The following is a 70,895-nucleotide window of genomic DNA, read 5'->3' on the forward strand; positions in this document are numbered from 1 at the left end:
TACACTAAATTTGAAATAGGTTTACATCTATTTTAAAAATATTTATTCTATTATATTATTTTTCTATTAATTAAAATTATTCATTCTCAACTTATAATTTAACATAGAAAACGTTTATTTCTTGTAGATCTATGTTTACTTGTAAGTTTCGCGTTTGAAGTTATTGATGAATAAAACGTTATTTCTTGTATTAAAAAAAAACTACGTTATTGTATGGCACTTTATTGTTGCGGCCAATTTTTTGGTATTTTTTAAAATAATTTCGTTAGATAATTAATATGAGTTATTTCAAAAAATAACTCTATTTCGTTAAATAAGTTAATAAGTATTTTCGAATTGTACTTTATTTTTTAAATTGTCATTAATTATTAATTATTTAAATTTTATTTTTTAAAATATAAAATTATTAATTATTAATTATAATTATTTAAAATTAGCTGATTAAAAATTATTTATCTATATTAAAAAAAAGATGATTCTAGTATATCTATATTATGGTGGCTATAATAGCTATAATATTTTAAAAAATATTGTTAAAATTAAAATAATATTTTTAAAAAAATATTACTAAAATAAAAAATATGACTTTAATTTTTAAAATACTTGCATAATTATTATAACCATCATAAATATAGATGTCCGTACCCTGGCCCAACGATAAGGCCCAGGTCCCAACAAAAGGCCCAATCCAGGAGGATTGAGCCTCGCCTTTGAACCGACCTCTTCCCTATGAAGTCGGTTCCTATCACGACCAATTCTAAAGAAGTCGGGGACGATGATTAATCACTCATTCAAATGAGTAACTGCCCCTAAAATCTCTCTACCCACTTCTAGGAGCCATATCTCAACTTCCCTAAGATAAAGGGACGGTTATCCACCTTAAAAGGTAGAACTACTTCAGCGGTGGTTATTGGATCACCACTATAAATACCCTGACACTCCTCAAATATCTCTAAGTTCCAATACATTCTAAAACCTGCTTAATCCTTTGCTGACTTAGGCATCGGACCTCAATTCTCTCTCACACACAAGTCGAAAGGAGGCTCCCAGACGTATTGGGCCTCACAAACAACCTCAACCACCGTCCAGTTCTAGGTAAGCCCTGGAACAATAGATATACAAGAATTTATTTTTTTTAATTATATTGAAATTATAGAATTTAATTTCGATCAACTATATTAAATATATATTAAAATTAACTATTAAAATTAATTAAAAATATAAAATACACATTAAAAATAAAATTTAATTATATGTGCTATGTACATTTAGCATCTGTGTGTGAGTACGAACCTCACTATTATCCCACTAATACAATGTGAAACTCCTGCCCCCATTCAATAAGGAAGAAAGAAAACGAAGATGGATAGATTTACAACAGAACAAACTACTTTAATGTGATGTGTCCATTCATTCATCAACAACCCGAATAATGCTACTTCACTATGATACATATTTTGTCCATAATTAGATATTAGATATTTCAATAAACCGGATACCACTTGCTTTTACTTTAAACTACTATTTCTTTATCATAAACATTGAACCTCCATAATTTAAACATATTCCATTTTGTTACTATCAAATTAATTTTTTTTATAGTTAATTAACCGTTTAAATTTCACTTTTTTATTTTTGATATTAGGTTAGTGGTGGTGTATAATCGCATTATGGGGATGCAGAGTACTTGACAGGAGTGTGGCACCCAGAAATCGCTGGGTCCGATTTCATGGCTCCCAAAATCTTTTTTCATCTTGCCAAAAAATCGCTGAGTCCGATTATCTTGTGCAAAAGAAAAATCTGAACGTTAAGCATGGAATCGGTGGGTCTGATTTTCATGCACTGCCCTCCATGAACCACAAATCGGACGGTGCGATTTGTGTCCCTTTTCAGCTGCAATAAATCGGACCGTCCGATTATTTCTCTTTACCTGATCGCCGTCACACCGATGTAAAATTCTCCATAATTCCATAATCCAGCATTACACCACAGTTGGTGTCATATAAAAAAAAAAATTAACCTTTAAATTTTTTATGATATCAAAAATAAAAAAATAAAAATACTAAAAAATTATTTTTATTATTATTTTTAGTTATTAATTTAATTTTTTAATTTAATAAACTAACTATATATTTTAGTTTATATTTTAAATTTAAATATTAACAAAAAAAATTATAATATCTTCTAACGTTTCTCGATCACGATAGCGACGCTTTCCTTATGTCAGTGTCCCTCACGAAGAGCCCGTGAAACCCGTAAGGCACCCGGCGAGGAAGCCTCACCGCCGCCACCACCTCCAGCTCCGGTGACTTTGCATCCATCACCAAGAACCTCGACTCTCCCTTCCTTTCATCGTGCACGTAGCTCACCACGTACCCGTCGTCCTCCTCCGCCTCAGGGTTCTCCGGATCCCTGGCCACAAAGAAGGGCTCGCCGGCGTAGCATCCGTCGCCAAACATCCGGCAGGCGACAGTGCAGTTGGTCTTCCTGGAGACGTCGAGCTTGACGACACCGGAGATCTTGGGCATGGGGTCGCCGACGGCGGCGTAGACGAAGTTGTTCTTTTTTCCGACGTAGGAAGGGTTGATGACGCCGAAGTCGAGGTTGCGAGAGGATAAGGGCTGGCGGGAGACGATGCCGGTGGGGAGATGGATGGTGAGCTTTTCAACCATGGCGTGGACGAGGTCCATTCTCTCGAGGGTGTGCTCGACGGAGAGAATGTTGGGGGCCACGAGGGTGATGGTTTCTCCGTCAGGTTCGTCCCATGCGTTGATGGCGTGGATGAGGTTGAATCCCGGCACATCCAACCACCTGCAAGTTTCAATTCATTATATTTACATGCAATGAAAAATATTCTTTTTGATACACAAATTTTAGGTACATTTAATTTGACGAAGGTTGTTAAATAAGTTAATAAATTTAATTAAAGAAAACAATGAAAATATTAAATAATGTAAAAAATAGATATACTGTATGTTTGTTTTACTAGTATACGGATGATTATTTTAATATTAAAATTTAGAGAATTAATTTAAAAATATATGTATTTTTATTTAATTAGTAGTTATTTGTATTGTTCAACAAACTCATTGAATTCTCACTCAAATTTTATTTCACATTTTAAAAAAATATATGATTTAAAATTTTAAATATAGATAAATATAAGAGAAATTTGATGAAACAAAAAATTGAGTCCGGACGAAAATTCAGCGCTTGATGACATGAAAAGCATGCAATTAGTTACCTGATCTGAGACTCATCAACCGCATAGCGAGGCAATATCCCCACCCTCGACACCTTCGACGGATCCGACCCCACCGGAGACCCACCGGAGATCATGTCAAGCGGGTTCATCCCAATCTGTATGTCCGCAAACAACGCATACTTCTTCGTCACCGCAAAATCATGCAGGAACGCCGGCCTCGTCATTGAGAATACCGGCACGTCCGCCTGCTTCCTCCCTTCCTTATCGAACCAGAAGTACGTCAGAAACGGCGGAATCGGACTGTAACGGAACGCAAACGTCTCTCCGGTCTCGCTGTCAATCTTCGGGTGCGCTGTCATGCTCATCGCCAGCTTCCCCTCGAAGTCAAAACGACCCACCGTTTCGATGTCGCCAGTTTCCGTCACTCTCACCTTGTACGGAAGATCCGATTCTCCGAGAGCGAAGAGGTGGTTGCCGAACAGAGTTAAGCTTGTGTTCGCCAGCCCAATGCCGTTCACAGGGTTGTACTGTCCACTCAGCACACGCGCCGCCGTGAGGGATCCACGCGCCGCCGATCCCATTAATGTGTTGAAGCCGGAGAACACGTTGGGGATGAGAGGTTGACCTGCTTCGTTCTCTATGGTGTACTTGTAGGTCTTGACGTAGCGGCTGCAGAGTGTGGCTTTGCCTTCTTTGATGCGAATGGCGTGGAGCATGCCGTCGCCGTCGAAGAGGTGGTACGGTCCCTTCGGGAGAAACTGTGGGTTGGGACCGTTTCTGATGTACGCACCGTCCAGGCAGGGCGGAAGAGAGCCCTCGACGATGTCGCATTGGGTTGGTGGAAGCTCGTCTACCGGTGCGAAGTTGTGAGAGAGGACGTGTTTTGGGTCCACTGAAGGCTTCAATGGAGGGTCGATGAAGTTGTTGATGACGTCATCGAAAGCGTTGAAGATGAACCCTGGCAGCGACAACTCCGAAGATCTTCTTCTAGGGGGGAGTTTTGAGTGTGATGGTTTGGTGGTTCTGGAAGGATGGGTGGTTATTATTGTTGGTGGTGGCGGTGGTGGTACGGTAGTGGTGGTGGTGGTGGTGTTAAGGGTTTGTGGGGGGTTTTGTTGGGTTTGAACGGTGGAGATGTTTCTGAGAGGGAGAGGTGGGGTTATTGAGGGTGATGATGAGGGTGGTGTAGTTACAATGATGGGTTTTGGGACCATGATTGTTTCCCCTTGCTAGTTTGTATAGTCCCAAAAGAGTGAAGAAAAAGAAAAGAATGAGGAGGGAGAAGGTATGGTGTTGTTATTTATGGAAAGAGAAATGACTAACAACTATGAAGCCCAAGATACATTCTCAATGAAATTGATGCTGACATCTATCTCAAATTAGTAAGGCCACAATAAATTGTTATATGTCTAAGTATTAGCTTCAGGTTTTACCAGAATTTTTTGGTTTTCATATTGGAGTGATATTAGTGTTTTTTTTTAAAAGGTGAAGGGTTGGAGTGTAATTTTTAAATGTGGAATAATTATCTAATTAGAAAAGTAAAAATTAGATTAACCATTTGATTTGTTAGAAATATAAAAATTAGATTGACTGAATAATTAGATTGTCTGATTTATAAGAGGTATATAAATCCAATCGTCTAATTTGTGTTAAAAAAATTAAGAAATTTAAGATACAGAAATGAAATCTTTTAATTTATATACATTTCACAATTTTAAAAAATATTAAAAATTACTATATTAAAATATATTGTTACTTTTAATTCCATACTAAAAAAACCTACCGTTTTACCATTGCAATTTTCACAATAGAAACATGTAGTTTTTTTTTTCTTTCAGAGAATTATAGTCAAATTGGATAGTAAATTTTAATCGAATTCTTTTGATAATATAACTCAAATTTCTTGTAGTAGAAATATATATATTGTTCATACCCTGGCCCAATAATAAAGGCCCAGGATCAAGCAAAAGACCTAACCCAATGGGTTGGGCCTCACCAGTACCAATCTTCATCTTATGAAGTCGGTACTCACCACGACCTGTTCTAGAGAAGTCGGGCACGAGATTAGCTGGCGGATAAACACTCATTCAAATGAGTAACTGCCCCTAAAATCTCTCTAACCACTTCCACGAGCCATATCTTAACCTCCCTAAGATAATGGGACGGTTAACACCCTAAAAATATGGCACTACTCCAACGGTGGTTATTGGTTCACCGCTATAAATACACTGACACCCCTCAGGTATCTCTAAGTCCCAATACTCTCTAGACCTGCTCACATTCTTGCTAACTTAGGCATCAGAGTGTCTTTGCAGGTACCACCCCCATCTCCTCGCACAAACAAGTCGGACGGAGCCTCCCGAGTTGCAGATCCATTCGGAATCCTCTTCCTTCACACATTTGGGCCAACCAACTCCATCCAGCCCATCAATCTCCGGTTACCCACCGTAACATTGGCACCGTTGCTGGGGACCCGAGAGATCAGCCACTGATGGCGGACAGATCCCACGAAGAAGGTCATGTGGAGACAGATTCTGAGCAAGAGAATCTGGACACAGGCAATACGATGCAGACTTCATCCTCCACCAGGAAATTGATAATCAACACAGGGAAGGTACATCCGGAGTAAAAAACCCGAAGGTAAACTCTTCATAAGGGCGCGAATCAGAGAAAGAAGGACCATCCCATGTAACTGAACTCATGGGATTAGTCCACAGTCGCCTGGAACAGTTAGAACAAGAACGGGAGCGACAAAAGGAAACTGAAAAGAACCTAAAAGAGGAGATGGAACGACGAAAAGAGTTAGAAAGAAAACTCTTAAAGTTAGAATCCTCCCTCAAAGGTCGCAACTCCCGTGACGAACAAGAAGAGCCGCCCTTAGGTGGGGAGGATCCTTTCAGCGAGGACATAATGAGGGCAAAAGTTCTGAGGAACTTCAAAAGCCCTGATATGGACCTCTATGACGGAACCACGGATCCAAAGCATCACCTGAGCAACTTCAAAAGTCGGATGTACCTAGCTGATGCTTCCGACGCTACGCGATGCAAAGCCTTCCCGACCACTCTATCGAAAGCAGCGATGAAGTGGTTCGATAGCTTCCCCCCGAGGTCGGTTACTAGTTTTGAAGACCTCTCAAGGAAGCTTTTGATGAGGTTCTCCATCCAGAAAGACAAAGTGAAACATGCACCGAGCATCCTGGGAATAAAACAGGAGGTCAGAGAATCCTTACGAGCCTATATGGAAAGGTTCAATAAAGCATGTTTAGAAATTCAAGACCTGCCCACAGAGGCAGTCATAATGGGGTTAGTCAATGGACTCAGAGAAGGTCCCTTCTCACAATCCATATCTAAAAGACACCCCGTTTCTCTAAGTGATGTACAGGAAAGAGCTGAAAAGTACATCAATATGGAGGAAAACGCTAAGTTGAGAGACCTGAGTTGGCGACCTGGGCTCCCTCCCTCAACAAAAGAGAGGGAAAGGGAAACCAAGAAAAAGGAAGAACTCGGTCTCGAAAGACCAAGAAAATATCACTCTTATACTCCCCTGAAAGTTTCTATAGTGGATGTATACAGAGAGATTTGTAACACTGAAAGACTGCCACCCCCCAGACCCATTAAAAATAAAAAAGGGGGGAGCCGTAGCGATTACTGTGAGTACCATAAAATATATGGTCACTCCACAAACGACTGTTACGACCTTAAAAATGTGATAGAAAAGCTGGCCAGAGAAGGTCGGCTTGATAGATATCTCATAGAAAGGTCGGACGGTCACAGAAAGAGAAAGCGAGACGATATGGATAGAAGAGACCCACCGCCGCAGACTCCAGAGAGACATATCCATATGATCTCAGGAGGGTTCGCGGGAGGGGGACTCACCAAATTCTCTCGCAAAAGACATCTCAAAAGAGTCTACCAGGTCGGAGAAGAGTCATCCGACCTCCCTACCATTTCATTCACAAAAGAAGATGGGCAAGGAATAATCCCTGTACACGATGATCCAATAGTAATAACTATGATTCTGGTGAATACCCATCTCCACAGAACCCTAGTAGACCAAGGAAGCTCGGCAGACATCCTTTTTAAGCCCACTTTTGACAAGCTAGGGTTGGACGAGAAAGAATTAAGAGCCTACCCCGACACCCTGTACGGATTAGGAGACACGCCAATAAAACCACTGGGATTTTTGCCCCTCCACACCACTTTTGGAAAAGGGGAAAAATCAAAGACTCTGAGTATAGACTTCATAGTCATCGATGTGGGGTCAGCATATAATGCTTTAATCGGCAGAGCTACCCTTAATCGACTCAGAGCCGTGGTATCCACTCCCCACCTTTGCAAGAAATTCCCGACCTCAGCGGGGATAGCAACGGTAAGATGGGATCAAAAGTTGGCAAGAAAATGCTACAATGAAAGCCTAAATCTGAGAGGAAAGGACAGAGAAGTTCACACAATAGAGCTTGGCGGTGCAAGGGCCAGAGAAGAACTGCGACCACAACCGGGAGGAAAAACCGAGGAGATACAGGTCGGCGAAGAGGAAGGGAAAAATACTCATATAAGAGCCAAACTAGAGGAAACCCTAAAACAAGAATTGACTAAGCTCCTAAGAGATAACTCCGACCTCTTCGCCTGGAAGGCCTCTGACATGCCTGGGATAGACCCCGAGCTCATGTCCCACAAGCTCTCGGTTTATCCAGGATTCCGACCTGTACAACAAAGAAGACGCAAGCTCGGCCCAGAACGAGCCCTAATAGTAGAAGAACAAGTGCAGGCGCTCCTGGAAGCTGGCTTCATCAGAGAAGTCAAGTACCCAACATGGCTAGCCAATGTAGTGCTAGTCAAAAAACAGAATGGAAAATGGAGAATGTGTGTCGACTATACCGACTTAAATAAGGCATGTCCCAAGGACCCTTACCCACTGTCAAGTATTGATACCCTAGTGGACTCCAGCTCGGGGTATCAATACTTATCATTTATGGACGCCTACTCGGGATATAATCAAATCCCAATGCATGAGCCAGACCAGGAGAAAACATCATTCATCACACCCAGAGCTAATTTCTGCTACGTGGTCATGCCATTCGGATTGAAGAATGCAGGAGCCACATATCAAAGGTTGATGAATAAAGTGTTTTCCCCTTACCTGGGGAGTCTAATGGAAGTATACGTCGACGACATGCTGGTAAAGACCAAGAAAGAAGTCGACCTCTTGTCAGACCTCTCACAAGTCTTTGACACCATAAGGCTGCACGGGATGAGACTAAATCCCGCAAAGTGCGCCTTCGCGGTGGAGGCAGGGAAATTTCTAGGATTTATGCTAACACAAAGAGGGATCGAAGCCAATCCCGATAAGTGTAGAGCCATCCTAAAAATGAAAAGCCCGACTTGTTTGAGAGAAGTCCAGCAGCTGAATGGCCGACTTGCAGCCCTTTCCAGATTTTTGGCAGGATCGGCACTAAAATCCCTTCCACTGTTCTCCTTATTGAGAAAGGAATGTCAGTTTGAATGGACTCCTGAATGCGAAGAGGCGTTCCAGGAGTTCAAAAAGTTTTTAAGCCAACCTCCTATTCTGACCCGACCAGTATCTGGAAAAGACCTCGTCCTGTACTTATCCGTAGCGGACAAGGCTGTCTCATCAGCCCTAATAAGAGAAGATGAGGTCGGACAACATCCAGTTTATTTCATCAGTAAAGTTCTACAGGGCCCTGAGCTAAGATACCACAAACTAGAGAAGTTTTCCTACTCCTTAGTAATAGCCTCACGAAGGCTACGACCTTACTTTCAGGCTCACACAATAAGAGTCCATACGAACCAACCCATGAAGCAAATCCTCCAAAAGACGGATGTTGCAGGGAGAATGGTTCAATGGGCAATAGAGCTCTCCGAGTTCAACTTAAGATATGAAACTCGGACGGCGATCAAAGCCCAATGCCTCGTCAACTTCGTTGCAGAATACGCAGGGGATCAGGAGGAAAAACTAACTACATGGGAACTCTATGTAGACAGATCCTCCAACAAAACAGGAAGCGGCGCAGGCATAATATTAGTAGATGAAAGAGGAACCCAGATAGAGGTTTCCCTAAAATTTGAATTTTCAGCTTCAAATAACCAGGCAGAATATGAAGCCTTGATTGCTGGATTAAAGCTGGCAGAAGAAGTCGGTGCTACAAAGGTGATGATATACAGCAACTCACAAGTGGTGACCTCCCAGATAAGCGGAGAGTATCAGGCAAAGGACCCAAATATGAAGAGGTACTTTGAGAAAACTCTGGAGCACCTTGGGCGCTTTGCAGAAACCGAGGTTAAACATATAACGCGGGAACTGAACAGCAGAGCGGACGCCCTATCCAAGTTAGCAAGTACCAAGCCGGGAGGGAACAACAGAAGCCTGATCCAAGAAACCCTCCAGGAACCCCCAGTAGTAAAAATAGAAGACAAACAAGAACTACTTGAGGTAGTCGGTTTAAACCTCGGATGGATGAATCCCTTGGTCGAATACATGAAATTTGACATCCTCCCTAAAGAAGAAAAAGAGGCTAAAAAGATCCGAAGGGAAGCACAACACTACACCTTGGTGAGAAATATTCTCTACAGAAGGGGGATATCAACACCATTATTAAAGTGTGTACCGACCTCAAGAACTGCCGAGGTATTGGAGGAAGTACATAGTGGGATCTGCGGAAATCATCTCGGAGCAAGGTCACTAGCCAGGAAAGTAATCCGAGCTGGATTCTATTGGCCGACCTTGCAGAAAGATGCCACAGAATTTGTGAAAAAGTGTCAACCATGTCAGATGCATGCAAATTTCCATGTGGCTCCACCAGAAGAGCTCATCAGTATCACTTCTCCATGGCCCTTTGCAAAATGGGGAATGGATTTGTTAGGTCCTTTTTCCCAAGCGCCAGGACAAGTCAAATACCTGATCGTGGGAATAGATTACTTCACAAAGTGGATAGAAGCATAACCATTAGCCACCATCACCGCTCAAAGAAGTCGGAGGTTCCTCTACAAAAATATCATCACAAGATATGGGATACCTTATTCCATTACTATAGATAATGGAACCCAATTCACCGATTCTACCTTCAGAAGCTTAGTAGCCAGTATGAAAATCAAACACCAGTTCACCTCGGTGGAGCACCCGCAAGCCAATGGGCAAGCCGAGGCAGCCAACAAAGTCATACTGGCAGGGCTAAAGAAAAGATTACAAGAAGCAAAAGGAGCTTGGGCTGAAGAGCTCCCCCAAGTGCTATGGGCTTACAGGACAACGCCCCAATCCGCCACTGGAGAAACGCCCTTCCGACTAGTCTATGGCGTAGAAGCAATGATACCAATAGAAATCAATGAACAAAGCCCAAGGGTAATTCTCCATGACGAGATCGGAAACATACAGGGGTACAAAGAGGAGCTCGACTTGCTCCCCGAAGTCCGAGAAGATGCCCAGATAAGAGAAGCAGCATTGAAGCAAAGGATGACTATAAGGTACAACAAAAAAGTCATTCGAAGAACATTTGCCCCGAATGACTTGGTCTTAATCAGAAACGACATTGGAGTCAACAAATCAGGGGAAGGAAAACTTGCCGCTAATTGGAAGGGACCATACAAAGTCAACGAAGTCTTAGGAAAAGGTTATTATAAAGTGACCGACCTGAACGGCACTGAGTTTCCAAGGTCGTGGCATGCTTGTAATATGAAAAGGTACTATAGTTAAAAGCGAACTCTACTCCCTGATGTACTCTTTTCCCAAATTGATGATTTTTTCCCAAAATCAAAGGGTTTTTTCTGGAGAAGGATTTTTAACGAGGCATCATAGTAGAGGCTAAGGGAAAATAGGCTATTAAAACCCTTAGTAGCAAGAAGGTACCTCCCCAATTAATAAAGATCTTTTTCATCTACAATATCTCTTATAAAACTCCTTTCTATTTTCTAAGTCTTTCTACGAAACGCGCCGACTTAAGCTCGACAAAACGTGAAAATCCCATGAACCGACCTAGATGGTCGTCAGGATAAAACGACGAGGTACAAGTCGGTGTAATGAGGTTATAAAAGTTGATCGTGAGAAACTCGGAAACATCCAGACTCATAAGTCGAAAGGAAAAAACCGAGTAGAAAAGAAAACGAATCGCAAAAATAACCTAAGTCATAAGAACTCAATAAAACAAAGTTGAGTATAAGGAATAACAAAAAAGAGATTGAAAAAACCTAGGAAAAAGTTTAAAGGCTGTCCAAAAGTCCTTAAACAAAAAGGCTCAGAAAACAAGCAAGCCAAAGGAAAAGGTTTTCAGAAAAAGATCAAGGGGACATCGAAAAATCAAAATCAGAAAATCATACACGCATAAGGTAACTTAAACCCTTATCCAAAAAAGGGCATTTATTTTGTTAAGTTAAAACCCTTATTAAAAAGGGGTACTTATAAAATATTTTGTTTACGACCTTAAAAGGCCAAAAGAAATTGTTCAACAAACACCAACCAACAAAACAACATATAAAGAGTTTAAAAAAGGGGGGACTCACAGGCCGAGCCCCCATATAGCCATAAAAAAGTTATTTTTGTAGAGGAGTAGACGGATCACCACCACCAGAGTCAGGAAGAGCGCCATCAGGACCGGGAAGAGAGGCAACCACGGGAGATGAAGAGGAAGCCGGAGGAACAACAGAAGAACTCGGAGCATCTTTGGAACGAGGAGGGGACTCAATAATCCTCTGCCCCCGAGTCTTCAATTCTGACTCGGAAACGATTACGGGGGCAGGAGGATCTACAATAGCACCATCAATGACGACTTTGTCCGGATCTAAAGGAGACAGATCCAAGTCAGGAGCAATAACTCCGACCTGCTCCTTGAAGATCCTCCAAGCCTCCTCGGCACCATCAGCAATAGAGTCCTCCAACTCAGCATAGGCATTTCGAGAGTTCAGCAAATCATTCTTCACAGACACAAGATCTTGAAACAAACTCTGATAACTCTCCTGTGCTGTCTTCCTCAAACTTGCCTCCATGTTGCATTGGGCCCGCAACTTACTCTCCTTCTCCCGGAGGCTATCTCTCTCCGCCCTCAGCTTGGCGACCTCCTCCTTCAACTCCCTCTCATGCTCCTGATAAGAAAGAAGCCTCCCCTCCAGCTCCTCAACCTTCGAGGTTAACCCCAAAGAGCTGAGAGGAGTCTTCTAAAAAATATCCAAAAGCTTGCCACAAACACCCGCTGCCCTAAAACTCTCCTCGGCCAGAGTGGTGAGGTGGTTTCGAACAGAAGCATCATCCATACTTATATGAGGATATATGTTCTTTCGGACGAATGCAAGAGCATCCGCCTTAGCCCCACCGTCAAAAGAAGAGCCAGACTCTAAGGTCTTGCGCTTCTTCTTCTCTGGCTCAGAAAGAAGTCGTGCAGAGGGGAGCGGCCGAGATAAGGCGGAAGAAGAAATCACAATAGGCTGAGAGGGAGTCCCCACGTTCTGAGGAGGAGGAGATATGATTGCCCTGGCACCACCAGCCCTAGCCCGGGACTTCGCTTTAGCCTCCTGAACTCTCTGGTAAGCTTCCTGAGCATTCTTCCTTGCCATGTCTGCAAAAGAAACAATTAGCAAAAATTACAAGTCGGCAAACCTCAAGTCGGTAGATACAAGTTGAAAATAAGAAGTGTATATACATATATAAAAAAAAAACTACCTAGTTGCTACCGAACAAAGGTTGGCGATCCCTTGAGGAATTTCCTAGTATCCAAGTATGGGGCCCTCCCCCACACTTCTCGGAAAAACCCCACAATGGCCGCTTCCACCTCGTCCAGGTCGTCCAGACCATACTTCTCACAAGGGGAGGCCTCCAACCAATAGAGGGGAAAGCGAGGGAAAGAATTCTCGTCCAAGAAAAAGGGGTGGTGACCCTCTACAGCTTGCACTTTGAAAAAATAATTTTTGAAGTCGTGGAAGGATTCGTCAAAAAGGGTGAAAATTCTCCGACCTTGTATGGTTCGGAAAGACACCCATTGCTGCTTGTTATTTAGCCCACTAAAGGGCTTACTCATGTGGAAAAGATAAAAGAAAATCCTCAAAGAGGTCGGAAAGTCCAAAGCGTGACTTATAAATTGATAAATTTTCAAAAAACCCCAAGAGTTGGGGTGAAGTTGGGTAGGGGCAACTTGACAGCGGCGCAAAACAGCCATTTCAAATTCAGAAAACGGAAGAAAAACACCCAAACGGATAATCATGCTCTCATACATATAGAAAAAATGAGGGACCTCCTCGGAACCCCTCCCAAAACAAACCCGGTCTTCCAGACCCGGGGCCACCAACTCATATTTAGGCTCATCCTCCTCAAAAGTACAAAGGCGGTGCTGAGTGCGAAGATGAGTGATGAATTCGGCATCAACCAAGGGTTCCTCCCCCAGGACCGTAACATCAACCCATTGAGCAAGAGCTTCTACAGAAGACATTTTTCTAAAAATACGATGAAAACCTACAAAGGAAAAAGAAAAAGAATAAAAAACGAGAGTCCCTAAGGGGATACGAAACTTAATAGAAGCCTACAACGTCACTTCTCCCTCTCCAAAGAAAATAAAAAGCATGCAAGCAAAAGCGATTAACAAGGGGAGAGAAAAAAAAGAACCAACCTTTGCCGAAGAAGGTAGGAGAAGACGAAAACCTTCAACAAAAGAAGTCCCTCGAACTGATATGAAACGCTTCACAGATGAAGGGGAAAAAATTTGAAAGATCGAAGAAACGAAACAATGAAAGAGAGAGAAAGTATTTATAAGCACGTTAGGGGCATAATGGTAAAAGCGGGGCAGTCATTAATGAGAGTGCACCGTTACCAAGACCTACGCACACCCCTAACGGACACGACGCTTGATTAGACGTAACTGTCAGAACCAAAAGGACACGGAAAGTCACGTCGGTTTCAAACCATCACGTCGCCAACAAGTCGACTACGACCCCGAGCTGAATACTCGAACCCAAATCTTGAAAAAATTGGGCTCGAGTAGGGGCACTGTTCATACCCTGGCCCAATAATAAAGGCCCAGGATCAAGTAAAAGACCTAACCCAAGGGGTTGGGCCTCACCAGTGCCAATCTTCATCCTATGAAGTTGGTACTCACCACGACCTGTTCTAGAGAAGTCGGGCACGAGATTAGATGGCGGATAAACACTCATTCAAATGAGTAACTACCCCTAAAATCTCTCTAACCACTTCCACGAGCCATATCTTAACCTCCCTAAGATAATGGGACGGTTAACACCCTAAAAATATGGCACTACTCTAACGGTGGTTATTGGTTCACCGCTATAAATACACTGACACCCCTCAGGTATCTCTAAGTCCCAATACTCTCTAGACCTGCTCACACTCTTGCTAACTTAGGCATCGGAGTGTCTTTGCAGGTACCACCCCTATCTCCTCGCACAAACAAGTCGGACGGAGCCTCCCGAGTTGCAGATCCATTCGGAATCCTCCTCCTTCACACATTTGGGCCAACCAACTCCATCCAACCCATCAATCTCCGGTTACCCACCGTAACATATATATATATATATATATATATATATATATATATATATATATATATACATATATTTATCCTCGTATTTCTGTAAAATTGACATACACTTGTTTATTTTTTTTTATATTTTATTAGAAACTAAATAGGCGTTTAATTTGTTGCTCTGATCATCAATTTTTTTTTCATACCCCTTCCTATTTTTTTATTTTTTAAGAAAAAGTATAGGTTACTAATATATTATTTATCAATTTATTGCTAATAATAATTAATTATATATTTTAAACACATGTATAAGAAGAAATATAAAAATATATATATATATAAAGATATTTTTATTAGATACAGTTATATAAAAAAATATTTTTATTAGATACATCCATAAAAACACTTCCATCAAATACAATCATAAATAAAAATTTGTAGAAATTAATAGAAATACTGTTGGTAACATAACGAAATTATATTATCATTGAAATTTTGAACCTAACTATATAAAAATAATAAATGTCATTTTTTTTCAATGTTTTATTTGGATTAATGATCTAATAATATTGTAATTCATTAGTTGTGGACAAAAAAAGATAAAAAAATTAATGAAAAGAAATATATAATATGTGTATTATTAATTAGTATTATATATATAATATATAATATGTGTATTATTAATTAATTATGTACTAGTATATTAGGTATAAAAAAATTATATATAAATAACTCAGTGTGTATAATAATAATAATAATAATAATAATAATAATAATAATAATAATAATAATATTGTATAAATATATTAATGAATATATAATAAACTTATATAGTAAATAAAGACTAAAATAAAAAATAATAAATTAGTCTATTTCAAAATTAAGATGATTCAAACAAAATAAAATTGTAATTTTTTTGATAAAATTTCATTCTTTCATGTTTTCCTATATACATCTTGTAAATAAAGATTTAAAAATTTCAGTTATACGAGGATTATTAAATCAAGATTTTCAAATAAGATGAAAGATAAATTTTTTAGTAAATTATATGGTTATGTTTATTATAAAGGAGATTATTTCGAAACTTTAGATATAATGATCGATGATTTTAGTTTCTAAAGTTGTACAAGATGTCTCTTGTACGGGTTGAGGAATGGATCGGGAACTTGTGAGTCGAGGCGGATGCCGGATCGCTTGACTGGAGTAATGGGGGGTGGTACCTGCAAAGACACTCCGACGCTCAAGTCAGAATGGATCTGAGAGGTATAAGGTGTGTGGAATGATTGATTACCTGAAAGGACCTGGGTCCTCTATTTATATGTGGTGGTGGCTATCTTATCTTATCTTGTTTGGCTAAGATAAGGGAGACGTTTGAATTCGAAAGTTGGTTAGGAGCTCTAGCGGGCCGGTTCCGGGCCTTCTAGAAAGGCGAAGCGGGTCAGACCCGTGTAACCGGGTTCGGGTTCGATCCTGCGTCATGGATCCGTGGGTCGGATCCGTAACAGTTGCCCCCTCAGTGGGAGAGCGAGCGAGATCGGTCTGTCGCTGGGAGATGTGGTTGCGACCGTGAGTTAGGTCGGTTCGTCGTTGGAAGCTATAGTTTCGACTGTGAGCTAGGTCTTCCCTTCTTCTTGGGAGGTCGTTCGATTCTTTTTGAGGGGAGGTCGGTGTGCCAGCCCCGGTCTTTTAAGGTCGTGCCGAAGATTCGCCTAGCCGTTTTTGGTTTGACGCGACTCTTTGGTATCCAATGTGTCTGTTGCGTTTTTCGAGGCGTACTTTATTGGTTTCTTTTTCCAAGGGGGGCATTTATTGTGAGGGGATGTTTTGAGGTATCTTTCCCCTATTGCCCCTACGCGCCCTTTTATCGTTTAGGGCTATTTGCGTCTTTTCGCTCCCTTTTGAAACCGTTTTGGCTTTCCTTCTTACTTCCCTCGTTCGTTTTATTTTCTTTCACTCTCTCTTCTGAAAAAATCTTCTTCTCTCTGTGGCGTTTTTGGTGTTTTTTCGAGGTCGAGTTTTTGCTTCCCAGCTTCATTCTCCAGGCTCGTTTTCTGCATTATTAGGTTGGTATTCCTCTGTACTTTCTTGTTTTCACTTTGTGGTGTTCTGTTTTTCTGTATTTGCCATGCATTGTTCTGCCATTTCCTTTTGTGATGCATTTTGTGTTTTGGGTGGTGGTATCCGTGTCTTGAAAGGGTTGAGCACCGCTGTGTTGGGTTGGTAGTGGTAGTAGGTTTTTGGTTGTCTTCCTTGCTTCTGCGTAAGGTTAGTAGGCTGATGGTGGTGCTCCTCCTGTTTTAGGTATGCATCGGCGGAGGAGTGAGGGTGTGGGTACTCCGATAGCTCCCTCCAGGGGCGTCCCCGCTCGCTATGCTTGGGTGACTAGCGATGTGTGGGGCGTTCCGTCGCGGATGACGGAGGCCGATCTTCGATGGCTCCGTGATCAAGGGGCGATTTGTGGTGGCGGCGATATGGAGCGGCAGTATGAGCTTATCCTCCCTGATGAGGATGAGCGGGTTTGTTATCTGAATCTTAATTCGCCGACCATGTCGGGTTGGATGTGGGTTTACGAATCGATGTTTACTCGACTCGGTGTGCGCCTCCTCTTTTCCCTGTTTGTTCAGGAGTTGTTAGGTCGATGCTCCGTGGCACCGTCGCAGCTTCATCCGAACAGTTAGGCGGCTGTTCGGTCTTTTGAGCTTGTGTGTCAATATCTCAACCTTCCGGTTTACGTGCCTGTTTTCCTTTTTCTTTTCCTATGTACTCTTCCGACTAAGGAAGGGAAGCATAAGAAAGGATATATGTCTTTCCGGGCACAGCCTTATCGTCGTATATTCGGTTTATTTGAAGATTCTTTCCACGATTTTAAGAGAGAATACTTTAAAGTGCGCCCTGTCTGGGGGCATCATCCATTTTGGCTGACCTTAGAGGGTGAGCGTCGGTTTCCGACCAACTAGAACTTCGGTGCCGGTCCGTCGGTTTTGACTAAGGTTACCTATGATGGCTTGTCTCCTGAGGATAAGGATATTGCTAGTGTCTTGTGGTATTTGTTCGGGGAGCACCCGTTAAATCCTCGGGATGTCATGGGAGATCCTGAGGCCTGTCGAACGTATATTGGTGTGTGGTTTTGCTTCTTTCTTTTTCATGTTTGCTTCCCAATTTTGTGCCTCTGTTGTTTTTTGATGTTTTCTCTTTTGGTTTCTCTCAGTTGAGATGGCTAGTGGTTTGACTTCTCTGGCGAGGCTGAAGGTTGCGATGGATCGGGAGGAGGGGTCGTCGGCATCTCCTGCCACCCCTGTCTCTAATCCTGCTGTGGGTTCCCAAGCTGTTTCTCAGGAAGTGGTTTCGGCCGGGGTTAGGGTTGACACCCAGGTCCCTCCTGGTCCCATGGATTCGCTTGAGGAGGAGGTCGTTGTGGTTTCGGCTGCTGAGGCTTGAGGAGCCTAGTAGCGAGACTTTGGGGGAAGAGGGTGCCGTTCCTACTGTGATGGATCGATGTTTTGATGCTTCGGGGTTCATAGATCAACACTTGATGCCTGGCACGGAGCCATTTTTTGATGAATGTGATGTCTCTTTTCAAGCCAAGTCGGTGTATCGTGCCCTTCTCCGGTCTGCCGTTATTGTTCAGAAGGCCGAGCCCGTGATGGCTCAGGTCGATTTGTTGGATAAGAAGCTTCGCCACTCCCAAGCTGATGTGACCAAGTTGAAAGAGCAGCTTGAATCTACCGAGGTAGCGAGGGAGAAGGCAGTGAAGTCTTCTGAGGAGGCCGGGGCGGAGATCCTCCGTCTTTCCGAGGTCGAGACTTCGCTTCTTTCGCAGCTGAGTATGGAGAGGCAGCAGGCTTCCGATGCGGGTTCTCAGGCTGCTATACTTCTCGGTGAGGTGGAAGATTTGAAGGCTGAAGTTGCTGCTTTAAAAAAGGAGAAGGCAGAGCTGTTGGCTGATGCGAAGAGTGCGATTGCGGCTACCGAGGAAACGATGAAGGCTCAGGCTTTGGTTTTGGCCCCGTGTGTAGACGTGTCCGTGATGGGGGCTTTCAAAACCGTCCGTGATGGCCGAATTGTGGACCTCGAGTAGCTTTCTTTGTTATCTTTGTTTGTTTTGCTTATTTTGGATATTTGGTTGGTCGTGGGCCGTATGTTTTGGAACTTTGGTTTGTGCCTATTGTGGCCGTTTATATTTTGCTTTTGGTAACTCGTATGGCCGTTTGTTCTTTTTTATTTTGAGTCGTTATGTGTTTAAGCCGTTGTGACTTTAGGACCTTCGGCAGGCCGTTAGTATTTTAGGGATATCCGTTTGTTGGGCTCCGAGGGTGATCAGTTCTCGGTGTCGTGGCCGTGTCTTTATTCCGTTTTGGGGAAAAGAGAAGGAAAAAACACAATGAAATTTTCTTGGGTCACGTTAAAACCCTCTGTTTCTGGCGGAAAAGAGTACCCGTGATTAAAATATTCTAAAAAGGGGGAATAAGTGTAGCGTGATATAAGGGAAATGAGTAAAAACCAAAAAACATTAGAAAGATAAGGGATGACCTAAGGAGGTCGGTCTAAGTGTAATAGCGTCGTAAGTTGGCGGTGTTCCATGTTCTCGGGACTTCGTCGCCGTTGAGTCGTTCGAGTTTGTATGCTCCCCTCCCGATGATGGCTTTGATTCTGTATGGTCCTTCCCAATTGGGGGTGAGTTTCCCTTCCCCTGGGGTCAGGGCTCCGATGTCGTTTCGTCGTAGGACGAGGTCGTCGGGTGCAAATTCTCGTTTGATGACGCCGTGGTTGTACCTTAAGCTGATTCTTTGTTTTAGGGCTAGTTCTCTGATGTGAGCTATGCATCTTTCTTTGTCGATGAGGTCGCGCTCCGCTTCCTCGTCGTTCCCTCCGATCTTTTTTCTGGGGCTCGAGTATCCTATCTCCACTGGAATGATGGCTTCTATACCGTATGTTAATCGGAAAGGTGTCTCCCCTGTGGTTGTTTAGGGTGTAGTTCGGTATGACCATAGGACCGAACCGAGTTCGTCGGCCCATAGTCCTTTGGCTTCGTCGAGCCATTTCTTGAGTCCTTTGATGATTATTTTGTTTGCGGATTCCACCTGTCCATTTGTTTAGGGGTGTTCTACCGAGCTGAAACGGTGGGATATACATAGTCCTTCTAGGAATTCTCTGAACTTTTTGTCAGTAAATTGGGTTCCGTTGTTCGAGATAACAATCTCAGGGATCCCGAATCGGGTGATGATCTGTCGCCAGAGGAATTTTCGGCATTGGGTTACCGTGATGGAGGCCAGGGGCTCGGCCTCGATCCACTTAGTGTAGTAATCTATGGCGACGATGAGATATCGGAGTTGGCCGGGTGCCGTTGGGAAGGGTCCGACAAGGTCGATTCCCTAGGTGCCGAATGGTCGTTCTCCCGATATGATGTTGAGCTGGTGTGGGGCGGCCTGATGGATATTGGCGTGCCTTTGGCATTTATCGCAATTTTTAACTAGCTTCATGGAGTCCCGGATAACCGTGGGCCAGAAGTAGCCGGCTCGGATGATTTTCTGGGCGAGGGTTTTACCTCCGATATGGTGGCCGCAGCATCGTTCGTGGATTTCGCGGAGTATGTACTCCGCGTTTTCAGGTTCGACGCATTTGAGAATGGGTTGCGAGAGTCCGCGTTTGTATAGTTGTCCTACGACAACCGTGTAATTGGTGGCTTCTCTTTTTGTTCGTTTCTCCTCTTTGGGGTCTTTAGGTAGTGTTCCGTCGAGGAGGTATTGTAGGATGGGGTAGGTCCATGATCCTTGTCTGGAGAGTGTTAGGCAAGTGTTAGCTGTTGTGGATATGGATGGTGATTTAACGACTTCCTGAATTAGCGATTTGTTGCCGTGTCCTGGTTTGGTGCTGGCTAGCTTAGAAAGGAGATCTGCTCTGGTATTTCGTTCTCTGGGAACGTGCCGTATGGTAATGCGATTGAACCTTTCTTTCAGTTCGTTTACCTTGGCGAGGTATTGTTGAAGTAAAGGGTCGCGTGTTTGGTAGTCTCCGTTGATTTGGGCGCTGACTACCTGTGAATCGGTGCTTACTTCCAGGACTTTCGCTCCGACATCCTTGGCTAGGGCTAGGCCTGCCAGGAGAGCCTCATATTCTGCTTGATTGTTGGAAATTGGGAATTCGTATCGTACTGACTGTTCGATTACGACCCCGTTTTGGCTTTCGAGTATGACCCCGGCACCTCCGGTGGTGACGTTTGATGAGCCGTCGACGTGCAGCTTCCATGATTCGGGAGTGGTGTTTCCCAGAGTCATTTCGGCGATGAAGTCGGCCATGGCTTGTGCTTTGATTGCGTTTCGGGGTTCGAACTTGATTTGGAATTGGGACAGCTCAATGGACCATGCTAGCATTCTTCCTGCTAGGTCGGGCTTTTATAGTACCTGTTTGACTGCTTGGTCGGTCCGGACCGTCACGGGATGGGCCTGAAAGTATCGTCTTAAGCGCCAGGAGGCCGTGAGGAGTGCGAACGCGAGTTTTTCTAGGCGTGAGTAGCGTGTTTCTACATCTTGTAGGACCTTGCTTATGAAGTATATGGGTCTTTGTTCTTTCTGTTTGTTTTCGCGGATGAGTGCTGCTGCAAGTGCCTCTTCCGTTATGGAGAGGTATAGGTAGAGGGTCTCCCCTGTTTGAGATTTGGCGAGGACTGGTGGTTCCGCTAGGACTCTTTTGAAGTGTTGGAAGGCTTCCCCACAGACGGCGCCAATGTACAAGATGTCTCTTGTACGGGTTGAGGGATGGATCGGGAACTTGCGGGTCGAGGCGGATGCTGGATCGCTTGACTAGAGCAATGGGGGGTGGTACCTGCAAAGACACTCCGACGCTCAAGTCGGAATGGATCTGAGAGGTATAAGGTGTGTGGAATGATTGATTACCTGAAAGGACCTGGGTCCTCTATTTATAAGTAGTGGTGGCTATCTTATCTTATCTTGTTTGGCTAAGATAAAGGAGACGTTTGAATTCAAAAGTTAGTTAGGAGCTCTAGCGGGCCAGTTTCGAACCTTCTAGAAGGGTGAAGTGGGTCAGACCCGGATAACCGGGTTCGAGTTCGATCCTACATCATGGATCCGTGGGTCGGATCCGTAACAGAAATATTGTCAAATAAGTTAAAAAACTACTAAAATCTTAAAATATGTTATTAAATGTTGATTTTTTATATATTGTAATTATTGATTTAACATACATATATGTTGTTAATTTTTTATTATATTATATTTTAATTCATTTTATATTTAATTTGATCTCCCTTTTATAAAATTTTTGGTCCCATCTATTGATGTGTTCAGAGAAAAACTTAATTAACAAGTATCCATTACTTGTAGCAAACACATTATGTTATTAATAGAAAAAATATATTCATCACACCACCTTTTGTATACATTTTTTTATATTTTTTATGGTATATTTATTTTTTTCTCCCTCTTTATAAATTGAATTTTTATATGCAAAATAAAAAACCTTTAACAGAAACATACACAAAAATAGTCCATTTATCTTTTTTATTTTCTTAGCAATCATTCTTCACCTAATTTTATGCATATGGAAAATTAGTTTAATTTTTCATTCTATCTCTCACGTTTTCTTGAATTTCAACTTTGTTTCTATCTGTGCTATGATGCTTTTCTTCATGTCAAGAAAGGAAACATTATGCCGGACAAAATTGAAAGGACCACTTTATTTTACATTTACATACAAGAGTTACATGAACATTTAGAAGGGAAAAAAAAATGTTAATGACGAATCCTCACCTATAATATAAAGTAAAAAAATGAGCATCTAAATAATGATATAATGGAGCTGATCCTTAATACTATATATTCTCTGCTCTTTTAAACTATAAAGAAAATTAATCTTCTTTTCTCTTTTTTTATGTAAGGTTGCCATTTAATCTAATATTCCTTAAATTACTAAATAGAAAATATCCATCTTGAGTCCACTTCAATTCAAATTAACCTGAGACTATATATATATACTTCCAATATCTAATAAATTCCATTTCAGGTATTTAGGTTCGACAATAACACTATTTTTCTATTACCACAGAAAATTTAAAATCAATCTTCAGAAACTGATGGTGCATAATGAGTCAATTATTTGTAGATAAAAACTCAGGTGCAATCAATTTCACGTGAAGTTGATAATCGAGAACAGTTAAATAATTTAATTAATTTGACTAAATTTTTATCTAATAATTCTCAATTATCAACTTTACATAAAATTAATTATATATACTTGAGTTTTCACCTTATTTGTAACACAATTAAGATCTGCCTAGTCCCTTTGCTACATTTCACCATAGCCTATTCATAATTTGAGAGTAGAACATGTTGATGAGGGGAAGTGTTTGAGTGAAAGGTACAAATAAGAGTTCCAATCATTCATTCACATCCATGGTTAGATATTGTGAAAACCATTGGAAACAAGTGTAAGGTGGAGATAAAACATGTAGCTGATGTACTATATCAAATATGATATTTCTACAATTCTATCCGAATCCATAAATGCCAAGAGGGTCCACCTTTTTCTTATTACCTACTATTAGCCACTTAATAAAGAAGAAAATCACTATCAGTTTTTTCCAGTTTTTATAATAATAATAATAATAATAATAATAACAATAATAATAATATCAACTGTTTTTGTCCATATTTTCTCCATCACGGCAGAATCAATGGTAATAATTGGGTTTGAGAAAAAATGACACTTGTAATACTACTTTTGGTACACCCCAAAAATATATTTTTGTATACTAAAGAAATTTTTATATAGTTTTTTAATTTTTTACTTTCAAATAAAAAAAAAGTATATATAATTCAATTTAGCAACTTTTTTATTTTTACAATACATTTTAAATTAATAGTGCTAGAATAACGGCATAACAGTTAATGGTTAATATAGTCGAAAAAATTGAAATTTTACATAAAATTAAAATAATTAATTAAATACATAAAATATAAAATTCTAATAAAATTTAAATTTTAAAATTATTCGATCAAATATATAATTTTTTTTTAAATTATAACATCAAAAGATTTTAGAAATTAAATCAAAATAAACTCAACTAAAGAAGCAAGCAGGGTAACAATGGGACAATCCAATCAATTAAACAGTGAGAAATAAGAGTGGGACTAAGGCATGCAAGAGAGACATATGGTGACAAAACACGCAAAATTAAACTTTTGTCCTAAATTATGCAATCTAACCAAAACTCCAAAAGATCTTTTTTTTTCCTATAAAAAATTAAACAGCTAATAATAAAAATAAAATTTTAAAAACAATAAAACTAACTGAAAAATATCTTCTGAGTCAGTGAACTGCAGTTACAAAGGATAATATTGGCTTCTAAATAGGGACCAGCCACTCATTAGAAAATGACCAATAATTATCCATGGAATAGGAATCAGATAAAAGTTTTCTGCCCTCCATTTAAACAGCACTCACTTTCAAAGCCACTTGAATTGGAGATGCTATTTCATTTCTGGCACAATAAGAAAGCAGTTGGGTCCACTGCTTCACCATTGCTTCAAAGATAAATTGTTATAGTTGGTGGGGTAGTTGATTAATACATGACCTCTTTTGTGGCCTCTGTTTCCTATATCGAAATATCATAATGTGTAATAAATAATCAATATTTTTTAATTTTTATCGCATTTTAGAAGAATATACTTTATATTACTTTTTTTAATATCAAAAACCTTGATAATAATTTTTTAGATGTTAATGTTCTATTTTATATTCATAAATTTATATAGATGTATATTTTTTGGAATTTGAACTAAAATATAAAATTTGAATTTCTATTCTTATTATTTTTATTATTTTGATATTCTATTTAAATTTAAATAAAATATTTTTTTATTGACATTTATATTTTAAAATTAATATAAAAATAATAAATGTTAATAATTTGTATCAATATTAAATTAAATCAACTAAATTCAATTTATGATTAACCTCTTTTTCAAATTTATTAATAACTAAGTTACGACTTATCTTATTTAAATTTCTAGGAGTGGGAGGGACAGAGAACACCTAAGAGCAGGAGATTCCTTTTGTGAAACTTAGATGTTGAAGTACGCACCCTTTATCTTATGCTATGGGTAAGGAATCAAATGTGAATCAAATTTATTTGATTTAATTATATAGATTTACTTTAGGATTTGTATGTAAGCTGATCTATTTTAAGATATTGGTATAATATTATTATATTAGAGGTTATTTAATTTGTTTATCTCATTTACCCTAATACTATTGTTTTAGCAAATCTAAGATTTTACTTATAGTATATTTAATTTGTTACAAAATTTATGTTACCCATATATTATTACTCAAATAACATTTTATAAATGTAAAATGAGATTTATTCATTTACTTTTATTAATTTAAAATTGTTCTATTTTTTAATTCTAAAATATTAAAAGTTTGCTTTTAAAAATCGAAAGAATCAGTCCAATCCAAATTGCATTGTGTTTTTTTCTAAAAAAAAAATATAGCAAAAATCGTTTTCTTAAATCAAACAAACCTTCAAATTCTAAACACATTTTTCAAAAGTAAAGTTACCGGACTTTAACCATCAATCATATGTATAGTTTCCATTCAACATTTGTGCATTGTGTATATAGTACATATACAATATACTTCTCAGTTTATTCATGGTTTAGTATTTAACACTGCCACAAGCAATTCTCACTTCATTAAGCAGATCTTCTTGGGGCTGCATTCCAGCTTCTTTCATCTGATACAGAAACCTCAAAGCTTCAATGTGCATACCATTATGCATGTAACCCATAACCATTGCATTCCAACAATCAACATTTCTTTCATTCCCCTTCATTTCAAACACTTGTTCTGCATCTCTCAGCAAACCACTTCTTCCATACATAGCTATCAAACTACACTTAACATATTTATCTGAAACCATCCCAAATTTGATGGCATTAGCATGGACCTGTTCGCCACATTGTTCGTGATTCAGCATCTTCCCACATGCCTTGAGAACACTGGAAAATGTGAAGCTATCCTTCTTCACCCCTTGTCTTCCCATCTCCTTGAAGTCGCAGAGAACTTCAGAGAATTGCTTTTCCCTGCATCCGCCTACAATCTTAGCCGACCAAGTCATGTTGTTGTGTCGCGAAGCGTGGTTGAATACAGCATTCGCATCTTCCAGGCGCTTGAATTTCCCATAGAAACTGATCAAAGAGCTACTTAGAACCACGTCAGTACAAGCTCCTAACTTCAACAAACATCCATGAGCTTGCATACCGAGATGGAAGTTCGCACTGCAGGCACATGACTTGAGAAGGCAACCCCACATCCACGCAGGGAATTCCGAATCTTCCATACCCAAATCTTCAACCATGCTGACAAATACTCTAGCTACGTCCGCATAATCAGCATTATCATAATAAGCAACAAACAAGGTTGCCCAAGTGTTGAAGTCCCTAACAGACATTAAATCAAACACATGGCGTGCATTGTCCAACAAGCCACATGACACAAGCATGATGAGAATCCGATTGATGAAGGGCAACGGAGGCTTAATCCCACTGTGGATTATGTGATTGTTCAAGTGAATAGCAGTATGTGGGTCCCCAGAAACAGTGCACTCTTTAACAAGAGAGGTGTAGATGTCAATGGGTATGGGATTGTAGAGAGCTTCCATTAAGCACAATATATCTAAGGTTGAAGACCCATTTTTCTTCTTCTTCTTCTTCTTCCTCCTCTTAATGCTGTCGCTGCAAGTAGTAGTGGTTTGTGGAGAGATAATGGGTTGGAGGGGTTTTGAAGAGATGACAGGGGAGGTGTGAAGGAGAGGAAGCTTGAGTTTGGGGTTGTGAGGAGAATATGTAATGGTGGAGATGCTGCTGCCGTGGTGGTGATGGTAGTTGGATTGAGTGGCTGTTGGCGGCGGAACAGTGACAAGTTCCATTTTTGGACCGACAACATGAGACCTACAAGCTTTCTGCTACGTACTTCTGATTGTGTAGCGAAGACTGCGAAACTTTCAATGGTGATGAATCACCAAATAATGAAATGAATTATTTGAATATCATGCTATTTATATACTAAAAATCAGCGACCACTCACTCATACAAACATAAAATATAAATTAAACAATACATATTTATACATAAATAGATGATAAATAATTCGTTAACTGAATTTTTATATGCTCATAGTATTTTTGTTATTGAAAACATTTATTAGATTTTAAAATTAAATTAGGTCATTACAATTATCAAGAGAGCAAATCATTATATCGAAATTGTAAAAAAAGATAAGTAATTTAGTTATAGAACTAACGACTTTTTTATTTAAATAAGTATAAAAAAATGATTAATTTTCAGAATGTGCATGGATGAAAATTTAGAACAAAATACGCATTGTCATCTTAATCCAGTACACAGGAAATGAAATTGCACTCCATTCCAAAAAAGACACACACAAAATGGAGCCTCCAATTCACTTACATTACCCACGAAATGGACCTTTCAACTTACATAAATAACATAATAGAACCTCTAACTTAGGTAAATTGTGGAGGCTCCATTTCGTGTGTATCTTTTTTAAAATGGAGTGTAATTCCATTTGGTATGTACCACTTCTGAAATGGCCATGCGCATTTTGTTCTAAATTTTAAATAAAAAAACTTGGAACTAACCATTATGAATAATTGATATCAGTTTTCAGTTTTTACGAAGATATTATTGTGGAGATGACTATGCATACGACTTGAACCATCTTAGTATAAGATAATTTGCAAGATTTGAAGACCTGGTCACGACTTCTACTCTTCTAGGTGCTCCTTTCACTTCACTAATAAGATAAAATTAACACCAGCTATCAGACCAAAAACTAAATACACACTGTAGAACACAACACAGATTAGGAAGGGAATAAAATGTGCGAAAAATGTGACAATATTACAACTATAATAAAAAGGAATACGCTTGTTTTAGGAGAAAATTGCTGAACTGAACTATTCAGTCTCTCTCATTCTCATCAGCATCACCAGAAATAGCGAAAATTAAATGATTACAGCAAAAACTGATATCACAATTGAAGGACAAAACAAAGTTGTGTTGGCACTTGCCACGTATCAGGTAGAGATGTCAAAAATCTTAAAAGAGTTCCAGCTTCCAAGAGTTAGTTGCTTGTTTTGGGAATCAATCAATGCTTCCCCGAAATGTTTCCATGACACTTCCGAATCTCTTGCATTTTCCCAAAGAATACTGGCTAAGGAACAACTATTTTCATCAGTGTGATAAGCCATGAGGATCTGAATCTGTCTCCTCAGGAAATTTCTCAGGCAATAGTAGACTTGGAGATCGGTAATGGATAGATTGTAAGAAATTGAAATATGCATACTTAATGTCAAATTGCATATCATACCCTGCATAAAAAAGAAAAATATAACTTGCAGAAGAGATTTTGATTACAAATTGGACAAGGAAAAAGTAAGGCTTGATCCTTACAATAGTTTACTGCAATAGTGCATCCTCCATCACCTGAACTCTGTCTAACATGATGAAACCACATACTTGGCCTGCATTAGTTCCATCTGATCAGCACGAGCGCGCGACAAACTATATAAATGCACGAATTCATCTGGCTAATGAAATTATAAGAGAGAAAAAGGAGGGAAATGCTTACAAGTAGAGAATCTCCCCAGCCTTCACTGTACACTCAAATGGCTTAGGGCCATTGAAGTACAAGGGGAACTTAGACACCTCCTCATGGAGTTTCTCAGGAGGAGGAAAAGGGTCTACACTGCACCATGGAACATATCTAATAGGCTCCTCGAGCTCCAAATCAAACTCTCCAGTGTCCTACAAACCAAAAACACTGACATCACAGTCTTGTTTTGCTAATTAGGGTCAACTACATGCATCGGATCATAACATATAAAGTCAACTTAAGTCTTGCCTATCTCGTTATACTTGTTGTTGATCCAGTATCTACCACTCAAACAAAAGATAATGAAGATATTAGGCATTTTGGTCAAACATGTCAATCTCCACTGTTATTGGCATGAAGATATCTTTACATGAGTAATGTATTAGACTTATAACAGCATAATAAAGATGAATGGAAGAAAAAACATAATAAATAAAAGAGGGAAAGAGCATACCGAAGAGTATCTGTAAGTGGCAGCAGGGTATTGACGGATGTAGAGTCTATGAACATCAGTGGGAGGCAACAGAATGAAGTGCTTCTCTCCCGAGACAACGGCATACAGATTCTCGTAGTGATCCTTGTGGAATGAAGTGTGAGAACGCTGGTTACCAATCCAGAGGTTCACAGCTTCAGGCAAAGCGCCGCCGAAAGCCTCCGTGGCCCAATCGATGTGCGGGTCGCAATCGGTGGCGAGGGCGGAGTACTCGGAGCGGAAGCAGTCGTTCTGCTGCTGGGCGTAGGCGACGACGGCGGGGTTGTCATCGGGGGAGGCGATGAGGCGGAGGGCCTCGGGGAAGGGCGTGCGCTGCACGTGAGCGGAGGCGAAGCAGAGGGAGGAAGGAGAGGAAGGGAGAGGGGCGAGGGCGTCGGCGCGGCCGGAGGGGGTGAGGTGGAGGGAGACGCTGGAGGAGGAGAGGGAGCGGGAGAGGTAGGAATGTTGGGCCTGATTGGGTTGGGCCTGGGCCCAAAGGGAGAGTGCTGGCCAGTGGTTGATAGCGTTGGAGATGATGCAGGGTTTGTTTGGGTTAACGAAATCTCTGAGGAATTGAAGGGCGGTTGGTGGGGTTTGCAGTCTTTCCACTTTGCTGTTGTTGCCTAAGCTTAGCTCTCTCACTTCGTTCCACAGTCTCTCTACCTCCTCCATCTTTTTCTCTTATATTCTTCTTTCGCACATCGCACCTCACTAGTATTTAGCTTCTAACTTGTCTAAGACAATAACTATACTTACTTTATATCTTTATTATTTAATTATTCTAATAATAATTAATGAATATTAAATTAGATAACTGATTTTTTTATTGTTTTTCAAATATTATTGATGTTTTAATCATACTTAAGAACATTTCTAATGGAGTGTTTTTAATATTATTTTAATAGAGAACCAATAAAATTTTGTCACTTATATAATTATTATAAAATTTTAACTAAACTAAGACTAAGCATTGGAGGGACAAATTTCGCATTTAATTTCAAATCCCTGTGTATGAGAAACATTCAATTCTATTTGTGTGAGATTTTGAGCAAACCACACCTACATGTATTGAATATCAAATTCTCTTGACAATTACATGCACATCTCTTTCATGGCCATTGTTGGACCCTTTCAAAAGTCAGTCCATCATTCACATTCAAATTGATATCTTTGCAGTGTGGTGTTTTAGGGTTCCAACCATTTATAGCTCTATGTCTCTCCACACCATTGGACCCATTGATGTGCTGATCACCAACAATGGACAAAGATGATAAGAACCAGCTAATCCACTTTGATCTCTCCCACATCTTCATCCACCATGCTTCTTCATGGCAATTCAACTGCCCATGCATGAAAACCACCAAACCTTAACAGTATCAGCTACTCGCTGAGGATGCCATGTTGCCCAGACGAATTCTATTTGGCAATGGCCTCGCAATGAGGCCGTCTGTGGTCCAACCTACTGATTCCCCATCACTTCTGACAAGGTCGAATTCCCGCGTTACATAATCAAGGGACATGTGCAGCTTCCCGCCAGGTTTGGAATCATTAACGACTCCTCTTCCTACAATTCCCGCATTCTTCTCTAACCAATATACATAGTTGACCTGAAACAACGCCTTCAGCATATCTAATGGCAAACAGCTCTCCTTAAGAACAACCTGATTCAGCCACATATGTTAGTCACTGTCCATAACACAACAATGTACCAGGTTGCTAATATCTAGAAGGGGAAAGACTTTTTGCCTCATTTGGAGTGGCCTTTTTGAAGAGAAGAAAAGAAATTTTTTCTCATTAAAAAAATGTACTTTTATTAAAAAATTCTTTTATTTTAAGCAAACAATATGTTGCTTTTCAGAAAAAGGCAAAACTTTTAAGATTTTAATTAATCGTTTACTAAAACAGAAATACTTCTTATGTTTTCTATCCAAACATGAAATTGCTTTTTCTTAAAAAAAATTTCTTTTTCAAAAGTCACTCCAAACTCACCCTTATCCTTTGAACTTCTTATCTTTTAATCCAATTTTCTGGGAAGATAGAAACATAACAAGGAAAATCTCAGGTCCAATATGCTCCTACCAAATGGAAGAGGCTATCAAATTTTGTGTGTATATGACTGTCAACTTACACAGAATTTCCCCATGTGTTCTGACAAGATATAACCCTCATCTTTATAAAGCGTGAACAGAGCGAGCGCGTCATCCTTGCTGCTGACAATTTCACTAAGCTTGGACCCAAGTTCTAGACGCCGTTCAATTTCTGCAGCCGCATCCTTTGCTTCAGATGACAATGCATTTGATTTTGCCTAGTACAAAAGCGAACAAGCCATGTCATGAAGAGGCAATGTCATTAAGTGTTCGACGGTGTTTTATACCAGTTGTTTAGTGCCCAACACAATCATCATCTTTTATATGGGCTTACTATATAAGATTTGCAAGGAAGCACTAAATATTCGAAGTTTTCAAAATCAGACAAGCAATATCACACATTATCATGGCAATTGGCAAGATAGATATATGTGATATGATATTTCCCCAAATCCTTAGCCTCCCTCAACTGAGAAGTAGAATAAAACGAAAGGCAACCTTAAACTACATAATACGTTATAAAAATAAAAACTTTTATCACATTTTAGCATGCCGCAAAAATATGATCCAACAGCTAGGAACTTCAGTTTGAAGATTCAAATGTCGTGTATATATATATATATATATATATATATATATATATATATCATCGAAGCAAGATTAACTCACTTTATTTGCAAACGTTGCATTTAATATGGGTACAGCCGGAAATAATGGCTCCTCATCATTGACCTCTTTAACTGGTGGTGCCTGGCCACTCAGTAGATATTCACTGAAAACCAAACCTGTTTAAAACTCAATAATCATATGTATAAAATTCTAAACCATAAAGAAAAACTAAAACTTATTAAATCCTAGTATCATTTCTCGGCTCCTTATTCCTCCAACAATTGATTGCAAAAACATTTAAATCTACATGTAAGAGACAACTTGGAAGAATATTCAATGTTTCATCAATAGTACACACTCATTCTTTCAAAGTTTACTATAATACATCCCCAACATGTTAATGTTAGCCAGAGTGAGAGAAAGAGATCAGAAATTACTTGCACGATAAGGATTCAAAGTCCTCAATTGAATTGACTGGTATGACTTCAGATTGCAGTACATGTGAATCCAAGTCACAACACCAAAGGATGCAAGAACAAGAGGCGTGGAGGATCCTATGCAGTTACCCAATCCTATACCAATCCCGATACCGATAAACTTGCTTGCCATTCCTTGTACTTCACCTTTGGCAATTACCTAATATTTAGAATTACTTTTAGAAAGAAAAATTAAATAAAATAAAATGAACATGTGTTCAGAAAATTTCCAATAACTAGTAATGCTAGAATGGTTGAGCTGTGTCATTAAACAAGTACTTCTATTTATTCAAAGCAAGAACAATCTGTTTCTTACCTCAGCAAAATTTCTTTGAGCAGCAAAACCAGCAAAGAAACAACTCCTGGTTGATGCCTGTAAATATAAAATCAGGTTCAAGTTTCAATCAGATGCCTGACGCCTAATTCGCTTCAATCATTTTTCATACGAATAACTAACTAGATTAAGTTTACCCATACTCCCCAGCCTGAATCATACAGGAGAATAGATTGCCTTCTATACTAAAATGTCTTAACCATACCAGCCACTACCTAAACAAAATCATTTAAACAAAGTAGAATACAAGGGATTCGTTTGTTTCTAGCTTCATTTACTATATACAAGATCCATTCAATCACCTGAATCAATGCGGCTGCGGAACGGGAGGCGCCGGCCACAGCACCAATCAGCACAAAGAACTGTGGAAAAGCAGGAGTGCACATCTCCAAACCAAATGCGGCATTCTCAAGCAGATCAGCAAACAACCTCCAGCCTTTGGGGTTAACATCGAAATGGCGGCCGAAATTGGACAGCATAATCTTACTGAGGTACCCAATTCCATCCTTGAGAACCCAATTAATGGCAGCAGCAGTGGGAATTGCACCTTTTCCCAACCCAACAGCATAAAGCAATGATTGAGTTGCCAGCACCCCACTAACCTGACTTGCAACACCCTGAACCGCTCTCCACAGAGAATACTCCAAGTAATCGCTGGTTACGCTTTTGGGAAACCCTTCAGGGAGCATCAAACGAAGGAAGAGGTCCCTGCACTTGAACCACAGAAAGGTTACAACTTGAGTCGAGTTAATGGATGATAACTCACTGAACAAACCGGGTTCCGAGGTCACGAAAGAATCGTTGAAATTATCAGGGATTAGCTTTGTCCACTTGCCACCTTTCACTTCCCAAAGAGACTCTGAGAAAGCTTCTTTCTCGGAAGCCAAAGTTTTCGCCTTTGCGAATTTTGCGAGGACGAGTTGGGAGAAGGAGCAGAAAGCCGAAGAGAGAAGCAATGAGAAGAAAAGGGTGTGGCTTGATGGTGAAAAAGAGTCGTCGGAGTCAAAGGGGTATCCCCAACCACCACCCCCATTGTTGTTGTTGTTGTTGTTGTTACCGCCGCCATGGTGTTCCGAGAAGAGAGGAAGCGCCGAAAAACGACGGTGGTGAGGAGGGGCTGTGGTAAAAAGAGTGTTGAGTTGTTTGGATGGAAGGGAGCGGAAACGAGTGGCGGAGACCGGCGGCGGTGGAGAACAATAGGAGGAGGAAGAGAGAGGATTGAAGAAGTGGGAAGAGGGGAAGAAAGAAGAGCAGGCCATGGAGAAGGAAAATGGGTCAAAACTTGGGAATCATCGAATCAGTCAATCAACGGAACCACCGCCGCAACCAGATCCAACGTTGAAAACCTTTGGAATTCCGACCGCCGCTCCACTCAGAATAATTGAAAGTTTAGTGTTGTGGTTTTTTTTTGTCAGGATCGATGTAATGTTGGTGGGTTTTTTTGTTTTCATTTCTTTTTGATGGGCCATAAACTGGACTATCCCAAGTTCAAAAACAACATAAATACTCTGGACTATCGGTTACAACTTTGACCAGTTGTAAACCTACTGAATACCGAAAAAAAAAAACTTGTGAAGCAACTTACGTGAATTAACTGCTTAGTTTATTCGTCTACTTAATTAATATTAGGGTTATAGGATTCCGTAAAAAAAAAAAATTGACAACTTGTGACATATCAACTTGTGACATATTTTAAAGTAGCCCCTTACACTGTGTTTGGTTATTGTTATAAACAAATAGAGACATAGACATAAAAACAGAGATACATGAGTATAGATATAAACAATTTTTAACATGTTTGGTGATAATAGTTATAATACACAAAATACGTGTACTTAACTCAAAAGTCAAATTTATCTCCAAATTAAAACAACATCAACACCACCACCACTATCATTACCATCATCACGCATTTCTACTACTATTATCATCAATATTGATATTTCAATCTTATTTCAAATAAATAAAATTAACAACTCCAATTTAAATATCACTTAAACAATTTAAATTAAAAAATGAAAATAAGGGTAAGAGTTTGTTGACGCATTAAAGAAGAAACAAATGATGAAAAAAATGACGGTGATGACGAAGGGCGATGCAGAAGCAAACCACAGTGTTGGACGACCTTCTTTATGCCCGTGGTTACTGCGGCGTTTGACAGAGACAACCTTCTCGTGTTTGTAGTTATAGCAGCATCAGATCTACAATGATAGTCGACCACTCTAATCACCAACACTATTTCTCATCATTAGACGAAGATAGAGAAGAAGGAGATAGAGAAAGTGAAGGCGACGTTGTCAGAGATGGTGATGCCAAAGAGGAGAGAATAAGAAAGAGAGATCCAGAAAGAGAGACGTCGATCTTGGGGAGGATAAACACAAAGTGCTTCGAAAGCGTAACTACTTGATGGATCTGAGATGGTGGAGGATACGGATGAAATAAATTTGGAGAGGAGGAGTTGAGATGCAATAACAATGGAGGTTAGAGGAGGGAGAGAGGAGAAGAGAAAAGAGAATGTTAATGTGAATTGGGTAATTTTGGAATTTTGAACTATGTCTCAAGCTAAATTTTCATGTCTCTTCACTTTGGCCAGACACAAAATACATGTTCTTTGTGTGTAGTTATGTGTAACAGTGTCTTTTTTGAATTTGTGTCTTACAAAATAAACAGTGCACATATATTGTTGTGTGTGTCTCTCATATACACGGACACCATCCAAATGTAATGTGAAGTTACATTCGAGTCTCGTAGTAGTCCTTCAAATTAATAATTACTCGTATTCATCGTTAAAGTTGCATTACGAGACTCAGAGTCGTCCTTCAAACAATTTCTGCCAACAAGCGTCATTGGAGAGTTAAAATGGACTCGTTTCTGATACGTTGGCAAGATAAGAGCAAGCTAATGTGGAGGACAAAACTTTTCTATAGAAATTTAGTCCCTGGACCAATTTTAAAAAATCCTAATTCTCAAATTTACTCCAGGTCTTCTCTTCTTAGTTGTTCTTAACTAGAAGAAAGAATAATAACGATGAGGAAGCCTTCTTTTATCAATGGCATCCAGTCTGATGGTATGATGCTTAGATAACTAACTAACTAACTAGGTTTCAATTTCAATCTCATTTCCAATTCCACTTTTCAATTTACCAATTCTTCGATCTGATTTCTATAACTGTCAGTAACACTTTCTTTGGAGTGGCGCACAATGTATTCTACACTTTCTTCAGCAAGACAATATCTGGCTAGCACATTCCTCATGCCGTCTTTGTCGATCTGAAGCCAACCGTCATCGACGAGGTCAGAGCCAACACGTACCACTAGCTCTTCCACCCAGAGTAGTTTATCTCTATCAAGGAGAACGCCACCAACAACTTTGCTAAGGTACACTACACTGTCAATAAGGAGATCATCGACCTCTACCTTGATCACGTTCGCAAGCTTGCCAACAACTGCACCAGCCCCCAGGACTTCCTCGTTTTCAATACCATCGGTGACGATACTGGCTTCAACCTCGGTTTCCTCTTCCTTGAGTGCCTCTTTGTCAATTATGGTAAGAAGTCCAAACTCGGCTTCACCATCTACCCTTTCTGTTAGGTATAATTTGAAGATTTATTGTTCAAGAATTTACTTCACATGTTCTATTCCCTAATCGCTACTTTGAGGTTTGCTTTTCCTGAAATCAACAATGTTGTTTTTCTTCTTTCTAATTTCTAATTTTAGATTTGGACGATTGTTGTAGAGTCATACAACAATGTTCTTTTCAGTCATTCTCTCCTGGAGCACACTAATGTTACTGTGCTCTTGAACAATGAAACTATCTATAATATTTACAGGAGGGCCATTGATATATCAGAGCAACGCCATTAAAGAGTAATAAGAAGAGGAAAAGGTCTCTATTCATATTTTAGGAGAAAGAAAAAATATTAAATTAAAGAAGGGTTAATGTACTTATGCAAATAAAACGATGTCGTCTGACATAATTATCATAATATTGTTTTGGTAACTTGTGGCAAAATTTTTTTGGTGACTAACTTGTGACAAAATTGAAATAAAAGAAAGTACACACTAAATTATTAAGAAAGTGATACTATTTTTATTCATATTTATCAATTGTTAAATATATATTTATATCATATCTAGTAGTATATAGAATATAAATAAAAAATGATTGAAAAGTCCTAACTCATTTTGTTAATATCTTTCTAACTTCTAAATAAAGTTTGTTTTGATTTTTTTTGTTTTTAAAAAGTAACACATGTATTTAAAATTTTACTCTTTTAAGTATTAAAAAGATAATTAGAAAAATAAATTAAGACTCTCAATTATTACATTAAATCGAGATAAAAAAATCTGAATTTTCTCTTCGAAAATAGTAATGGTGAAAAGATCAAGCCTTCTACTTTTAAAATAAGATTGGTCTCTTTAATTTTCTTAACATCTATGGGGCATACAATTATACAACGCCTTCTTTCCTCAATTACAATGAATTTAAAGTGCATCAAAGGTAGAAATATGGTTGAAGATGCACATTACAACGTTAAAGCAAAAGATTGAGAAATTACAATGAAAAAGTAAATCAAAGTATGATTGTTTTGTTGACAATGAACTCGACACATTATTAACTTGGGTTTAACGGAATGTACAAAAATGAAAAATTTCAAACAAATTGATTGTAGTAGCTGTTACCGAAAGTCCAAAAGGTTTCACTTTACCAACTACTTTCGATGATTCTCATTGAAGCCTAGGTTCTTTAACACATATATAGCAATATGGTCCACCCAAATTGAAGACTAAAGACACTTGCCTCCTCAACTTTCTCATGCACTCTCTTAATGTTCTTACAAGCTTGCACATGCAGCATCATAAATGTTGCGTTTGTTTATCGGGACATAATATTGAAACAGAGACACTGAGATATAAAATTATATTTGACAAATAAAATATGGATAGAGATGTTGTATTTAGAGATATTGAATTAGTATATTTTGTATAATCCTGATAAGAAGAACACAGAGACAAAAATAAAGTACACAATTTTTTTTATTTTTTTATTATTCTTGTTAATTTTTCATAATTATATTTTTATTATTATATTTTTTTTCTCAAATTTTTTGAATGAAAAAATAGAATAAATTAAATTTTCATAATTTATTTTATTTTATTACCAAACAAAATATAAGAATACTAAATTTTGTGTCTCTATCATTTATATTTTATTTTCAGTGCCTTGTTCTATCTTATTCTCAGAAATAAATATAGCGAAATGATTGTTCGGGACCTTGGATAACCCTAGTTGAAATTCTATATGTCAAGAAATTAAAACAAGCGTTTAAATGGTGAGTTTAGTTTTATTGTTTATACAATTATTTAATCATATTGGTTTTTTTTATGACAATTCATGCAGGTGGTTATTTTTGTTGATATAATATTATATAATTAGATACATGTATTTAAATTGGTTTTATATTGATAATGTATCATTAAATTATTAAATATTTGTTTGGTTTGTGTTCATTTGTATTTTTTATTTTTTTATTTTTTTGGGTTTGGAATTACAAAAAGACAAAGAATTAAAATTTAATTTTTTTCTAATTTTATCCTTTTCTATAAAAGAATATAAGCACAAAAAAATTAAAATTAAAAAATAAATAAAATATATTTTTATTCTTGAAATTTATTAAAAATACCCGTAAGTTTTATTTTGTTTCAATTTTGTTATAAAATTTTTTATTTGCATCAAATATACACTTAACAGCTAAATTTTTAAAAAATTTAAGGCTAATTCAACAATAATACATGACAATTATATCTAATTTACTTATATTAAAAATTAATTTTATAAAATTATTACTATATAAATTAGTTCTAAATTTTTTCAAAAATAACCATTAACGATATATTTGATACAAATAACAATTTTTTGAACAAAATTAAAATAAAATAAAATTTAAGAATATTTTTTTAAAATTTTAACAAAATTAAAAAATAAAAAATATATTTTACCCTATCTTCTTAAACCAAACGTACCATGATTGTTTGAACTTTGAAGTGCACAATGCTATAATGTGTATCCCAAAATGTAGCCCTCCATTCTCGTGAATTATATTACTACACAACATTAATTGAACCCTCCAATCTTTTGTTTGTTTACCTTCTCTTTGCATATTCTCTTGAAACTATTGTTTCTATGTAGGCCCTTGCCGGCGAAACCTTCGGCAATTTTTATACTTATTTATTTGCATCGGAAATATTTAGTAACTAAACAAAATTAATCAAAAATAATTATAACTTATTTTATTTAATATTAATTAATTATTGTAATAATTAATAAATATTAAATAAGACAAGTTCTATCTGTTATTTTTTTGTCTCTCTAACTATTTAGCATTACATATTTTTCAGGTCCAGTTTGGATAATCAACTTAATTAAGCTCCTTTTGATAAAATAACTTAAATAATAAATGACTCTGTTAAAAATAATTTATAGATAAATTATTTTGTGTTTGAATTTTTAAATCTAAAAGTGTTTATTTTATAGAAATGTGATAAAAAGTAGAAGTATTATGAGAGAAGTAATTTTTTTTAACTTCTCTATAAGCTCCTAAATAGCTTCTTAAAAAGTTATAATTTGATTTTGAAAATTGTATCAGACATTAATACTACTACTTTTCATAAGTCAAAAGTTAAAAAGAGTTATCTCTAAAGTTTCCCAAACGGGCCTCAATCTTTCACACTCAAATTTTCTAAATTCCTCACCCACTTTAATTTAAGTAATATGAATGTCTATGCGAATTATATTAGAGGGTCAATAACTTTAAGTTACTCACATTTAATTTAATATTTATAATTTTATAATTATGTATTTATTATATTTAATATTAATTAATTATTCTAACAATAATGAATGAACATAAAATAAAATTAAAAATAGTTAAAAATACAAAATAAAATAATTTTAAACATCTTTACTAATTTGCTAAGAGAAAAAAAATGTGGAGAGAGTGAGAGACTATATTCTTACAATTTAAAAATTTGTATATGCGTTCTTAGTTTCGAAAAACCAAGTTATTTACTATTGTTCTAATAATTTATTAGCATATGTGATAAACATAATTATCCATTTTTATTTTGGGGAATTCTCCCACTTATAAGCAACCGATCGATGCAATTTGGTAAAATTTGTTGAATATGAAGCAAATGTGTTAATGGCAATCACGTACACAATCTAACTGCCCCCATATAAGTTCCATTTTATGGTGCAAGCTTTATAAAATAAAAGACAAGAGCAGGCAGCAGCAATATTGCTTCATATATTAACTTTTTCATAACGGTCCATATGAATTTAATAATGGCCGTAGGAATAGTGATAGAGGCCAAAATTATTTTATACCTCCCTTCAATAAGTCTAACTAATAATAAATAATTGTTCGAAAGAAAGTGCAAACACCACCCCCTTACCGTTCATCTTATTAGCTAGTTAAAAAAAATGATAAGGCTTTTTGATGGGTATGTCTAATAGACTGTGTTTGGTATGAAATACTTATATTATAACGAACAAATTAAAATTAAAATTTTAATTTTGAAATATAAAATTTCAGTCATTTTAGTATTTTTAGAAAGTGAGAATATATAGAATTAAAATTTTTAGAGACAAAAACTAAAATTTTTCTAATTTTTTTTTAAAATTACCTTCTATCAAAATTTAAAAATTTAACTCTACCCTTTGATAAAAATTAGTTAGGATATCCTCCTGCATTCTTTTTTTGTACAGTCACCCTCCTCAAAACATGACATCATTATCGCCACCTGGACCAACCCGTATTGTCATACTTCCTTCTTTCTCTCTTTTCTTTTTTCTCTTCCTCGTCCTTGCGCCGCCAGTGTTTACTCGCCTCTCGAATCCTTCTTTGTCTTCTTTCCATATCTTGCCTTAGCTGTCTTGGCTTTATCGTACCTCATCTGCCTACTTTTTTCATTGTCATCGGGTCGACTCCTCTACAAGCTCTGCTCTGCTCTCTCTCGTCGATGGCTTGCTCTTCAATGGCGCAACCCGACCCCTTACTCGTCACTAGGCTATCGTTGTCGCTCGTCCCTATGCCATTTTTCATCTTTTTCTATGAGTCACTCATTCCTTTGTTAAGGGGATTAGGAGTTTTGTTTTTGTTTTCTTGGATTATTAATCTAAGTTTTATTTTATTTTGAGGTTATGCATTGACCTATTTTTAAAGTTGAGTTTTCGTTTTTCATTCTTTAAGGATTAGTAATATTGGTAAATATGTTAATTATGTTTTAAATTTTGTTTATTACTTTAAAAATTTTAGTATTGAAATTACAACTTAAAAATTATTTTTCATTACTTTTTGATTTGACTAGAAATAATATTTTAAAGAGTGTGCAGTATTGTCTTTCTTTTAATTCTCAATTGTTTACTTATTTTTGGATATATTTCGTTTGCTCTTCTCTTTTTTTTTGAGCATATATATATATATATATATATATATATATATAAAGGCTGTAAAATTAAAATTAAAGTAAAAAAAAGATAACATTTAACCCTAAAATTTTCATATTTTACAAACACAATTACACAACCTCATGGAAGATATTACGAGAAGAGAAGATTTTTTTCCAAAAGCTAGAGTTGGTTCAAATAAAATTATCATACTACCATATTATAAGAAAATAAAATAATAAGTGACCTACTAAACTTTACAAGAATAATACTTCTTATTCTTTTAGAATAAATGACCATTTATATTCATAAAAGATAAAAATACTGACATATGTATCCACACTAGATTAAAACTAAATTTGTATCCATGAAATAGGTCTTTTGTCTGACAAAAATATCTTACGTGGTACTCCAATTCTCCAAAGATAGGGTATTTTTATTACACGAAAGACATCTTGCGTAAATATAAATTTAGTTTCGATTTAATATGGGTACATATGTCAATATTTTTATCTTTTATAGATATAAATAGTCATTTATTCTATTCTTTTATGTATAATACTTTTTCTTACTTATTAGTACTGTTCTTACCAGCTCCGGCCGAGGTATAGGTCGCTTTCTAGATAGGTCGGCAGACTCCTGAGATACGATCCGGAACCTCGTCCACCAGAAGGAACACGGGGGTGGGTACCTGCAAAGGCACTCCGACGATCAAGTTAATAAGAGAATATGTATGAAGGTTATTTTTGTGACAGATTGATTACCTTCTCCTCCTTTTGCCTTTCCTTTTAAATCTGTTTGTTGCCGAACGTTAGACTTGGGTCGTAACGTTTGGAGAGGTAATTTATTGCTCATCCGACGTTATTGAGTGAGAATGAATGCTGATTGTAACCGAAGATCGGTTGTGATGGCGAATACGTTACCGAGCTTATAACTCGTAACCGACCATACAGCTCATATCACAGCCCCCAAGCTTGGCCTGACTTAGAGGAGACAGGTTGAGCTTTTAATTGGCGAGTTATAGCTCGGTGTGTGGAGCCCCCAGGTCAACGTGTCTCGTTTCCTCACTTACTGTTGACATAGGTATAGATGGGATTGCTCGTTGGGTGTTGTGTAGTGTAATTATTACTGCTTGGTTCAACTTCCCATGAGACTTGGTAACCGTTTAGTATGGCTTTTAATTTAACGGCCAGGATGTTATAATTGAACTGAAGAGTTAAATTAAAATTAGTGGCTAGGGAAGCTTGTGGAATTCTTAAGGTTTTTGAGTGGGAGGCAGAAACTGTTATAGCAGAAATGAGTACTAGAGGTCAGTAAAAACTGCTTCTTCTTCGTCTCTAATACTTTTGCTTTCTGTTCTGTTCTTTGAAAATGAGTGACAAAAAGAAAAAAATTTTTGTTGGTTTTGAAAATGACGAAAGTTATGGTTGGGTTGACCAGGATGTACACATACGTGCGTCTTTATTTTCTGATATGGAGAGTGTAAATAGGGTGAACCTGGGAAGGATAGTTAGGAGTGGGTTTCGGGTGGAGATGCTGCCATGCAGTCGATCTGACCGGGTTTTCCACAGAAAAACAGATTTTGAATACTTTTACATGTATAGTTGCGTAATGGAGGAACTGCGAGTTAAGCTTCCTTTTTCTGTTTTCGAATGTGATGTGATGAGACAGATGAATTGTGCTCCGTCTCAAATACACCCGAATGGGTGGGCTTTCATCAGGTGCTTCCAGGCTCTGATGGATTTCCTTGAGATTGAAGCGGAGTTAGAGTTGTTTTTTTGTCTGTTCCAAGCCAAGGGGGTTTGGAAGGGTTTGTGGATCAATCTAAACAGTACTCCAGGGTTTTCAATTTTCAAACTTTACAAATCCTCTTTTAAGGATTTCAAAGAGATGTTTTTGAAAGTGAAATCGAAAGATGAAGATTTTCCTTTTTATCTAGACGAAAATTTGGGGGAAAAATTTTCCATGTATTGGTGCTGTCAACCGCAGCATATACTGGGTCCGGAACTCATTAATTCCCGAAATGAGTGTATTATCTCATTTCTAATGGAGATGGTTGATAGGGGAGGGTTAATATCTGTGTCCGACCTACTTGTGTGGGAGGAAAATAAATCTGCTGTTATAGAGTATTTTGGTAAGGTATTTTTATTATGAGGGTTTTTTCGAGATTTTGGCTGCTCAATATATGTACTGAAGAATTTTGTCTCTGTGTTGTAGCTGGAAATTTTCCTGGGGTTACTGCTTCGAGCTTGAGATCACGTTTTAAGGCGAAGAATTTTGATGGTTCCTCATCGAACGCTGATAAGGCGGATGGTGGTACCGAGGTTAACCAACCTCAGCCAAAGAAGAAAGGGATTGTTTTCAAAAAGAGGAAGTCAGAGTCTGGTACTGCCGAGGAGGTGTTGGCTAAAGACAACAGCATTCCTCTTGAGGATTTATCAAGTTTTATTGTGAATCAAGAAAAGCTTCATGTTTTCGAAGAGGAAGGGGAGTCTGGTTCAGTATGGAGTAAGAAATTCCCTTTTAATGTGGTAGCTGATGAGGTTGTACAAACTGTGTCCGATATGAATCGGGTGGGAGAGGTTGGAGATATGGCAGTAGATCAGTTTCTACAGGTTTGTTACCGAACATATTTGTGATATTCAGGTCTTGTCTCTTTTGTTTTTTTTTTTTTGGTGACATTTATTTTTGGTTTTCAGGTGTTAGGTTTCCGACTCGCCAGTATTGGGCGTAGTCAAGAGAAAAAACATAGGAGGCTGGCTTCTGAACATAGCAAATTTACTGAACTGAAAGATCAGCTATCAGTAAAAGAGTCGAATTTGACTGACCTGAAAAAGAAGCTCTCTGATGCTGAGACTGATCTGAAGGTTGAACTAGAGTGTCGTGAAAACCTTTCTGGTTTGCTGAAAAAGAAAGAAAGTGACCTACTAGGCTTTACTGACCGAGTTATTGATTTGTCGGCGAAGATTAAAGAGCTTGAGAGTAGCAAACAGGGTGACATTTTGGATGCGTTTGCTGAAGGGTTTCAGAGGGCTGTGAACCAGGCAAAGCATCTTGCTCCTGATATTGATTTTTCTGCTATGGATCCCGGGAAAATAGTTCAGGATGGGAAACTTGTTGATGATGAAGAAACTGCTGAGGAGGGTGATGATAATCTGGCTGACTGATTTTTATTTATTTTCTGTTAAAAGACACTTAGACGTGCTTTCTGTAGTCTGTATGATTAGGGATTTTCTGTTTCCTAATCGTTTGTTCTGTAGCCTTTTGTTGGCGTGATAACTGATATGTCTGTTTGCGCATCCGTAGTTAAATGATGCGACTTTTTGCGTTTAATGGTACTTTTTGTTAATGAATTGTAGTTTGTTTGGAACTTCAAATAGAGATAAATGCTTACTGAAATTACTTGAAAAGATTTAGGCTTTATTGATAGTACCTGTACAACTTTGCACCAGCCTCATTAAAACCTCTTTGAGTAAAAACCTTTCGGAAAAAATCCTCAAAGTAGGAAAAAGAGTACTGGTTTATTTTCTAACTGTAATATCGTTTCAAAGAGTTGACATTCCATGTGCTTGGAATTTTTGTGCCGTCTAATTGCTCCAACTTATAGGCTCCTCGTCCGAGGACTTCGTATACTCGGTAGGGGCCATCCCAGTTTGCGGCGAGCTTTCCATGGGAAGGAGGTCGGCGGGCTTGCTCAGTTTTTCTTAAGATCAAGTCGCCGACGTTGAATGTTCTCGGCTGAACTATTCGTGAATATCGTCGGCTTAACTGTTGTTGTAGTGCTCGGTGTCGAATAGCTGATGTTTCTCGAATTTCTTCAATTAGGTCAAGCTCTGCCTGCCGAGCTTCATTATGATGCTCGGACTGCGTTCTGAGGGAACTTTGCGATATCTCCATAGGGATCATTGCTTCGGATCCATAGACTAAGCGGAACGGCGTTTCTTTTGTCGTTGAATGTACTGTAGTGTTGTAGGCCCATAGCACTTCTGGTACAAGTTCGGCCCATAATCCCTTTGCGTCGTCAAGTTTCTTTCGTAGTGCCTGAAGGACGACTTTATTAGCGGCCTCTGCTAGGCCGTTTGATTGTGGGTGCTCCACCGACGAAAAATGCTGCTTTATTTTTAAGTTCTGCAAAAATTCCTTAAAATTATGGTCAGTGAATTGTCGACCATTGTCAGTAACAATATGGTGTGGTACACCGAATCTACAAATTATGTTTTTCCAAACAAAACTTATCATTTGGGATGATGTGATTTTTGCCAAGGGTTGTGCTTCAATCCATTTTGAAAAATAGTCTATTGCAACCACTAAATATTTCACCTGTCTTGGGGCCGTGGGGAATGGTCCAAGAATGTCCATTCCCCATCTGTTGAACGGCCAGCTTACCTCGGCCTGATGAAGATGTTCTGCTGGCATATTAATCATCGGTGAGTGTTTCTGACATTTGTCACAGGATTTGACTTTCTGTTTACTATCGTCCCATATCGTCGGCCAGTAAAAGCCTGCCCGGAGTACCTTTCGTGCTAAAGTCCGAGCACCACAATGTATTCCGCAGATGCCCTCATGGGCTTCTGTCAAGACAATATCAGCTTCTTCCCTGCTCAAGCATTTTAGCAAAGGTCGAGAATATCCTCGCCTATAAAGAGTGTTATTCATCAGTGTAAAAAAGGAGGCTTGTCGTTTAAATTTACTCTTTTCCTGAATTTCTTCTGGAATAGTACCGTTTTGAAGATAATGTATGTAAGGTTGTTGCCAACCCTTTTGATTAATTGTGCTTAGGATATTAGGTATATCAATGCTTGGTCTGCTTAGAGTTGATTGGAATAGGGTTGAAGTTTGTGTTTGTGTTGTGGCCAATTTTGACAAAATATCGGCTCTGTTGTTCTGTTCCCTAGGTATATGGCTGATGTCAACTTTTGAAAAATCATGTAATAACTTTTGGACAATATCTAGGTATTTCAACAATATCTGATCTTTTGTTTGAAAACCATTGTTTACTTGCTGCACAACTAGTAATGAATCGCAGTGAATTTTTAGAAATTTGTCATGTAAATCTTTAGCTAACCTGAGCCCGGCGATGAGGGCCTCATATTCGGCCTGGTTGTTACTTGCTTTGAACGAGAATTTGAGAGAGTGTTCGACTACTATGCCTTCCGAGCTTTCAAGTAGTATGCCTGCACCCGCCCCTTGGGGATTCGAAGCTCCATCAACGAATAACGTCCAAGTTTGTTCTTTATCGTCGGGTTCTGAGGATGTAAGTTCGGCTACAAAGTCTGCTAAATATTGAGATTTGATCGACCCTCTGGGCTGATACTGAATGTCAAATTCGGATATCTCTATGGACCACTTAACTAATCGTCCTGCTAACTCAGGTTTAGAAAGTATCTGACGAAGCGGGTGAGATGTCCGAACAATGATCGTGTGACTCTGAAAGTATGGTCGGAGTCGCCTGGCGGAGAAGATTAGTGCGAGGGCGAGCTTCTCGAGCATTGGGTAACGTAGCTCGGCATTCTGCAGTGACTTGCTCACGAAGTAAACCGGCTGTTGTTCCTTGTTGCTCTCTGTAATAAGAACAGAACTAATAGTCGCATCAGTCACAGATAAGTATAGATATAAGGGTTCGCCGAGCTTTGGCTTTTGCAAAACAGGGGGTTTAGATAGAAACTGTTTTAAATTTGAGAATGCCTTTTCACATTGTTGATCCCAAGAAAATTGTTTTGTTGTTTTCTTTAAGCATTGAAAAAAGTTAAAGGATTTAGCTGCCAAACACGGCAAGAATCTGGATAATGCGGCCAAGCGGCCTGTTAGCCGTTGAACCTCCTTTACTGTAGTGGGACTGTGCATGTCAAGGATAGCTTTGCATTTCTCTGGATTGGCCTCTATTCCTCGGCTTGTCAGAATAAACCCGAGGAACTTTCCTCCACGGACGCCAAAGGCACATTTCTCAGGATTTAACCTCATATTGTATTTCCTGACTTGGGCAAATATTTCATCAAGGTCGTTGGTATGCTCGTGGCCGACCTTTGTTTTGACGACCATGTCGTCCACATAGACTTCAAGGTTCCTGCCTATCTGTTGTTCAAAGATCTTATTCATTAATCTTTGATATGTTGCACCTGCATTCTTTAAACCAAAAGGCATGACATTATAGCAGTAATTACCATATTCAGTTATGAAAGCTGTTTTTTCCTGGTCTGATGGATGCATAAAAATCTGGTTGTAACCAGAATATGCATCCATGAAACTCAGTGTACCGTAACCGCATGAGTTATCTACTAAGCTATCTATGCAGGGTAAGGGATAAGCATCTTTAGGACATGCTTTATTTAAATCAGTGAAATCGACGCACATGCGCCATTTACCGTTGTGTTTTTTTTACCATAACGATGTTAGCTAACCATGTCGTGAATCTGAGTTCCCGTATGAATTGAGCATCGATGAGCTTTTTGACTTCTATCATGGAAGCCTCTCTCTTTTCGTTTCCGAGATTTCGCTTTTTCTGAGAAATTGGTCGGGCTGATGGATTGACTGCTAATCTGTGTGTTATTACTGATGGGCTAATTCCCGGCATATCCCCTGAGGTCCAAGCAAATAGATCGGCATTCTGACGTAAGAATGTGGTCAGCTTTTCCTTCGCGTCTTTATGCATTGACGCTCCGATGAAGGTGAACTTCGCTTGATCATCAGTCAAGGTGACCTTTATTAGATCTTCATTTGGTGTAGGTCGTTCTTGAAAATCGGCTCTTGGGTCCAGCTCGGCTAAGGCTGGTTGCTCTGATTGTATAGAATTGATGTGAACTTCGGCAGTTTTCCTTGTAGGCTTTAGGCTTATATTGTAGTAGCGGCGAGCTTCATGTAAATCACTGTGGATGGTTGCGATGATGTTATCCTGCACAGGAAACTTAACACAAAGGTGAAATGTTGAAACTATTGCAGTGAATTTATTGAGAAATGGCCTTCCTAATATAGCATTATAGGGACTGAAACAATCAACCACCAGATACTGGATGTCTTGTGTTTTAGACAAGGGATGTTCTCCGAGGGTGGTTTGTAACCACACCGATCCCATCACCGGGACTCGCTCTCCCGAGAAACCAACTAATTCTCCCGAGTATTGCTGTAAAATGTTAGTGCTCAGTTTCATTTTTTGAAATGTACTAAAAAAAAGGATATCGGCGCTACTCCCTGGATCAAGTAGTACTTTTTTTACTATAAGGTCGGCCAGTTGGATAGAAATGACCACGGGATCATCATAATTGGTGTAAGCAGCATTAAGGTCGGCGTGTCCGAAGGTCAGCTCGGGGATGTCCTGCACCGGAGTGGGGCTATGCGGAGTATCTTCGACTGCTAACATGGCCCTGTAAGTTCTTTTTCTAGCCGAGCTTGTATGGCCACCACCAGCATAACCGCCAGAAATGCAATTGATCACCCCTCGTGGTTGAGTAGGAGCTTTCTCTTTGTCATTTGATGACGGACCTGGCGTTAGTTGTTCGGAGCTCGATGCCGCTCTCTTTTGCATATGTCCTGTAATAAACTTGTCAAGATGTCCCTGACGTGCCAAGCGCTCTAGTAGATCTTTGGCGATGACACATTCGTCTGTTGTGTGGCCATGCTTCTGGTGAAAACTGCAGTATCGGGTTTTGTCCACGTTCTTTGCTTCTGGATAGGTGCCTGCTTTCCGAGGGGGTTTGATCAATTTAGAGTTCAGTATCTCCTTGATTATATCGTCCCGTTTTGTATTGAACTGGGTGTAAGATTCATATCGCGGGACAGGCTTAAAACTCTTTTTGTTGTCTCTTGGCTTTTCATCATCTTTTGGGGCCGACTTGTCTGCCTTTCGTGCCTGGCGAAGCTCCTCAATATCAATCTGTCCCTTGGCTTTTTCTCGAAATTCGGCCAAGGTTTTGGGTTTGGCAACGGCGATGGTCTCCTGAAATTTTCCTGGGCGCAGGCCGCTCTTAATTGCGTGCAAATGGACCTCAGGATGTAGGTCAGGGATTTGCATGGCCACTTTTGTGAATCGAGTTATATAATCTTTTAAGCTTTCTTGTGGTCCTTGCTTAATAGTCGTCAGATAGTCTGAGTCGTGGAGGTATATTGCAGACGCTGCAAAATGATCCTCGAACTGACTGGCTAGCTCCTGAAAGCGGGAAATTGAATCTGCAGGCAAAGAACAAAACCAGTCAAGTGCAGGACCGTCTAAAAAAGACGGAAAACATCGACAAAGAATTGGATCGGATGCACCGTTAACAATCATGATAGACCGGAATTTTTTGACGTGTTGCTTTGGGTCACCCAATCCGTCATATGGCACTAAGGTGGTCGGAAGGGTGAATTGTCTGGGGAGTTGAAAGTTCATTATATCGGCTGTAAACGGTCCTGCCGAGTTGTCGGGTTGCTCCTCCTCATTATCAGGGTGAGCTTCTTCGTTTCGTCGGTTTTCTTCATCCCTGCTCTGTGGCGTCTCAGAGACATGAGTTCTTTCGTTGTTCTCATGATCATTGTTGTGATGTTCTAAGCGAGCTTGCTCCAGTTGCGCAATCTGGTTCTGCATTCTCTGATTGTCCTCCGCCATCCGTTGATTTGCCTGTTGAAGCTCGGTCACCATCCTTAAAAGCTCGGATGGGGTGGGTGGGGGGACATCAGCCATAGGGGCACGTGAAGATTTCGGGGTTTAGCTCTAATGATGTCTCGAACTTCGGGCCCCACGGTGGGCGCCAAATGTTCTTACCAGCTCCGGCCGAGGTATAGGTCGCTTTCTAGATAGGTCGGCAGACTCCTGAGATACGATCCGGAACCTCGTCCACCAGAAGGAACACGGGGGTGGGTACCTGCAAAGGCACTCCGATGATCAAGTTAATAAGAGAATATGTATGAAGGTTATTTTTGTGACAGATTGATTACCTTCTCCTCCTTTTGCCTTTCCTTTTAAATCTGTTTGTTGCCGAACGTTAGACTTGGGTCGTAACGTTTGGAGAGGTGATTTATTGCTCATCCGACGTTATTGAGTGAGAATGAATGCTAATTGTAACCGAAGATCGGTTGTGATGGCGAATACGTTACCGAGCTTATAACTCGTAACCGACCATACAGCTCATATCAAGTACTAAACTACAATATGTAAATCACTTATTGATGGACTATTAAACCTTTATCAAATATTTTTTTTGTAATTATACATTTTATTTTAATTAATCTAATAATATTTTTTATTTTTCTAAAATAAACATTTAAAAGTATTTTTTTGACGAATCAGTCCACCAGCTAGCTAAACCCATTTAGTAATGGATTTTAGCGAAAGATGCATATTGAAAAAATACATAGCATATAAAGGGAGGATAAGGGTATGTTTGGAAAATTTGAAAAGTAATTCTTTTAAATTGTTGACTTATAAAAAGTATTAATGTTTAATACAATTTTTAAAATTAAATTACAGTTTTTTAAAAAATTATTTAAATATTTATAGAAAAGTTAAAAAAAATGACTTCTCTCATAATATTATTACTTTTTATTATATTTTTATCAAATAAACATTTTTAAAATTAAAAATATAAATATAAAATAACTTATTTATAAACAATTTTTAATATAGTTATTTATTGTTTAAATTATTTTTTTAAAAATAACTTAATTAAGTTGTTTAGTGTTTGATGCTAATAAATGTCACGTTTTATAAGTTTTTTTTTAGATACTTACTATGTATGATATGTACATTTTCAATATATATGTGAGTGTGCACCTTGGCATACTCTTGTGATTGTGGGCCCCATTCCAAATTATGCTTTCATTATTTATTCTTTTTACTTTGTCCTACTAATTAAGTAATAGAGTAAATTATCCAATTAGTTCTGAAAAATTTTTTAAATTAGTTTTTGAAATTTTTTTTTAATTAAATTTATTTTTAAAAAATTTTAAATTGGTCATTTTAGTTTTTTTCGTCATTTTTGTTATTAATGATGTCAAGATATATTGATGTAACACATTAAGTAATAATATAATACATATTTAATAGTTTTAATTGGCGACTAATATGATAAATTGATAAAATTATATTAAATTAACTCCAAATTGAAAGATTTTGATGCCTCAAGTTATCTTTTTAATTAAGTTTTGATTTGATATAATTTTATAAACTTACTATGTTAATAGTCAATTAAAATTTCTATATGTATTATAATATTATTTAACGTGTCACATTAATAAATTTTTTAGATCATCAACAAAAAAATAATACAATTAATTTAAAATTTTTAAAAGACAAATTTAATTAATTTTTTTTAAAAAGATTAATTTAAAAAACGAATAATAATTCTTCAAAACGAATTTGACAATTTCCCTTTAAATAATACCTACTACTACTACTAAACAAACATATTAGTATCACCATTAGACATTTATATTTGTTAGTTGTTACATAGACATGGTTATAAATACATTCTTCAACAATCATAATAATAGATAGTAATGATAGTATACATATGGAGTTGTATACTCACCTACGAGCAAATTATAGAAGATAATAGTTTACTTTCCATATTCTTATAATAATAAAGAACATGCATGTGCAACAATAATGTTCTATCAATTAATTTTAATGTACTTAGAGTTTTTTATATTTCTATTTAAACACGTTTCTTTTATTATAATTCAAATTGTAAACACGGTTATATAAATTAAATTCCATTATTATTTTAAATTGTGACATCATTATAATTTGTTATTAGTTACTATTTATGTATATGTACAATGAATTTCATTGCTGATTGCAGAATTAAGACTGCAAATAGAAAAATAAAATAGTCACCAAAAAAAAAAATAGAAAAAAAAAATAAAATGTGTGTATCATTTTGTATAAAACTGTCAATCATCAGGAAATGAAGTATATTAAAGTAAATTCCTTTTTTTCTTTTGAAAGCATATTAAAGTAAATTCTTATACCATCTGTTTGTGAATATATTATTAAGTTAATGGTCAAATTAATTTTAAAAAAATAGGTTATTTTTAAAATTTATGTCTAAAAATTTTTATCAATTAAATTAATTTTTTAAAGATTATAAATTAATTATTTTTGTCTTTCTATCACTCAATTAATAATTTTCATTAACAATTAATGATATAAAATATTAACTGGTAGCTACGTTTAAAAATTTATTAATTTAGTCTATTTTTTAATTATATAAATCTTAATCCTAATATAATTTAACGACACTAAATTGGTAAATTTTCATAAATATATTTATCTAGCATCTAATTAGATATATTAAATGTCATGGATGATAATGTAAATTAACATTTTATATCATCAATCATTTACAAAATTAATTAATCCAGTAAATAAAGAACGAAAATAATTAATTTATAATATTTAAAAAAATAATTTAATTAATAAATTCTTTTAAAAATAAATTTAAAAAATAAGTCATTTTTTAAAAATTGATTTAACTATTAAAGTATTAATCCATAAATATTAAAGAGAGAGAATCGTGCAGCTATGTATTGTGTATTTATTATTATTTTTAAATTTGATGAAAGCTTATTATTCGGCCGTACTATTTTATTTTATTTCATTTCATTTCGGTGGAATTGAAGCTCTTCAAGACAAAGGGTAAGAAAAGGGGATCCAAAGACTTTTGGAATTAGAAATTCAGAAATGGAATAAGCTAAATGAATGTACTATTGAGTAGTAACTACAATGCATAATTTAAAAAATAAAAAAATTTATTTACATACTAAAATTAATTATTATATTTATATATATAATTTAATTTATTTTTAATATATATTTTATATTTTAATTATATTTTATTTTAGTAGCTGATTTATTATTATAAAATATATTACATATATGCATGACTAATAGGTCACCAAAACATTGCATAGTATCATTATCTATGAATTAATTAAGGTGTAATTAATATTAATATATGAAACCATGATTCATTTATTTATGGCAACATTATTCTGAGTTTCTGACTGAGTGAAGAAGAAGAAAGTAATAAGAAAGTAAAAGAAAAAGAAAAGAAAACCGTGTTTGTGTTTGATTTCCAAAAAGTTTTGGTGCTTAATAATGCTCTCGTGACTCTCTCTCTCTCTTCATCACCAACAAAACCTTTCAATTTTTAAACCAATACACATATCTCATCTGCAACCAAATCTACTGCCATTCACTTCATACTTCAGAGTTCAGATCTCTCTCTCTCTCTCTCATTGCACTTTAAGGTTGTCTTTTATTTTATTTTTTTAGTACTGTTTAGCTGAGATACCTTGGAATGTGTGTCCGGTTTTGTTTCTTAATCTTCTGGATCTTCAACTACTTAGATCATTGCTCAACCTGCAGAATTTCAATGCATGCTTCTTCTTCTTCTTCTTCTTCTTCATTATGTTATTATTATTTCTTTTCCTTTTCTTTTTGGTCTCTGTCTTGATTCTCCATTGCTCGGTTTTATTCAGTCATATTTTCAATGCTGCAAATTCAGAAAGCTCCAATCTTTACTCCAAATGGTTGAAATGTTTCTGAGGCAATGAAACTGAAATGATGTATGCAAATTCAATTTTTTACTTTTCTATGCAGTGGAAGTCTGAACTCTGAAGGAGCTTAAGGAAGAGCAAATTTTGCTGCAAGTGGAAAAAAAATGACCATTGATATGCCACCATCTGTGGCACAAAGCGTGAGGACTAATAGATCTTCATTTAGTTCAAGCTTTGGCCATGAGGATAATACCCCTCTTCACCACTATTCTGCTGTTAGTAATGGTGATGGCTATGAAAGTGATAGCTCAAGTTTTGCACCACCGTGAGTATCATGCTTTGTTTCAAGTTTCATTGCATTATATTAATGCAAGTGTTTGATAAGTATTTTTGGATAAAAAGGTTGGAATTTTATGTGTTTGGTGTGTTGGCAAATGTTCAAACCTGAAATCAATGAGGCTGAAATTTCTGAATTATATTAGTAAAGTTTACCAAAGAACCTATGGATTTTCTTCCACAATTTTCTTGGTGTTCTCTGAAAACATTGTATGCTGCTGCTCACCATAATTTTCATATTATGCACTTTTTTCTCCTTTCCCCCATTTGAGTGGCTAGTTTTATGGCAATGCAAGAACGAATTCTCTGATTGTGACTTAGTGATTGTATTCATTTGTTGCAGCACACCAAACACTCTATCAACAGCTATTCCAGCTGAACTTGCTGGAGTTGTACCCTTGATTGATAGATTCCAGGTGCGGAATACATATTTCTATCTATCTAGAACTGTAATTTGCTTGAGTAATATTCTTCCCTCTTTATTATTTAACTCAATGATCTTTGTCCAACTAAGTTTATGTGTCATTGGTAGATTTAATTGATTGGTTTATGTGCATGTTCATGTCAAATCATCAAGTTCTCCTTGATGCTGTTTGTTATAGGTAGAAGGATTCTTAAAATTGATGCATAAACAAATTCAATCTGCCGGCAAACGAGGATTTTTTTCTAAAAGATCTGTGGGACCTCAAGTTCGAGAGAAACTTACATTCGAGGACATGCTTTGTTTCCAGAAGGTAATCAAATGCTAAATTTTCCATAATGCACAGTTAAGTATATCAAACACAATTGAAGAGCTAAGTTGAAAATTCATGTAGGATCCAATTCCAACATCGTTGCTTAAGCTGAACAGTGATTTGGCAAGTCGTTCAACAAAATTATTCCAGCTAGTTTTGAAATATATGGGTGTTGATTCATCTGATCGTGTATCTCCAATTAGCTTAGACGAACGAGTTGAGCTTGTAGGCAAAATATACAAGCAAAGTTTGAAACATTCAGAACTCCGAGATGAACTTTTTGTCCAGATATCAAAACAAACAAGGAACAACCCGGATAGGCATGCACATTTCTTAAGTACTTAATTTCATTCTTTCATGTTTTCTTGTAGTGGTTAATATCTTTGTTGGTCTTTATCTAAATCAGGGAATCGTTGATTAAAGCATGGGAGTTAATGTATTTATGTGTATCTTGCATGCCTCCTAGTAAAGACATTGGGGGATATCTATCAGAATATATTCATCATATAGTAAATGGTGTGAATACCGGCCCCGAGATTCAAGCCCTTGCATTGAATACATTGAGTGCATTGAAGCGCTCTGTCAAGGCTGGTCCTAGACATATAATTCCAGGGCCCAAGGAGATTGAAGCTCAGTTGACTGGGAAAAAGCTTACAACTATAGTGTTCTTCCTAGATGAAACTTTTGAAGAAATTTCATATGACATGTCAACAACGGTTGCTGATGCTGTTGAGGTTTTCTTAAAACTCTTATCTACTGCTGTCTTAGACATAGTTATTTTCCTTTTGTTTCAATTTCTTGATATCCTCAATCAATTGTGTTCACTCTATCAAGATTGCTTCAGGAACTTGCAGGGATCATCAAGTTGTCAACATACTCTAGCTTTAGCCTCTTTGAATGTCGCAAAGCTGTTACTGCCTCGAAATCACCTGATTCCGGTAATCTCCTTTTCCCCCTCATTGCTTCGTTGCTTGTTGATATTGTTAATCTAGCTATCTGAAATCAATAGTCTCACAACTGTTCTTATTGTTACTTAGAGGAGTACGTTGGGCTAGATGATAATAAACATATTGGGGATCTACTAGCAGAATTTAAGGCAGCAAAAGATCGAAGCAAAGGAGAAATTTTGCATTGTAAATTGATCTTCAAGAAGAAATTATTTCGTGAATCAGATGAAGCTGTGACAGATCCAATGTTTATGCAGTTGTCCTATGTACAAGTATGCCTTTTTTATTTTCTTTTTTGTTAATGAAAAAGAATTTCTAACTTTTAACTGTAATTGCCTTAAAAGGTATATGGTTTTCTGATGCTGGATGTGTTATTACAGTTGCAACATGATTATATTTTTGGAAATTATCCGGTTGGAAGGGATGAAGCATCCCAGCTATCTGCATTGCAAATTTTAGCTGAGATTGGATTTGTTAGGAGACCCGAATCATGCTCGTAAGTGGTTTTCAACTATCATCTTGTTGCAAGCTATCATCCTACAGTGTTTAGCATGCTATTGTTGATGTTCTGTTGATTGAACTTGGAATTATCTAATCTACAGAACTGACTCAAATATCTGTATTTATCAGTGACTGGAGCTCATTTCTTGAGCGATTTCTGCCTAGACAAATTGCAATGACACGAGCAAGACGGGAATGGGAGCTGGACATTCTTTCGTGCTACCATTCACTGGTATGGGACTCTGGCTAAGAGCTTGCACCATCTGTTTATCATTTTTCTAGTTGTAGTTTGTGTCATTGATTATTATTGATATCCTTCAGTCTGCACTTAATAGTAGTCATTTTTCTTCTGTCATTTAATATAGCATTCCTTTTTTCGTAGGAGCATTTGACAAAAGATGATGCAAGACAGCAATTTCTGCATATACTCAGGACACTTCCATATGGGAATTCCGTTTTCTTCAATGTTCGCAAGATTGACGATCCAATCGGGCTTTTACCTGGACGAATAATATTAGGAATTAACAAAAGAGGGGTGAGAATTTATAGTGTGATTAAAATGTTTTAGACTTAAATTTTTAGAAATGAGTTGATCTTTTAGTTAAATGTTTCTTCTGAGATATTGTATACAGGTCCACTTTTTCCGTCCAGTTCCCAAGGAGTATTTGCATTCAGCTGAGTTGAGAGATATAATGCAATTCGGAAGCAGCAACACTGCAGTATTTTTTAAAATGCGAGTTGCAGGTGTTCTCCACATATTCCAATTTGAAACCAAGCAGGTGATGCTTTGTTTGACATAAACTATTCAAGTTCTTGATTTTGGTCCTTCTTACTTGACTAATATCTTTATCAGTTTGGAGTTATTGAATGTCATTGGTATTTCATCCTTCATTGTAGGGTGAGGAAATTTGTGTAGCTCTTCAAACACATATAAATGATGTAATGCTCCGTCGCTACTCAAAAGCACGGACTACTGCTGGTGGTTCTTTGAATGAAGATATCTCTAGTAATTTCAAGTCTCCTAATTTGGAATCATATGAGAAGCGTGTCCAAGATTTATCAAAGCTTGCTGAAGAGTATAAAAGAAATGCTGATCAAGTAAGTTTAAGCTTCTAATTTCTAATGTATGTTATGATATGCTGTGCAAAATTAAGGTTTATCCTAAACTCTAAATCCTTAATGATTGAAGCCTTAAGCATTAGGTCAATGCATATTTTTTCGGTCAATTGATATAATATCTTAAATTATGTTGAATAGTTGCGTGAAGAATTGAACGAGAAGCGAAAACAAGAAGAGAAAATGCTACAAGAGTTGGAGAGCTTGAACGAATCCTTGAATGTTGATAAGCTTAGTCTTGAGGAAGTTACAAATGACCGTGATAGGCTTATCTCATTATGTGATGAAAAAGATAAGGCTCTTCAGGTAAAGTTCTTAACTTAATTGAATTGGTCTTAACATCTTCACATTATTGACCTATCTCAATGATTATACAATCTACTAGGCTGCAATTCTAGAGAAAAGGAACATGGAAACAAGGATGACCAAGTTGAATAAATTGGTTATAGAGAAAGAGAACACTACCCAAAATGAGCCTATTGGAGCAAATCAGCAAGTAAGATGCCTTTTGAAAGTAGTTGTTCATCGTCATTCTTCTTATTGATATAATTTATTTTAATTACATATCATTTGTGGACTTTGTCTGGTACTTGATAGGTTTTACAAAAGCTTGAAGCTGAGCTAAAACTTTGTAAAGATGAGCTTCGTGTAGCTGAAGAAACCATCAAAAGCTTGACAACTGACAAATTGATTTTGGAGCAGAGGCTGTCTAGCCTTGAGAAGAAAAATTCTGAAGAGGTAAAGAAGATTGAGATTCTATTAGTTATTTAACTTTAAAACCGATAATTCTAAGATGTTCAATCAGCATCATGGTGGTGGTTATAATGCAGAGTTCTTCTATTCAATTGAAACTTGAACAAGAACGCAAAACTCTGAAAGGTCAAGTTTATGACCTCGAAAGAAAAGTAGAAGTATTCAGACAAGAGTTAGTTGCTGCTGAGTCTACACTTTCAGCCAAGGACTCTGAATTGACTGCATTGAAGAGCAATTTGAGAGAGCTTGAAGAATTGAGAGAAATGAAAGAGGTTTTGATACTCTTGTCTCAACTTATGGTGTTAAATTTAAGATGCAAAGCAACTTATAAATTTCTTTTTACTTCATTTAGGACATTGATAGAAAGGACAAACAAACAGCTGCCATATTGAAGATGCAAGCAGCTCAACTAGCTGACATGGAGTTGCTTTATAAAGAAGAACAAGTTTTGAGGAAGCGATATTTTAATACAATAGAAGGTGGCAAGGATAAAGTTTTAATTACAAGAATTATGTCTTTGAGTTGTGAATTTACATATTTAATCAACATAATATGAACATTGGAATTTTGGCCTCTATTTCAGATATGAAAGGCAAGATAAGAGTGTACTGTCGGTTAAGGCCTCTAAGTAACAAAGAGATTGCTGAGAAAGATGGAGATTCTCTTACTACTGTAGATGAGTTTACTGTTGAACATCAATGGAAAGATGATAAACCAAAACAACACATATATGATCGTGTGTTTGATGGCAATGCCACTCAAGAAGATGTATTTGAGGATACAAGGGTAAGTAAAATCATGGCAAATTCTTGCTTTAGATATATATGAACATTAAAATTTTCTTACATCATCACTCTTTAACATTGTCATTATCTTGGCCATTACATTGCAGTACTTGGTGCAATCGGCTGTAGATGGTTATAATGTCTGCATTTTTGCTTATGGTCAAACTGGTTCCGGAAAGACATTTACAATTTATGGATCTGAAAGCAACCCTGGCCTTACCCCACGTGCCACTGCAGAACTTTTTAGAATTTTAAGGAGAGACAGTAACAAGTTTTCATTTTCCTTGAAGGTAACAATTTTAAATTTCAGATTAATAACTGTTTTGCATTTTTTTAAAAAATTATGTCATTATCTCCTGAATATATGTACAATGATCTTGCTGAAGTAGGTGATTAAGGTTTTTCCTTTGTCATGTGAGTGTAATAATATCATAATACTTCTTGTGCATCAATGATGCAGGCATACATGGTGGAACTATACCAAGATACACTTGTTGATCTTTTGTTACCAAAGAATGCCAAGCGTTTAAGATTGGATATTAAGAAGGACTCAAAGGTAAACATTTGTATTGATTGTAAATTTCCAATCTCAGATCATTTTTAAGAATCCAAAGTATTTAGAATTATTCAATTGATGCTAGGGAATGGTAGCTGTGGAAAATGTAACGACCGTGTCAATTTCTACCATGGACGAACTGAACAGCATAATACAAAAAGGATCTGAAAGGCGACATACTTCGGAAACGCAAATGAATGAAGAAAGCTCAAGATCTCATCTTATTCTATCAATAGTAATTGAAAGTACTAATCTTCAAAGTCAATCAGCTGCAAGGGGAAAGGTAGTACTATTCTTTAAGGTTATTTTGAAATATAGTTGTGCTGTTCTGTGGATGTTAACCTATTTTTATGTTGATTTGAAATACAGCTGAGTTTTGTGGACCTTGCTGGTTCAGAGAGAGTGAAAAAATCAGGTTCTGAAGGTAGTCAACTTAAAGAAGCACAAAGTATCAATAAATCATTATCAGCACTTGGAGATGTTATTAGTGCTTTATCCTCTGGTGGACAACACATACCTTATAGGAATCACAAGTTAACTATGTTGATGAGTGATTCATTGGGGGGAAATGCTAAAACTCTCATGTTTGTGAATGTGTCTCCAGCACAGTCTAGCTTGGATGAGACTCATAACTCTCTTATGTATGTCAACTATTTGTTTTTTTTTATCCTTTTTTTTCATATATAAAAAAAGAATTGCCTAACAAAATTGCATTATGTTTTAATGATAATTTAGGTATGCATCAAGGGTGAGGTCAATTGTGAATGATCCAAGCAAAAATGTTAGTTCAAAAGAGATAGCTAGGTTGAAAAAATTAGTTGCTTATTGGAAGGAGCAAGCAGGTAGAAAAGGGGAGGATGAAGACTTAGAAGAAATTCAAGATGTAAGACCTTCTAGAGATAGAATTGATGGCCGCCATTCTATGTAGAGTAACTATTTATTATTCAATTCTAAGAAAATAGGAACTGTCATTTGTTGTATTTTTGGTTTTGCTTCATTGGAATGTCATCTGTTCAATTTTCAAGATTGCATGTGCTTATAAATAGGTTGCAAGGTATAATTTTTTTTTGAGGGATGTAACTCTGTATAGTTGAATCTTGTATATATGTTGTTAATCTTTAACTCATTCAATATTAATGTATACATTATTCTTCCTAAATATGGTACTCAAAAGTATACAATTATACACTTCAGAGATAAGGTGTGGATAACATCTTAAATCTAGAACATCTTTTTTTATGAACTTACTTTGGAAAATGATTATAACTCCCCAAGACTTATAATTATAAGGCTATCAGTAACATTTAACGAGCAAAGAAGGTTGTGTTAATGGGAGAGCACTCAAAAGTTGCAGCTGTAGGCTCACTTGAAGAAGGATCACCTGAGGAAGCGCCGCTTTGATCCGCGGCAGGCCACACAAAAGGTGGCTTGAAGGGTGGAACATAAGGCACAGGAACTGACCCTGATATGATCTGAACAATTGTCTGCATCTTAGGCCTCTCACTTGCAATGGGGTGAGAGCATGCTAACCCCAATTTCAATACCCTCTCTGCTTCTTCAGCCTCAAACTCATTCTCTAGCCTTGGATCTACTGCTTCTAGTATCCTTCCCTCACGGTGCAAGTGCCAAACCCAATCCACAAGAAACTGATAGTCCAAATTCTTTGTCCATGGCCTCTGTCCACACACCACCTCCAGCAAGACTGCGCCGAATCCATACACGTCGGATTCACGCGTGGCCTTTCCGATGTATAAGCACTCTGGTGCAATGTAGCCTATAGTTCCAGGAACACCTTGCAAATTTGCATAAGATGTCTTCTCGTTCTCAATTGCACGAGCCAAACCAAAATCGCCTAAGCGTGCATTGAAGTCAGAGTCTAGCATGATGTTACTTGCCTTGAGATCTCTGTGGATCACTTTCTTATCGCATTCGTTGTGTAGGTAGTTCAAAGCAGCAACCAACCCTGATATGATCTTGTATCTTAGATGCTAATTTAATGGGGTTTTGTTGGTCTCTTCCTTGAAGAAAAGGTGATGATGATCTAAGCTTCCATTAGGCATGTATTCATATACTAAAAGTAGTATCCCATTCTTGTGGCACCATCCTGCATATTTATCATCAAATTAGTAAAAAAAAAAAAGCAATGCAATATAATATATATTCAGCTAATTATTACTAAATGAAACTTTAATAGTAGAGACTCACATGCAGTTCTCCTGAGAAGTTGATAGCTGATAACCAATAAATGATTAGACATGTTTGATTAAATTGTCATCTAATAATGTTTCACTATCAACTTCACATCAAGACAACTGTGTAAGTTTCCACCAACGTCAATATAGAGACCAAGTAAGCGGACAAGGTTCTTGTGGCGAAGAGAATTGATGATGGTGAGCTCAGCCAAGAAATCATGAGTGCTAGAGATCTTGTCCCTCAAGAACTTCTTGACACAGCCACCTGGGTCTTGTCCTTAGGGAGTGTTCCTCTGTAAACAGCACCAAAACCACCTTGTCCTAGCTTGTTCTTGACATCATCGAAGTTGTTGGTTGCCTTCTTCAGATCCTCAAAGATGTACTCTTTGGGGGTTCCCGGGAGGTTCCTGAGTGTGTTCACTAGCGTCTTGTCTGACCCACTCTGCCTTATCATTTTGCTTATGCATTTGAGGCAATACACAAATCTTCGAATGATGCTGATAATACCTATGGTTACAAGTATTAGAACAGCCACTAAATGGCGTTGGGGTGTTGAAAGTTGAAACCAAAATAACCTTAATTTTATTGTTTTAATTTGTATTAAAGTTGAAATTAATGTATTAAAATATTGCCCTGCCGAAATTAAAAGATAAAGAATGTATATGTCTCACTTTATATCGTCAACAAGGAGTCGTCGACAAACAATAATGTTAGTGATGAATATTGAATAATATTCATTTGAGTCGAATACTAATACTGTCATAGAAGTCCCATGTGGATAAGACTCATAACTTGTGACTTGTGAGTTGAGAAGAAATTAACAAAGGAAAAATAAAATTAAAATAATAAATCAGATTATTAATTTTAAATTTTAAAAAATAAGAATTTGTAATTAAATAAAATCATAATGAGTACGGTTACTTTTAATAGAATGTTAATCTCTTATTTTTTATTTATGATTTTCCGTCTGTAAAGTCATTCCGGTGCCGTTGCACTTTCTCGTTGTTCAGTCTGACGTCGCCCCGCCGACGCCGCCCAACCTCTCCTCGTTCTATTTGTGCTCTGTTGTGATGTGAGATCGCGCCGTAGCAGTCTCGTGCATCCTCTTTCTCATTGCTAGGGGTGCAAAAAGTCAAGCGGCCTGTCAGAAGCTGCAGTCTAACCTGTGTTTGGTTTGGTATGGCCCGACTTGTTATAGACACAGATTTAGACTCTTATAAAAAGTTTATTATATTAATAGACCAGACTCAAGCTTACTAATAAATTTTAATGGTCTGTTAGACCTGTTTGGACCTATTAATACATAATTACATATATAAATAATTTTTTATTATTAACAAAATTATAAAATATTTTAAATACTTTAAAATTTAAAAATTCTTATTAATATTAAATATGACATATTATATATAAACTAGTGTTAAACCCGTGCGATGCACGGGCTTATATTTAAATTTGATAAGTTAAATTAAAAATAATATTTTATAATCATATATTTTTTAAATTTAGTATAACACTATCATCATCGTTATATAATAAACGTGTTAAATATGTTGTTTTATCTTTATTCAAAGTAAAATATGAATAGAAGAGTTCAAAGTTTATAATATTCTTGAACCATAAGGAGGGAGATAAAAAAATAAGAACATATATAACTGTAATAATAACATGTTAATTTTACTCTAAATTTTATATCAAAAAGCTAATAAAAATTTATCGACAACCTAGTATCTTACTAACTTCATTAGAAAATCATTGGATGTTGTGCTCCTTGTTACACATTTCATTTCAAATTTGAAAAAAGAATTATAGATAAATTAGTTATATCTATAGTAAAGATTTGTACAAAAGTGTAAATCATAACATCTATTAAAATGAAAATAATATATTCTTACCTAAAATTATTAAAAATTAAAAATGCCTCTTTAGAATTAAAAAGGCCACGACATTTGTTGTCCATGGGTGAACACTGATTTTGGCAAATAAAGCCGTACATGTGATAATGATTGACCCTGACTCATGTTAATGGTCATTGCAAAGCATACTGTTAATGAAAATTGTCTCTGTTGGAACTTAAATGGCAATCCTGAATCTGAAGGGATCAAGTTCATTCTTGGAATGTACACTTTATCTCCAATATTTCTACCGGTCACTACCGTCGCTCCAATTACGTTGCTGCCAAGTTTGTTAACTATTAATCTTGTCCCGTTGCATAAACCTAAAGTCTGGTCTATGTTTCGCAGTAGCATTATAGCGACTCCTGACTTCAAAGTCAACTTGTGATTGAGTAGTCCGAACATTTGATGTCATTTAGAAACTCTGGTGTGAACCACTCTTGTTTTACATCTTCATTCTCATCAGTTTGACATGTTGTGTCAGAGCTCAAATACTCCTTTTCCATCCCTGGAAAGATTGTCAAGACAAAATGTTTACCTTCTCGACACTCTTAAGTGTGGGTGCAAGAATTGCTCTACTCTGAAAATACTTGTAATCTGACATGTTTTGCAACAAATTTAGATATGCAAAGTCTACCAAATGAGAGAGAAGATCATCAGTAGTTGTAATCAATAGATCATCTGGAATTTCAACTTCTGATTCATCACCAACAACAGAGCCAATATTTCCATTTCCAACATCAAGTATCCAATTAGCAAATATCTTCATTTCACCTTCATCTTGATCCGAAGAAGACATTAGAAGCCTCATATTCGTATGCAGTTTCAGAACCTTACAAAATGACCACAGATGGGATGAGTTAATAGCGGATGCTAATATATCGTGTCTACTTCCTTTCGAAATCACCGAAAGTATCTGTCTGAAATCAGCTCCTAGAACAACAATCTTACCACCAAATGGTTGATGTGTCTTATGTTGATCGGTAACTGACATAAGATTCCTAAGTGTCCGATCAAGTGCTTTAAAACGGCAGTTGTACCTTCCCTCGCATACAACATATTGAGAACTCAAAATTGGATCCTGTTTTGGACTTCTCTTATCTCTCCTCATACCACATCATGGCGTCGCAATGCCGACAAAAAATTCTGGGTCACCAATATCTATCACATCTAATAATCACCAAGATAATAAATTGTTTTAGTTATATCTGCAACAAATACTTTATATAAAAATATACCTTCTTTCACCATGTTAAGTATAAAAATAATTCATAAAAGATTACCGAAAAATATAATTTATGGATTAAAAAGATGAGATCATATAATACAATTTTATTGTGCCAACTTCAAGATTTAAGTTTTACAATCAATCAATGTTCAAATACAAAAATTATAATATATAACCATATCTTAGTTTAAATTTTAAAACTTGAACACTAAACGATAATTTTTTGTTTATAAAAAGCATAACAATAGTAAATAATAAAGTGCTGATATTGCTACTTCTTAAATTACTTGTATTCTCAGCAACATCGAATATGGTTGGGTATTAAATTTGCACATAATCATCTAAAATAGTCGTATTTTAGTAATATCCTCAACTTCTTGAAAATTTTTTGAAAGATTTGTAGTCAATTCCTTTAAAAATGTTTCTCTTTGTATTAGGTGTCTTTTTTTTCAGCTATGCACACTTCTTATAATTTTGTAGTATCTAATTTGAATTATCTAAATTTGAATTAAATGTACTTACTCCTGTAATCATTAGAGATATATATCAAGTACTTTATATTATAAAAAAGAAAAAAATATATGTTAAATGTTTGAATCAGCTGAATTATGAATATATATTATGAAGGTAGTATTAAAGATAAAAGAAGTAAAATTTTAGCTTTGTGATAATTACAATCTATCATGCTTATCTTACCATGTCTCTTTTGAAGTAGCATAGTCTTCCTATTCAGTCTTACATCCCTTTGCAATCTAATTCCATTTGTGTACACCAATGAATCTATAATAATTATTTAGCATATACCAATGATTGTTTTTAATAGACCAATTAAAAAGTTAAATGTTTGGTCTTTAAGTAATAAAAACATATTAACATAGTAACCGGTAGATATTATTTGATGTTTGTTGAAGATGTTGTTGACTTATCTGATGACATGGACTATCATATGCTTCATGTGTGATACCCGAATTACTAATATCACTAATATTGGAACATAATTTTTTTCATCTACAGAGTGTAGATTAGTAGTTGGAGACCTTGATCAATATGGTGTTGGGTTATTACCTAATAAGATAACTCGAGATATTAGTTTTGAACATATTTTTTGTTAAAGTTTATAATTGAATAAATAGTAGGAAAATCAAAATACATAAAGTGCATGTACATTCCCATAAGTAAGTTCCAAAAAAAATAATCCAAAAATAAATCTGTATTAATGCTATTTGTAATGTTCGACAACACCGATTGAAAATGTACACCATTGGAACTATCACTCGAATTTTCTGTAATTTTTTCATAAACAAATTTAGTAACATATTACGAAGACAATGTAAATTAATAATTTATTACTTGTCAATAGCTAAATATATAGAAAATATTGTATTTTATGAGTTTTCATTCGGCCAAAATACTCATGACATGTTAGTTATTTTGTATACCAAATAAAAACTAAATATATAGAACTGACATACTTAAAAATACCAAATAAAAAAATATATTATTCTAACCTAAAAACAAAAATGATAAAATAATTAATTTATTTTTTTATATAAAATCTACGTTAAATTGTGCTTTGCTTTGTATTTTCTTTGTTTTTTAATATTAATTTTCTCTACAATATAATCTTACTTCTCTTTGGACTTTTTGCATCTTTCAATATATACCTAAAAATATCAAATAAATAAATTTTTTAACCAATTAAAAATATATATACATTATACATAATACATTTTTATTATCAAATTTTATATATTATTAAAAAAATAAAGTAGTACACATATGACAGCATAGTACATGTATGGTGTTTGTTTACTGAGACAAAAATGATAAAAGACATAGTCATATTCATACACAAACACCTATTAAAAATATGTATTTTGTGTCTCTTTAAAATGCTGAAACACTAATTTTTAACTTGAGACACTAATTTTTTTACAATTTTTTCTCATGTATAACTTACCAAATAGAATATGAAATTAGTGTCTTCTTATGTCTATGTAAAATCGCACAGATTTTATTTTGAATGGCTGCTTTAATTTTTTTTATTCTCATTTATTTAGTTACGTAAACATATTTTACAGAAAATAATATATATTTTTTTTACAAAAGTATCTTTTCTCAAATAAATATAAGTTTAATCTCACGATCAATAAATTTAACTTATAGTTAAAGAGATTGAAAATGAACAACTTATAAGTAAAAAGAGAGAAAAAGATAAAAATACCTCTATTGTTATAATATAAAAAATAACAATGTAAACGAAGTAAATAGAAAAAAAAGTTATAAATGTGACAAATAAAAAAATTTAAATTTAAAAATCAAAACAGTTAAGAAGCCACTTAATTAGGAATTAGTATTAGAGTTTTAAATTTCAAATTTTTAAATAGAATTTTCTAATTAGCTAGTGCAAATTTAAAATTTTTAAATAAATTTTTTTAATTAAACGTTTGTTATTCATTAAGAATATAGAAATTGTTAATTTAAAAATAATTTTTATTAGTTTCGTCATAAATAGTATCAATCCTATTATTTATCGATAAAAATAAATAAAATTAAATACAATCTAAAAATTAATAATCTTATAAATTACGTAAATTTAGAAAAAATACTTAAAGAGAGAAAAAAAGATGAAAGTATTTCTACTGTGGAGAGACAATCTAAAAAGATAATAATAAAAATTTATAAATGTGGCAAGTAAAAAACTTTAAATTTAAAAATTGAAATGGTTAAAAACTTACTTAATTAGAAATTAGTATTAGAAATTCAAATTTAAAATTTTTAAAATAGAATTTTCTAATTAGCTAGTATAAATTTTAAATTTTTAAATAAAATTTTCTAATCAAACGTCCGTTGTCCATTAGGAATATAGAAATTTGTTAATTTAAAAATAATTTTTTTAGTTTCATCATAAACAGTATTAATTTTATTATACTTTTTCTAAAATTTAAACAGTATTACATTTTTTTTAAATTGTATAAATAATTTCACATCTTAATAAGACTGATAATTCTATTTATTTTATTATAATCCTTTGTAATTAGCATAGTAACTTATAAATTATATAAATTTTTAAAAAATGTTCTCAAACCCAATTGCTTATGTAAAAATTCAAAAAAAAAGTATATTTGAATTTAAATTTAAAATTATAAACATAATACTTTAATTAAAAATTATAATTAGATTTTTTTAAATAAGTACACATTAAAATTAATAACTAACTTAATTGTATCAACAATAATTCAAAGAAGAAATTTATAATTTTATGACATTAAATATTAAATTAAAAATTATCAGAATATCAACGGTGAGAATCAAATTAAAAATAAAACCACAAGTAATAACCAAAATAACTTCAATTTATATTTAAAAAAATTCTAAATTCCAAACATAAAAATCGAAAAGAACCAAAAGAAAAATAACAACTCAGAAAAGATAATGTTTCCACCAAAACAAATATATGCTTGGCATTATTCTATTAGATAGACTCTAAAGAGATTCCAAAACATGTGCATCCAAATTCTCAAGTTTCTTTATCAATCTTGATCTTCTTGTAAGTTGAGGTATCTCCTTTCACCTTCGAATCTTTCGACTCCGAAAATAGTCACTTAGTTGGTGTAATAGCACTTTCCAACAATTCAGATTCATCATTGGCCGCAACTTCAATGGAGAATTCAAGCAACAAATTCTGTACAAAAAACCACGTTAAATTAAAGACTTCTTTCTAACCTTTGATTTTATCTCACTAATATTTTTTAAATAAAATTAAGATCTAATTTTGAGAGAACAAACAAAAAAAAATATTTTTTGAACAAATACCTTAGTACCTTCTACTTTCTACCTTTCAATGATTAAGAATGTCTTTGAAATTGAAAACAAACCACCGGTGTAGTCAACATCCTAAAATTAGAATTAATTATTATTTATAAATTAGATACTACTAATGATCAAGAAAGCAAAAAATAAATTAATTTTTAATAGAAGTACACTTATATATACTCACAATTTGAATAGGATGAGCCTCTTTGAATTTATTTATGAGATCCACATTATTAGTCATCTTCTTAACTTTATAAGAAGGTGAAAAATATGAAATATCATATATTTGAACTTCAACGATGAAGAGAAAGATCTTATCAATTAGGTTGAGTAAAAGTGTAGGTGTATCTGATAGATCTCCTTTCTGCAGAATATTACATAATATATTAATAATAAATAATATAAAAAGTACCAATAAAAATATCTTCACTAATGCTTTTAGAAATAAATATTGGTTAGATCTTACCAATAGGAGTGGATCAAATATTTCTACACAGCTCTCTTCTAAAACTTGTTTTGCCTCCTTGTCAAAGACTACATAACATGCACAGTCAGAATCGTCAATGACACCAAGCTTTATTCGATACATGCTTAAAAAAGAAAATAACATAAGAAAAAGTTAAATATAGACTTATTTAATATCTAATCCAATGTACATAGACTTTAATTTAAATAAATAAATAAATAACCTTAGAGTCATGGATAAAAGGATATTAGTAGAAAACTCGCGTCTTCGTCGAGTCAAACCATTTCAATTGAGTATGGCAATGGAGAATTTCCGTAACTTAATAGTGTCCATAACCATATCACTCATATACGTACACACAAATTGTCGATTGTAGGATTGATGTCAGCAATTTTGTGGATATCAGTCATTGGAATAAGTAGGGAGATTTTGGATATATGTAAAAAAGGGATTGATGTACTTTAAATTGTGGTACTTTACATCTCTCATAACTTATCCTTTTATAGTTGCATCATAACTAAATTTTATAAAGTTTGGTTGACTTTAATTTAAAATTTAAAAAATAACAAATTAAGTAAAACAACCCAAATTTAAAATTTAAAAATAACAACTTAAATAAATAATAATTTAAAAATTCTAAACTAACATAAATATTTATTTATTGTAATATTAGTATGTAACAACCGAAGAATAATTAACGTAAATTTTTTTAAAATTCTAAATTTCTTTAAAAGAATTTATGTAGCTGCAATTTAAAAAAAATCAACAAAATTTTAAAAAATTATGCTAAAAAGAATTAACAGATATTTAAAAAATAGTGTTATAATATAAAAAAGAACAACCTAAGTAAAATCTAAATAAAATTAAAAAAATAACAATTTAAATAAAATAATTTGAAATTTAAAAAATAACAACCTAACTAAAACAACCCAAACAAATAAAATAATTTAAAATTTAAAAAATAACAACCTATGTAAAACAACCCAAACTTAAAATTTGAAAATAACAACCCGAGCAAATAATAATTTATAATTTATAAATATAAATCTAAAAATTTCTAGTCACGACACGTAAGCAAATAAACTCCCAGACTTAACGTATGAGCGCCACGTCAGCAAATTGGCTCCCCATTTGTATTACTATAAAGATAAAGATAAAGATATGATTAATTTTTAAATAATATTTTTATTTTTATAAAAAAAATTATCAGGCCTTTTAACAGGTCAGACTTAGTACTTAAAAAAAACCTATAACAAGTTGTAGGCCAATTGACCACATGACAGGTCAGGCCCATTAAAAGTAAAACCTGGCCTAGCCTGACCTATTTCCACCCCTACTCGTTGCCCACCCGCCGGTGGCCGTGCAAGTCCCACCACAGTCTCACCATGCACGGTAGTATTGCCGATGTTCAACGTCATATGTTGCTATATGATATTTTCATATGTGCATAAACGTCACATGCAAGTTGATGGAGTCCTACTTGGATGAATTACTTTGTGATGCTCCATCATCATTTACCAACAACAATTTTTCGCATTCACACTTAGTCACCAATAGATAATAAACCAGATGTTGAGTTCATTAAGTATACTTATGCAGCTGATTTGATTAAGTAGTTACTAGTAATATATGTAGAATGTTCAATTTAATAGGTATATATATGGTTTTATTGATTTTTAATTGGATGATTATTTTTTTTTAATTAGATGATTGTACTTTTTTATTCGGTTTATTCATGCACAATTAATAATAAGTGTATGGATAGTTATTCTAATGTTAGAATTTAAAAAATAATTTGAAGTAAAGTATTTTTTTTATTTTATTAAGTCAATTCTTAATTGTTCACATTATTCACAAAAGTAATTGTTTAACTAAACAAACCGATTAATAAATCGTTAGTTTCCAAATTTTAAGATAAACGTGAACATTTACACTATACATACTTCATTCCTGCATGACTTACATATAACAAATTGTTTGACGAATTTGATACTAGCCAGTACAAATTAATGTATGTAGATATATAACAAGAAGTTAAGAAACAAGGTTGTTCATTCATTGTCGCATATAATTAATAAATAATAATAGATGAACTCAACGCGGAAAGTAGTGAGTGTTAATGGGTGTAAATTCAAAAGTAGGTATTTTTGTTGTCTACTCCTAAACATTTTTTAAAATTGTGTATTGAAGTGGCATGCTTCATCGTTAATTAAACTTAGCTTGCCTAGCCGAACGTTAATAATAAAATATTTATCTAACATATTCAGATAAAATATTGATTCAAATTATATGATCGCTCATTA

The 70,895-nt window shown here is 36.0% G+C and overlaps 7 protein-coding genes across 10 annotated transcripts; 1 reads left to right on the top strand and 6 right to left on the bottom strand.

The window, feature by feature from the left end:
* Positions 1-1,226: 1,226 nt before the first annotated feature.
* LOC130980253 (probable carotenoid cleavage dioxygenase 4, chloroplastic) lies at positions 1,227-4,484 on the bottom strand. Its single transcript, XM_057903930.1, has 2 exons — positions 3,245-4,484; positions 1,227-2,811 (listed from the first exon to the last, which is right to left on the bottom strand). Exons 1-2 carry the CDS (start codon positions 4,417-4,419, stop codon positions 2,199-2,201), a joined length of 1,788 nt encoding a protein of 595 aa, XP_057759913.1. The 5' UTR covers positions 4,420-4,484; the 3' UTR covers positions 1,227-2,198.
* Positions 4,485-25,261: 20,777 nt separating this feature from the next.
* Positions 25,262-26,707, bottom strand: LOC130979842 (pentatricopeptide repeat-containing protein At1g31790-like). The gene has a single exon (XM_057903386.1). It carries the CDS (start codon positions 26,623-26,625, stop codon positions 25,354-25,356), a length of 1,272 nt encoding a protein of 423 aa, XP_057759369.1. The 5' UTR covers positions 26,626-26,707; the 3' UTR covers positions 25,262-25,353.
* An 841-nt stretch (positions 26,708-27,548) lies between these two features.
* On the bottom strand, positions 27,549-29,551 carry LOC130982506 (lysine-specific demethylase JMJ32). Its single transcript, XM_057906540.1, has 4 exons — positions 28,828-29,551; positions 28,350-28,525; positions 28,172-28,242; positions 27,549-28,089 (listed from the first exon to the last, which is right to left on the bottom strand). Exons 1-4 carry the CDS (start codon positions 29,515-29,517, stop codon positions 27,953-27,955), a joined length of 1,074 nt encoding a protein of 357 aa, XP_057762523.1. The 5' UTR covers positions 29,518-29,551; the 3' UTR covers positions 27,549-27,952.
* A 273-nt stretch (positions 29,552-29,824) lies between these two features.
* Positions 29,825-33,768, bottom strand: LOC130979246 (protein root UVB sensitive 1, chloroplastic). 2 transcript variants are annotated; one of them, XM_057902634.1, is made up of 7 exons: positions 33,127-33,309; positions 32,654-33,059; positions 32,334-32,390; positions 31,979-32,177; positions 31,602-31,717; positions 30,974-31,150; positions 29,825-30,506 (listed from the first exon to the last, which is right to left on the bottom strand). In XM_057902634.1, exons 2-7 carry the CDS (start codon positions 33,038-33,040, stop codon positions 30,222-30,224), a joined length of 1,221 nt encoding a protein of 406 aa, XP_057758617.1. In that variant the 5' UTR covers positions 33,041-33,059; positions 33,127-33,309; the 3' UTR covers positions 29,825-30,221. The 2 variants fall into 2 exon arrangements, with proteins under 2 accessions (XP_057758617.1, XP_057758616.1); XM_057902633.1 differs by having other exon boundaries at positions 32,654-33,768.
* Positions 33,769-52,834: 19,066 nt separating this feature from the next.
* On the top strand, positions 52,835-60,093 carry LOC130983028 (kinesin-like protein KIN-14E). Its single transcript, XM_057907196.1, has 24 exons — positions 52,835-53,018; positions 53,371-53,592; positions 53,947-54,019; positions 54,206-54,337; positions 54,419-54,657; positions 54,744-55,071; positions 55,182-55,275; positions 55,375-55,556; positions 55,665-55,780; positions 55,915-56,017; positions 56,168-56,320; positions 56,418-56,564; positions 56,683-56,883; positions 57,043-57,207; positions 57,287-57,397; positions 57,499-57,639; positions 57,732-57,926; positions 58,007-58,133; positions 58,238-58,440; positions 58,547-58,729; positions 58,900-58,995; positions 59,081-59,278; positions 59,365-59,636; positions 59,731-60,093. The coding sequence occupies exons 2-24, from the start codon at positions 53,432-53,434 to the stop codon at positions 59,921-59,923; spliced, it is 3,813 nt and encodes a 1,270-aa protein (XP_057763179.1). The 5' UTR covers positions 52,835-53,018; positions 53,371-53,431; the 3' UTR covers positions 59,924-60,093.
* A 108-nt stretch (positions 60,094-60,201) lies between these two features.
* On the bottom strand, positions 60,202-61,722 carry LOC130983122 (probable L-type lectin-domain containing receptor kinase S.5). 3 transcript variants are annotated; one of them, XM_057907304.1, is made up of 2 exons: positions 61,355-61,722; positions 60,202-61,099 (listed from the first exon to the last, which is right to left on the bottom strand). In XM_057907304.1, exon 2 carries the CDS (start codon positions 60,876-60,878, stop codon positions 60,300-60,302), a length of 579 nt encoding a protein of 192 aa, XP_057763287.1. In that variant the 5' UTR covers positions 60,879-61,099; positions 61,355-61,722; the 3' UTR covers positions 60,202-60,299. The 3 variants fall into 3 exon arrangements, with proteins under 3 accessions (XP_057763287.1, XP_057763286.1, XP_057763288.1); XM_057907303.1 differs by having other exon boundaries at positions 61,342-61,722; XM_057907305.1 differs by lacking the exon at positions 61,355-61,722 and adding an exon at positions 61,201-61,271.
* Positions 61,723-63,602: 1,880 nt separating this feature from the next.
* LOC130979834 (uncharacterized) lies at positions 63,603-64,193 on the bottom strand. The gene has a single exon (XM_057903380.1). It carries the CDS (start codon positions 64,191-64,193, stop codon positions 63,603-63,605), a length of 591 nt encoding a protein of 196 aa, XP_057759363.1.
* Positions 64,194-70,895: the final 6,702 nt, after the last annotated feature.

Source organism: Arachis stenosperma, chromosome 5 (assembly GCF_014773155.1).
Source record: "Arachis stenosperma cultivar V10309 chromosome 5, arast.V10309.gnm1.PFL2, whole genome shotgun sequence".
NCBI lineage: Eukaryota > Viridiplantae > Streptophyta > Magnoliopsida > Fabales > Fabaceae > Arachis > Arachis stenosperma.

Coding starts and splice junctions, on each gene's coding strand:
- LOC130980253 (XM_057903930.1), bottom strand. CDS start 4,419: ATGGTCCCAAAACCCATCATTGTAACTACACCACCCTCATCATCACCC. Junction 2,812..3,244: donor GTTGATGAGTCTCAGATCAG/GTAACTAATTGC, acceptor TGAAACTTGCAG/GTGGTTGGATGTGCCGGGAT.
- LOC130982506 (XM_057906540.1), bottom strand. CDS start 29,517: ATGGAGGAGGTAGAGAGACTGTGGAACGAAGTGAGAGAGCTAAGCTTA. Junction 28,526..28,827: donor CCACTTACAGATACTCTTCG/GTATGCTCTTTC, acceptor TTTGGTTTGTAG/GACACTGGAGAGTTTGATTT. Junction 28,243..28,349: donor GCTGGGGAGATTCTCTACTT/GTAAGCATTTCC, acceptor GAACTAATGCAG/GCCAAGTATGTGGTTTCATC.
- LOC130983028 (XM_057907196.1), top strand. CDS start 53,432: ATGACCATTGATATGCCACCATCTGTGGCACAAAGCGTGAGGACTAAT. Junction 55,072..55,181: donor CGGTTGCTGATGCTGTTGAG/GTTTTCTTAAAA, acceptor AGATTGCTTCAG/GAACTTGCAGGGATCATCAA. Junction 55,557..55,664: donor TGCAGTTGTCCTATGTACAA/GTATGCCTTTTT, acceptor GTGTTATTACAG/TTGCAACATGATTATATTTT.
- LOC130983122 (XM_057907304.1), bottom strand. CDS start 60,878: ATGCTAGACTCTGACTTCAATGCACGCTTAGGCGATTTTGGTTTGGCT.
- LOC130979834 (XM_057903380.1), bottom strand. CDS start 64,193: ATGAGGAGAGATAAGAGAAGTCCAAAACAGGATCCAATTTTGAGTTCT.
- LOC130979842 (XM_057903386.1), bottom strand. CDS start 26,625: ATGGAACTTGTCACTGTTCCGCCGCCAACAGCCACTCAATCCAACTAC.
- LOC130979246 (XM_057902633.1), bottom strand. CDS start 33,610: ATGGCCTGCTCTTCTTTCTTCCCCTCTTCCCACTTCTTCAATCCTCTC. Junction 32,391..32,653: donor CCGCAGCCGCATTGATTCAG/GTGATTGAATGG, acceptor TTATATTTACAG/GCATCAACCAGGAGTTGTTT. Junction 31,151..31,601: donor ATGCAACGTTTGCAAATAAA/GTGAGTTAATCT, acceptor CTTTTGTACTAG/GCAAAATCAAATGCATTGTC.